The sequence below is a fragment of the Ruditapes philippinarum genome, unplaced genomic scaffold (assembly GCF_026571515.1).
Source record: "Ruditapes philippinarum isolate M1 unplaced genomic scaffold, ASM2657151v2 ctg859_1_1_1_1, whole genome shotgun sequence".
Taxonomy (NCBI): Eukaryota; Metazoa; Mollusca; class Bivalvia; order Venerida; family Veneridae; genus Ruditapes; species Ruditapes philippinarum.
This window is the reverse complement of record NW_026862944.1, coordinates 249277-320431: the sequence shown is the minus strand read 5'-3', so window position 1 is coordinate 320431 and position 71155 is coordinate 249277. Positions and strand designations below refer to the sequence as shown.

Below are 71155 nucleotides of genomic sequence, written 5' to 3'. Positions count from 1 at the left end.
GAAACTAAAAAAGTATTTGAATTTTCAGAGTTATTGCCCTTGACTTAGTAAAAATTTGCAATTTTCAACTTGTGTCGCATTTAACTCAAAAAGTATTTGACCTAGAGTCATGAAACTTTACAGGAATGTTGATCAGCATGTGTTGTTGTGCACCTGGGTATTTTCGTCTGGATATTTTTAGTATTGTCAGAGTTATTGCCCTTGACTTAGTAAAATTTTGCAATTTTCAAGTTGTGTCGCATGTAACTCAAAAAGTATTTGACCTAGAGTCATGAAACTTTACAGGAATGTAGATCAGCATGTGTAGTTGTGCACCTGGGTATTTTTGTGTGGATATTATTAGTATTTTCAGAGTTATTGCCCTTGACTTGGTAAAAATTTGCAATTTTCAACTTGTGTCGCATTTAACTCAAAAAGTATTTGACCTAGAGTCATGAAACTTTACAGGAATGTTGATCAGCATGTGTTGTTGTGCACCTGGGTATTTTCGTCTGGATATTTTTAGTATTTTCAGAGTTATTGCCCTTGACTTAGTAAAATTTTGCAATTTTCAACATGTGTCGCACGTAACTCAAAAAGTATTTGACCTAGAGTCATGTAACTTTACAGGAATATAGATCAGCATGTGCAGTTGTGCACCAAGTATTTTCGTCTGGATTTATTTAGTATTTTTATAGTTATTGCCCTTCACTTAGAAAATGTTTGCAATTTTCAACTTGTGTCGCAAGTTACTCAAAAAGGATTTGACATAGTCATTAAACCTTATGGGCAGGTTGCTCAGCATATTCAGATTTGCACCTGGGGTTTCGCTTGTGGATTTATCCAGTATTTGTAGAGTTATTTCCCTTGACTTAGTAAAAAGATTGACAGAACAGTGGCGCGGTGGGGGCACTTGTGTCCTATGGACACATTTCTAGTTGTTGTTTTCGTAACGAAAATGTCTTTGAAAAGAATACATTTAGGAAGAATTATTCACAATAAAAAAAATCTAATAAAATATTTTGAGAGAGTAAATTTCTACAGGGAACCTTGAACCAAAAAATATATCATTTGAAAAATCTCTTTTTTTGTTTGTTTATTTGGTTATGTTTTCTTTTTTTGTTGTTGTTTTTGTTTTTGTGTTCTTTTTTGGGGGAATGTGTGTAAGTGCGTGCGTGCGTGTATGTTTGTGCATTTGTTTGGCACATTACAAATCTCAGTTGACACCAACAATTCAGGCAGAAATAAAGTTAATGAATGGTTGAGAGATATTCAGCGAAATCACTGAACACGCCAGCTACCGCCTTTGGTGCAGAAAGAATTTTTACGTCTAATTAAATGACATCTTTAATCGGTCGTATTTTGTCTGACACTTTCCAATATACATACACGTTAAGATCTAGTACAAGATCTGAACTGACAGAGTTTTATCACGTGCGTTTTCTTTTTTACCACAAAATACAGAGGCAACCACTTCGAAACGATCCCTTACAGAAACAAATCTCAAGCTATCACTCAGCGCATGCGGTACAAGCTCTTTCAAACATTTAAAAATACTTTTCTTACAAATGACGTAATTTGGCCTGCCTTTATCAAACAATCTTATAAAGCTTAATACAATATGGCATTTATACATGTCTATTATTAAGCTGAACTTTAAACATAATTCTTTTTAAATCAGAGGCTATGTGTTTTTTTATACAAAGATATTTTATGAAATAAAATAAAGCAATTCTAATATACTCCTGAAGTAGTTTTATTTATTTTTTATTTATTCATTCATTTATTTATTCATTTATTTATTCATTTTATTTTGTATGTTATCTCATTTAAAATAATCTGTTATTTATCATTTCAGTAAAATTGCCATATAATATTTCTCTTCTTTTTTTGTCGTATACAATATTTTCAAAATAGCAGCGAACAGTCTAAAGAAAAAAAAATAACAGTAAATAAACCATTCCTTTGAGGAGAATATGTCATGTTAAACGTTGCAATATTCAATAAATTCAATTTGTGTTCTATATCCAATATTTATATTGTATAACTCTAATTTTATATTCTATACCATAATATTTATTCAATCCTGCTGAATATGTGTTCATCAGAAAAAATATTTGTGTGGGATAATTTTATATATGTATGTTCTATATTTGAAAATTTATACATGTATTGTATAATTAGAAAAATTATTGTATAGATCTACTACTTAGCATACTGAGCCCCGCCTATAAAGTAAGCACGAATGTCTGATAAAGCGTTATCATCCTGATTAAACTAGAGTATAGTACATGTAGTGGATATGATCGGTGTCCCTGTGAATGTCACTTGCAAATAGTGCATATGCTTAATCCTCCTTATAAATGTTTATGTTTGTTTGTTTGTTTCATTTTACGCCTTTTCCCAACAGTATTTCAGTCATATAGGCGGGTAGTTTCCTAGAGAGTTACACCAGTACTAGACTACTTTCCTCCGAGCTTAACTAACAAAGCATCTTGCGGGGATCGAACCAACGCCAGTGAGGTAACTGGATGTATACGTAAATAATTTTGCTACATGATAATGTATCATACATACGAGAAAATAAAAGAATATTACAACTAAGAACACAATTGTAATTATTTAAAAAAAATATAACGCATAACCAATTTTGAACGGGACTGTTAAATTGTAAAAAAATGAATAGTAAAAATATTTATACAATTGTAAACCAAGAACATAATAATCACACAAGCCATAGCTTTCGCAGAAGCGGTGGGTCCATCGAAGCCGCGGTGGCAATTTCTTCGCAGAAGCGGTGGATAAAATATGGCAGTTTGCTTTTGTCGGTAAGTTTATGACTGAAATTTGCTTTATGCTTGAAACGACTATTGAGACTGAAACCCACATATGTACTTTTCCAACTTATTACACGCACACGGTGCAATTCATTGCCATTTGTGCAATCACTTCTGTACAGTTTGACGAGGGGACGCCACTTTTACCTAATTTTTGGTTAAAACACGTACAGATGTGTGCAAAACGACCCCTAAATACGCCAACATTACATGATAAATGCACAAAACAACCATATTTTGGAACTTTAGAAAAGTGTTATTGCCTTTTTTATAGAAGAATTGACAAAAATTGTTTAAAACGCAGACGGCGGTCGATTTGATTGCAACGCAGTGCGTTTATCCCGATACAATTATTGTCTATGAGGGTTTACTTGACATAACTTATTTTTCAATAGAGTACAAAACTTTCTTACTTTGACATAATAGAAACGTGTTTCTTGAGTTTAATTAACATAATATGATTATTTATGCAAATAGATGTTTCAGTTGAGCTTCCATTTTCCTTCCATTGTTATTCCTTTGGTAGAATAGTTTACGTTCAACCTGGGACTTTAAAAGACCTTGAGTTCGAGGTTTAACAACAAACATATAAAAGAAATTCCCGTAAAGATTAACAGAACCTGCTTCTTAAATATGAAAAACAATCTCAGTTTTGAATGTCACTGTGTTATATTACCATACCGAGAACACAAATTCATACTTGTATCATAGTTTGGGGACCTTTCTGTTGAAAATGTGTCAGAGTTCAATCTTATACATAAACAGTCATAGTGCGTTAACTGGGGTGCAGTTTTAGCTATCCGCACAGTTTTAGCTATCCGCACTCGAAAGCATGTCCATTGATTGGTTTCTTTTTTTTCTGGGGTTTACCGATCTCGTTTTCAAGTTTATTACATGAAAAGTAAAGAAGATCCATTTTCTTATTTCTATTAGCTAATTTTCTCTGTATTTGTAACTAGTAAAGAACAAATATTGAGTTTTTCTTCTTTTGCTTAAAGTGTGGCATCCATCGAAGAAAATGGTATGTGATTTCGAAAATGGTATATTTTTAAAGAATTAAATTTACCTCTTATGAAATAGGTAACAGAAATATTTCATGGATTTTTTTGGTTGAAAATATGGAAAAAAAATACTGAGATTACCACAAATAAGTAAAAGAAATGAAATTTATGTGCAAAACATGAGAATTTGTGACCCCTAAGTTTTTTGGCTTGAGATGTTTATCATATTGTAACATCATGACACGTTTCAAGAATATATGCCGAACATCTTTAATTTGCCTTTATGTCTTTATTATACTACACGTTTGTCCATTGGATAATCGTGCAGTATTATAATATTAGTTATGAAGATTTTTGACAGGTTATATGACCGTTTTTGACATGTTATATTGCCGCTTATTGCCCAACGGCTAAGCTATGGTTTTTGTTGCAACCGTTTATATACGGCCATATACCCATATAAATCTTCATAACAAATTTATAATACAGCAAGCATCTTCTTTTAATGAAAAAAATTGATTTCTTCATAAATTGACAGAATCCGTGTATATTATTAGTTATAAAGATCGTTGACAGGTTTTATGGCCCTATATAAACGGCTATTTGTATATATAACCCGAGCCGGAAGGCCGATTCCCGGACATCGCAGGTCATTTTCGTTGTGAATGATCATGAAATAATCCTTTCTACGGTCATTCGCACTGTATCTCTGCTCTGGCATGTACAGAAGTTTCAGATCCTTGCGAAAGTGAAGGCAACTAGTACTGGTACTGCTTGACAGCCTTCGCAGGAACGATGCGGTGGTTGAACTGTGCTCTGGTAAATTCAATGTGGCTAACTGTCGTGATCCGGAGTGAAATCTACCAACACCACCACCAGGAAGACGTCATTATGAATGAAGTGGTAATTTCATACGCTACTATAAGAAAAAAGTTCGTTATGAGAATATCAGTTTTCGTGATTTTTGTTCTGAAAATAATTGATATGTTATATGCAAGAAAAAGAATCAAACACCGGCTGTCGGTACAGCCGGGAATATTTTGCTCTCGGGTAACTGTTTAGCGGCCACTCGGCATAGTAACAGTAAACCTCGAGCTAGACATTCCGGTTTGTACCGGCAGCCAGTGTACGATTCTCTTAATATATAATCGTATTGTTTTAAACACTAATTGAAAGCGTTTCTCTGATGTTAACGTAAGAAAAGGGTTTTTCTAAATTGAAAAATGCGTTATGTCAAGTTAAACCGTCACAATAGACATTAATGGTATCGGGACCACCGCACTGCGTTGCAATCGAATCCACCGCCGTCTGTGTTGTAATCAATAATTGTCAATTCTTCTATAAAAAGGCAAAGCAATTTTCAAAATTCCAAGTTATGTTTGTTTTGGTGCAACTATTATACATATGATGTAATGCTGGTGCATTAAGGGGCCGTTTTGCACACAATTGTACGTGTTTTAACCTAAAATAGGCAAAAGTGGCGTCCTCACGTCAAACTGTACATAAGTGTTAGCAAAAATGGCAATGACTTGCACCGTGTGCGTGTAAAAATTTGGAAACGTTCAAATGTGGGCTCCAGTCTCACTAGGTGTTTCCGGTAAAACATTAAAACATGAAGTAAAATTTAGTCATAAACTTACCGACAGCAGCAAACGGCCATATTTTATCCACTTTTGCTGCGACGAAATCTCCACCGCCACTGCGATGAACCAACCGCTTCTGCAAAAGCTATGGCCAGTGTGATAATAATTGCATTAATATTTATCATTTTAAATTCCTTAGTTAGAGTTGATTGCACAGTCCCGTAGCTACAGTCGAACATAGTTCATAATGTCCGCAGTCAATCGCCTGCGACTTTTCAACGTCTCTCTCGGCGATTGACGTCACCAACGTCCTTAAAAATTTCTTCTTTCAGCCTCTCCCTTATTTTTCTTTTTTTATTTTCTCAATCACCTTTCCTTAATCTTTTATTTCAATCAAAAACTGTGCTGTGGCTACCTTAACCTTTTCCCTTTTTCCATTATCCCTTTCTATGTTTTAGACAGTTTCTCGACTTACTATTCACACAATTTCTTATCGATCGGATTTCGTGACGTTCCGACGGCATCATTTTAACGCGAGTTTTTCTTTTACAAGTGACATATGAATTGTGACTGCAAACATAAAAGTGGTTTAAATGAAAAAAAAATAAAGATCAACAAGGCAAAAGCAACGTTCACAGGACGCGGCCCCCCGACACACTCAAGTAGGGCACCCAGAAGGCACCAAAGTCATTTTTCTGACAACGTCAAATATGGCTCATGACGTTTCGGCGTATTTTGAAATATAATTGTGTCATATTGTTAAATATACGCTTCATAAAGCGCCATTGACCCGGATGTGCGTTGCCATGTTTTTTTTAATTCGCTGTTACGCATTATCAAATTAGATATGGTATAGTTTTCGAGTCATTGTGATATATAACAATAAGTGATGGTTTAATAATTCTTCAATTGACAGCCCCAGTCCGGTTTATTTGTGATCATCCCTCGTATGTCCTGAATATTGTTTTTCATTTTTAGACAAACATATATGTTCATAAGCAGGATTAATTATATGCACTATTTACAAGTGACGTTCACAAGGACACTGATCATTTCCACTACACTACAGTCTATCAGCATGATAACGCTTTATCAGAGATTCGTGCTTACTTTATAGGCGGGGCTTAATATGGTAAGTGTTCTATCCCATGATTCAAATTATCGAATAAATATTTTTCAGTACTGTATCCGATAAATATTTTAAATTATACAATATATATTTTCAAATATAGAACACATATATAAAAAATTATCGCACACAAATATTTTTTGATGAACAAATATTTCTAGTAGGATAGAATAATTGTTATGGTATAGCATATAAAATTAGAGTTATACAATATAAATATTGGATATACACCAAAAATTGAATTTATTGAATATTGCAACGTTTAACATGCCATAGGAGAATATCAAACATCAATTAATTTTCAGATTTCGAACAAAAGTCACATTGGGGGATGTATTATGTTTTTTTTTTATATTTAAATTCACTAGCATCGAGGAAGCTCCCAGGGAAAACTAGACGGCCATTTCTTACGTGCTTTTCACTTTTACATGTACTATTCTATATTATGAACCATTGACCTTTTTGGTGTTTTACAATTTCATTTAAATCGACTGTCTATCCAATTGCGACACTTTGATAATTCAACGGTGAACCTGATATATTCATATTCATTTCCACATCTCACCCATGTTTCCACTAATTGACTACATAAACAAAAACGCGTGTTTTTTGTGATACTGCTTGTCGGCATTTGACTAAGAGAAAGGGGCGTGGTAATTTTTCACTGCTGCTATAATCAATCTGAAATTCGGATTCTGCATGACTGACCAGTGTATGCGACATTTCAGTCCAAAAACGCATGTTTTTTGTGATACTGCTTCAGTGTGGCAATACCACGTGACATTGACGTCATTTTCGGCATCATTTCCAAGACAAATGTTGCTCGATTCGGAAAAGAAAATAGCCGTAAATATTTTATTTCTGTACCAATTTCTTTGGGATATGCACCAGTCTACGGGGAAAAATATAAGCTTTCCATAGAATATTGGATCTTCGTCAGTTTATAAGCCGTTTTATCAAACACTTTGCATAACCTTGGAAGTTGCTTGTATTAGAGCGGGCTTCAGTTGCAAGCTATTTCAATTTCTGGCGTTATCTGGTCTACGCCATGATTAAAAAGTCAGGTTTACATCAACCGGGAGTACGGAAGGCAAAACTCTACCTAAATATGTTCATATTTTTATTATGAATGACATAAATCTTACATTTTTCTTCAATTGTCAATTCTGGCACCAGTTCCAAGTCGAAAAAAAGGACTACAGTTTAAAGCAGATTTTAGAATCCGTTGCAAATGCGAAGCAACATGCTTACCGTTCTCCTTCTACAATTTAGTTTTTCATTGATGATCTTTCACAGAGAGATTGTGAAATCAAAGCACAGAAGGCGCTGAATTTGTTTGGGTCTCAGAATGTCAGAAAGGTGAAGGTTGTGAGATTATAAAACAATTTGTTTTTGCATAGTGCCACCAATGCTTTCCAGCATTTTAATTGTAGTAGATTCGCTATAAGACTAATTGCAACACTGATATTCAATCCAATGTTAATTTGACTTAAACAATTTGAAAAAAAAAAATAGTTGCCTTAACTGGGATTTGAACTCCAGAGCTCTCGCTTCTAAAGCGAGCGCGCAAACCCCTCGGCCACGGTGAATTTTATTAAACGGTCTGAAGAAAACCATATTATTCTAAATTAGAGGTTGTAACGACGCTAACTGTTGTTTAACACTTGTGTAAATAATCAAGGCGCTTACTATAAGCATGTACATTGTATATCTATAAATAATAAAACAATATTAGAAATCTTCGACCATTCGGGAATTATTTTGCTTGAAAATTAATGCGCCTGTCATGTGACCATATTTACGCAGTGATCTCCCCTGAATTTTTCCGCCTTAGTGTTACATATAAAGGGAAGTAACCGCTTCAAAAAAGCGGACTACTTTCGGCATTTGCAATTAACAGCATTAGAGTCTGAAATTTCGCTACCATTATTTGTTTGGTCTGACGACCCAAACAAATAAAAACTGATTGTTCCTTAAAGTAATAACACTAACTTGTATCGCAATAGTGCACGTCAAATCACGTAGATTTAGTCCTGTCGGAAAATAATATTTTGGTTTCGTTTTGAAGATGTTTAAAGTATTGCTCATCTTGTCCTATGTAGTTAAATGTGTTTTATTCTATTTCACAATGGCGAAATTGATAAGAAATATATGTGCTCTCAGTGAGAGAAAAAGTTAAAATAAAAAACACCTTTGTATGCTATGGAAAGGGTTACACTTTAACGCGAGTGTTGTAAAGCTAAAGGTATTTTTTCAGTTTATTTTTGTAAAGAGTAACTGACAAACACTGACACTCGTGAATGTGACGAATATGTTCTTCTGTCCTCATAAGAGAGACTTTTAAAAGGTATATATTTTTTCTGGAATTGTTGTATAATAAATTTCTATAGAGTTTGATAAACGAAATCACAATTTGAACTTGGAACTTTGCCGTGTAAATCTGATAGTATTGTTACTTAGTTGCATTACTTATGATTATCTATTTATCAAAAAGACCCAAAATAGCCATGAATAAGAACGAGAATGGACGCCATGTGGAGTAAACAAAGTAGAAAATAGTAAACAGATAAATGATTTTACAAACCAACAGCCATCGATCACAGTCAAATTTCTTGAAACAAAACATTCAAAAAGACGGAAATAACAATGATTATCAATAATTATATAAATATTTACATTAACATCTGTAATAGCAACATCGGCAAGATCTATGACTGGGGTCCATATGCCACTGATGCGTCCATTGAATAATTGATAGCTAACATAAGCTTAGTAAATTTACGATTACATTTGAAGAGTATATTCAATTTTTATCCTTCAACTGTCAAATAACTTACTTCTTTATTTACATTTCAGATAATTCACTTATTTAGTATATGCTTCATGTTTATCATGTTTTAGATTTTAATGTGTGGTCTTTTTTTAAATCTTAAAATGCTACAAAAAGCCTGTTGAGGACATCTGTAGGTCATGCCGCGTGCAATAATCCATGCATTTACAGCCAATGACCACATCGATAAGAAATAGTCCCAAATAGCCCCATCGTTTATATTCAGTTGAAAGAGACATTATTGTTAAAAAGTTCTACTCGATTTAAATGTTTTCAAACCATAAATATTCTGTTCCCTTCCTCTCTTTACAATGTATATTGGTGAGCTCTCTGATAAAGCTGAGTTGACTGATATAATTAACTAAATTTGTCAGATATGCAGTTTATCAACAGAAATAAAAGCAATTATAAAATCGATAGTGTTTAATAGTGTTCTTAAGTTAACGAAGTTATATCCAGTTCACGAAAAACGGTTACCGTGGGTGTAAAAATATTTTTATCAACGAGTGCCACTGTGTTAAAAAGCTGAATCTATCATACTAAAAGATTGCTACAGGTTCTTTATATATTATATATGGTTATACGTATAAATAGCTCTTTACAAAAGAATAACCTTTGACTTTGACTAAAAGTGCCGCGTTGAGGCGTAACCCTTTTCACTGCATACAAATCGAAGTGATCCTAGCTAAGTCAATCAGAGCCTGAAACATTTTCAATTTTGCCGTTTTGGGCGATATTTAGGGTTTCTGTTTTCTATTCCACGTTTAGTATTGCTACATGACACAAATAGATTTTTCATAATCATTACCGTGAAAGAACAATGATTAAAGAGCAAATCAATTTCTTTACAAATACAGACAACAATTTTACGACTTTTAAAATCACTTATATAGCGCAGCGAGTAAAACTCATTTAAATATTCATTTGTGTTTAGATCTATGTAAATCGTATAGTAAATAAAATGTTTTTCATGGTTAACATAATTATAGAAAGAGAACGGAAGGCATGTTGCTTTGCATTTGCAACGGATTCTAAAATCTGCTTTAAACTGTAGTCCTTTTTTTCGACTTGGAACTGGTGCCAGAATTGACAATTGAAGAAAAATGTAAGATTTATGTCATTCATAATAAAAATATGAACATATTTAGGTAGAGTTTTGCCTTCCGTACTCCCGGTTGATGTAAACTTGACTTTTTAATCATGGCGTAGACCAGATAACGCCAGAAAACGAAATAGCTTGCAACTGAAGCCCGCTCTAATACAAGCAACTTCCAAGGTTATGCAAAGTGTTTGATAAAACGGCTTATAAACTGACGAAGATCCAATATTCTATGGAAAGCTTATATTTTTCCCCGTAGACTGGTGCATATCCCAAAGAAATTGATACAGAAATAAAATATTTACGGCTATTTTCTTTTCCGAATCGAGCAACATTTGTCTTGGAAATGATGCCGAAAATGACGTCAATGTCACGTGGTATTGCCACACTGTGCTTGTCGGCATTTGACTAAGAGAAAGGGGCGTGGTAATTTTTAGCTCGACTTTTCTATGAAAAGGGGAGCTATCCTACTCGCCCCGGCGTCGGCGTTGGCGTCGGCGTCGGCGTTGGCGTCACACCTTGGTTAAGTTTTTCGTACCACCCCACTTTATTTCAGAAGTATTACAAGTATGGCTTTGAAACTTACCATACTTGTTCACCATCATAACCTCCATCTACAGACAAGAGTACATAACTCTGTCAAGGTTTTTGACAGAATTATGGCCCTTTTTTGACTTAGAAAGTGTATTGAGCTTGGTTAAGTTTTTTGTACCACCTCACTTTATTTCAAAACCATTGGAGGTATTGCTTTGAAACTGACCATACTTGTTTACCATCACGACCTTCATCAACAGACAAGAGGACATAACTCTGTCAAGGTTTTTGACAGAATTATGCCCCTTTTTGACTTAGAAAATACATTGAATATGGGTAAAATCCACTTATTGCCTTAACCCTTTGAGATATTGCTTTGAAACTTTTAATGCTATTTCACATCATTACCCCCATCTGTACGCAAGAGAAGGTAACTCTGTCAAGGATTTGTTTTAAAAATTAAGGCCTTTTATCGACTTAGAATCTTGGTTAAGTTTTTAGTACCAGTCCACTTTTTGACTGAACTGTTTGAGATATTAATTTGAAAGTTGGAATACTTGTTTACAATCATGATTCCCAAACATGTCCAGGAGAAGGTAATTCTGTCAAAGATTTTATTTGAATTATGGCCCTTAACTGTCAATGTTTTGTATTATAGGCAAGCACTAAAAAACTTAAAAAATCTAAAAAAATTCATTCCTATCCACTTGTTCACTTTACCATAAATTATGTCATATAAACATTGCTGTAATATTCAAGGGTATCAAACAACTAGTTCACTTTAAAAATACAGAGATTCTTGTATTGCCTTTTACTGCAAAAACTTTTTTTATTGGCAAGCAATAAAAAAGTCGAGCGCGCTGTCTTACGGACAGCTCTTGTTCACTACTGCTGTAATCAATCTGGAATTTGGATTCTGCATGACTGACCAGTGTATGCGACATTTCAATCCATGCACATATGTTATTTCCTGATTCTTCTGAATGTTTAGGTTACTGTAAAATAGTCTCAGACTTACATTGCATCTGTTCATGAGAGACTAAGGACAATGTAAGGACTCTTCTTGTTTAAAACACTTCATATTTTAAAGGCAAGAAACACCCCCAAGACGGTAGTTAAGAGCCGTCATTGGTCATTTCGTGATTTTCAATCAAATGCATCATGTGGTGTCATTTTAAATCTCATGTTAATGTCGTAAGGTTCTGGAATAATAACTAATGGCTAATGAATGTAACTTGAAATTGTCTTTAAAACTGCATGTCTCCGGATGAGTCAAAATATTTCAATAAAATCAAAATTTGAGAAATATGTTCTACATTTTTAGTAAAAGTAAAATTATTCAAGATTCAAGTAATATTTCACATGTTATGTGTGGTTAATGACTGATTTTTCATATTTACAACTATATTTCTACTGCGTTATTAACGCAGTAAGGGCTATTTATGCATCGTTTGACAACTTTTTGGGTTGTAAGTGCCATTGATAATGTGCAAATTGCTTCCTTTAGGTTATTTCACAATATTATTCATTCAAATACATTTCAAAAATTTAATGAAAATTAGCGTGAATCTGAAGGCGTGCTGCTTTAAAGTTTGTTTATACTTCATTGAAAATTAGTATTGAAAATGTATTGTTTATGCTTTTTGATCAATGTATTATCACATTATGTATGATAATGTAATACGTGCAAGTCAAATAAAATAAAATTATGTTCTGTTCAATTCATGTCTTTGTCCACGCAAGTGGTTTGACATTAGGAGATGAGCCAAATATGCGCGTTTTAACAAGTGATAGTAGGTAAGTCAACATGAGTAATTTTGAACGTCTAACTGATTGTTGATTCGTTTCAGAATTATATTGTTAAGAAACGAATGTTGAGCTCAATTTCGATTGTTTAGCTCAACATTGGAAGTATAGAATGTCTAGTAGATTGTTGATTTTTCTAGCTCAAAGTTAGTTTTGGAATCATATTGTTAAGAAACGAAAGTTGACCGTTGAGCTGAATATCGATTGTTCAGCTCAACGTTGGTAATGTTAAGAGTCTAGTTGATTGTTTATTGTCTAACTTAACATTCGTTTTTAAAATTGTACCAAAATCTTATGAATATCTAATGTTGAGCTGAATGTTGATTGCCTAGCTGATTGTTTTGCCAAATTATTGCAAATTGAAGAAAACTGTTTTTCCAAGTTCCATGCATATTTGCAATATGTTTTTTCCACATTGTGTTTGAACAAGAGATTATGATGTTGTTTTTGTATTTGCAAAAATATTATCAAAACCATAACTGTAAATATTCAAGCATTCAATGAATGAAATTCTATCACTCAACTGACATAATTAAGAAGTTGTTTATTGCTAACTTTTAAATTATTTTGCTTTTTAATCAATCACAAACAACGCTGGTACCGATCCGGGAAACTTCCTTTGATATTTCGACGTGTTATTTTTCAATTAAACTTTTGTTTGATGTCAAAGAGTGTGTAAAATCTATAGGGTTTATCTAAAATGAGAAGGCGTTTGCTAATGGGTTGTTCGGCAAGTCACAGATTATTAAACATATCCTAACATTCCTTCTAAAGGAATCACAACCTGAACTGAAGATAACGGCAAAGACTTCATACAATGATAAATACTAACAAGCGAATGAAGAATGTTGAAAGAATATGTCTGTCAGTAATTATCACAATTTAGACATGAAAATGGTGAAATTTTGAATTTATAAACATCCAAAAGTATTGTAATTACAGGCTGTCTCAGTAGTGTGAAGTTGGCGGCCCAGCGGCTGGCGGCGTGTCTAGATGGCGGCTGGCGGCGTGAAATTGGCGGCCGCGCGGTCTGAACTTTAAAAATATTACAAGCTTTGCAAAGAAATTAATACGACTTTAAATGATTTTTTCAAGACATATATTACCATTTAAAAGTTTTAAAAAAGGGAAAAAACTACGTTTAGAAGTTTTTTCTGTACCGACCTGGCAGCCAGAATTTTTAATGTTGTAGAAATGTTCTAAATATGATAAAAACGGGACTGTATGAAGTTCTTAAGACTTTTCTTGATATCCTCTCTCTTGATTTGGGTGTGAAAATATGAATAAGGTTGAGTCATGGATTTTTATATTCCTGAATGTCCTTTTTTGATCATTCAGAAAATTAATATTGTAAAAATGTTTGCTAGGGTGAAAAAGGGTATTCTTACACCTTATTTCCTATGTACATGTACACTTGACAAACACATTATTATTCAAAGGAGTGAAGATATATTTAACAAGAACAAATCTGAAGAAAGAGATGCGAACAAAATGCAATAAAATAAGTCGGTTTATTTACTGAAACAAAAAAATATAAATAAATATCAAAGTTTCAATTTGTGCTGTTTCCTAGAATTTAGTTGTACGTGTACCCGTTAAATAATTTTACTGTGAGAGAAAAAGGACAGAAAATGCGTCTTAACACATATAGTGCAAAAATAGTAATTAAAAAAAAGCAGCTTCAAACAGTTAACTTTGTAATATTTTAACGTTGTCTAATTGATTTAAATGTTCATAATTTGATATATATATAATGCTTTGCGTTGAATTAGATTATTATTCTATGAAGATGTATGGTCTTCACTGTAAATAGAACATTTGAAATACATTTTTTTTATTAAAGCCTATTCTATTTCATATGATACTGTTGGTACTACGAGCGGTACCGGTATTTGTTATATTGCACTTTTAAGATCAAACGCTTGTGAAATTTGTTGACAGTAATTCATTACCTACTTTCGTTGCTTTGATCTCAAATCTCTTTACAATTTTATCTTACTTGTTTAAAACAATTTTACGAAAAACTAAAACATCATCAGAAAAATGTCTAAGTAGCCAAGGTTTGTCATTTATCGCGTAATATATAAGGAACGAGCAAAGGTAACACACATTTTCACAACACAGTTTACATTGCAAACATGAAGAAATGGATAACTGTTGTACTTTTTCTTTTTTGTTCATACGCAAGTTCATCTGTTCGTGAAAAACGCCTAATTCTTCACAGTAGTGATGACGTATTTAATGAAATCCAAACCTTGAAGTCGGAAATTGCAAGTATAAAGGCATCTTCAGATGCTAATAGAAAAGGTAAGCATAGATTTTATTAACATTATTTTATGCAAAACAATTTCAAAAATTTGAAAAATGTGAAATTAATAATATTTGATTCCGACAAAAAGCATTGGACATTAATAGTAGAAATTAAGTAATAGAAAGAGCATCAAAACACGAGGCTATCTGATTTGTACGAGGGGGCGTAGCCCCCAAATATTAGTCAATTTGCCGAGTGTTTTGATGTGCTTTCTCTTTTGTATCATAGTCAAACATAAAAACACGTTCCCTGTTGTCACAATATGAAACCCCGGGAAAAAGTAACCAATGGACAAGCATCTGAATATGATATTTCTGTCGCTTTCCCCTTCTCTTCCGTCACAATAAGTAAACCCCAGCAAAAATGAGCCAATCAATGGACATGCTCTGGAGTGCGGGTAACTAATACCAGTTAATACAATACTCCAGTTAACGCACTGTGCATGTATATGTATACGATTTAACTCTGACACGTTTTCAACAGAAAGGTCTCCAAACTATGATACAATACCGTTTTACCCAATATTTCAATCAACTTTAAAAATCTCAACTTAATGCAACTGAAAGTAAGAAAGGGCCTTTCAATGTTTTACTAAACGTGTATTTCTTTAACTATATGAGACTTGTAATTAACTTCACAATGTATTTCTTAAAAATGTTTTTGAAATGTCACTTTGTGTTTAAGATACTGGTTCCATCTATACAAGATGGGGAAAGAATGACTGTGATGGAAATGGAACAGATAAAACTTATTCAGGTAAGAAAACAAACCGTTTATGTAGTCTGAACATTAGTTGAGAGATTAAACCTTTTTCGATTTTATTATTGCGAAATAATCGGGTTGCTTTTCAACGTGCATCTTACATCTGTTAATGAAGTGTAAATCATTTTAAAATTAATAACCTGTTTTAGTATGTTTATGTATCACATAGAGAAATTATATTCCACATTCACGGTACATTTTTAAGGGTATACTGCCGGACACCCCCATGATGTTGCTGGTGGTGCAGCGAGTTATATTTGTCTTCCCGAAAATCCAACATGGGCAAAGTTCGTTGAAGGTCTACAAAATGAAGGAGCTTACATTTCTGGAACAGAGTATGAGATCTATGCTGCCTTTAATCCATTCCCCAAGAATATGCATGACCAAGATGCACCATGTGTAGTTTGTAGAAGTCCAAGACCAATTTCAATAATGATACCAGGAAAAACTGATTGTTATTCAGGATGGACGCTGGAATATACTGGGTACCTCATGTCTGGACATAACACTCAAAAAGCTTCCACAGATTACGCATGTGTTGATGCCAATCCAGACTCCGTTTTACATGGTGAAAGTAATCAGAATGGAAAGCTGTTTTATTTCGTGGAAGTGAAATGTGGGTCCTTACCGTGTCAGGAGTATCCACAAGGTCGAGAGTTAGCATGTGTAGTATGCTCTAGATAAAAACTGAGTATAACATATGATCTATAAAGTACGAAATTACTCTCTACCATGACCTTCCTTGATGTTATTATGTATAAATAAAGCATAAATAAGGAATTTATATATATATTTGAAATATAAATGTATTGAAAAAGCTTACTGCTTCCTTCTATTTTTTGTGAGTTAATTCCAAAATGTCTGATAAAAATATGTTGCGGCGTAAAAAGGTGAATTTATTTCAAAAGAAATTTTTAGTTAACAAGCGGTGCCCGTTACCGAGCGGTTAAGGTTAAGGTTGTTGATTTCAAAACACGTGCCACTCACCGTTATGGGTTCGAATCCCGTCAGATTATTTCATATGAGGTAGCTATCCAGTTAGCATACGTCTATCAATTGTGCTCGTTCCGACCTAAAATATTGCACGGAGGAATAGGCCTTCCTCTACCAAAAGCTTGAATGTCACCAAATGACATTTACATTGTTGCCTTTACTTAAAACCTAACCATAAAAAGTTGCGATGTAAAGATCATAAAGGAAGTAAATTTTTATTACTTCGAGAAGTATCCGATCTTTGTATCGCCCCTTAAATTCTTTAAGTTAGGTAAATGAAATAGTTCAAAATCCGATCTTGTCCTGGTATATCATATATTTATATTTGTTTTTCAACAGATATACCCTATATAGTACATGTATATGAAATTATTTTGTAATAACGCATGTGTTTTATTGTTGCAATTTCTAGCAAATGTAACAGATATATACGTTTGAAAGCAACATAGTCGCATTTGAAAGTTTAATGATGCCAATCTTATGTATAAATTTACATTGTTTCTTAATTCGTAGTTTAACAGCACGTCTTTGGGCAGGTTCGGTCAAAACGAGCTTTCAAGGGATCACTTTGTTTCCAAATTTTTATACTTCACAACAGCAGGTGTCAAGTGCGGAATAAAAAGTTGTCCCGTACTTCACTTCACTGTTGTTATATTTTTCTCGCCCTTCGGGATCATTGATGCCAGCACTTTTAAGTGTTGAGAATTGAGTACCACTCAAGCCGGTGCTAGAGGGTGTGAGGGATGTTGCACATATTAATTATCCCTCATGTACAGTCTCAATCAAACCGAGTTAGTATTCTTATGTAATTTTGTTGTGGTCAATGATTCCGGCGGATCACTTTGTTTCCAGATTTTAATAGCGGCCCTTTTATTCGTCCCATGGTTTCCATGTTTTTTCTATTGCCTTACGTGAGAATAAAGAAACGAATGCAGCCCGCTTACAGATTTTACGTTAATTTTCATAAAATTTTGAAAATGTATTTTAAAGTAAAATAATATGATGTAACCAAAAGGAAACAATTCACACACTACAAATAGTACTTAGAAACCCTTGTAATCTACCAAAATGAGTTCAAAAATTCGTAAACAGCCTTTAATGCGTAACACAGAAGATATTTGTTAAAACACTGGGAAAAATCAATCATTAATCGCATAAAACATGTAAAGTATTTGTTTTATCTTGAATCTTTTTACATTATACGAGTATGTCTAAAAATATCAGATTTAATTGTTATGAAATGTGAAGGCTCATATGGAGGCATGCAGCTTAAAACGCAATAATTGTGAGTTCTTATGGCAGTTATCATTGTGCTTTCAATATGGCATACATGTTCATGAAAAGGAGCAGATGGTCCCCAAGGTTAAAGAATACGTTAAATCGAGCAAACAACGGGCGTAACCATATAGACTAGAATGGAATTGTGCAAGAAGGTTTGAGGTTACAAACAAACATCAATGGACGTAATAAAAAAGAAGCAATAACAGATTAATATATTTTATTAAACTAATACAGTATTACAATTACCCTTGTTGTTTTCTCGTCTACGGTAAGTATCTTCCCCATTGCCTCTAGTTTTTATTTCTTTGATTAAACCCCCCCCCCCTTCCCCCGGTCTTCTGTCCCCTTCCCCTTTGTGGGCCTATTATTATTTTCTTTGAATTCCTAATCAGTTTCAAATTATTTATCATTTAATGATTAACGTGTCGTTGCCCTGTCCTTTTTATGTTTGGGGTCCGCCTGGGCTCCTTGCCATTGGTTCTTGTTGCTGGGTCATATGGGGGTTGCGTTCATTGGACGCCGCCTTTCCTTGTTGATCTTGTTTTTCATATTTTACAAAATAGATACCGGTATTGCTGAACCATCCATCATAAAACATATGTAGCTAGACATTATTGGTAGATTCTTCATCTTGTTTTTTTTTATATTTTATGCTCACATATGTTTTATTTGCTCTTGTGACGGCCGTAAAAAGTCTCCCCCTATATACATGCAATGTTATTGTATTTTCATCCTCGGCTGCGTTTATTGTCTGTTCCTTACCGATAGTCCTGTGTTGCTTGATCTTTTGTTGATGTTTGTTTTCATATCTGATCTGCAATGAAATGTGTTATATTTTATTATTTTATATATTGTTAAAAAGACACTCATCTATACATGATAACATATAATTAAAAAGTACACAATATCAACATAAAATACATGTATAGCCATTCTAAAATAAAATTACATGAGCCTGTTTTTACTCTAAGGGTGACAACTCTCCAGACCATAAACAGAAATATTTTATGCACTGCAGATTTGTTTCCAATTCCAATTTTTATTTGACCATCTATTTGTCCACATGAAAATTTTCTTATTAAGTCTGTTTGTATCCATAAAAGTGTATCTACACCAACTTGACAAAACAGTTTTCCATAATAAGTACATAATTGGTTCCAACTAATGTCAACAAAAGTTGCTGCAACTAGAGTATATGTCCTGACATTCAAACAATAACACGCAGCACTATTTTGTACTGCATTTATACAAGAACAGACCCAAATTGCCGAAGCATATGTAATTACTGGTAAAACAGTAGCCTCATACATTTTTATAAAAGCTTCATACGGGATACCTCAATATGGTTTTATCCTTGAAAGAAATATTCCTAAAGCTCTTTGGCAGACTTTGATACTGTTTTAGCAGTCATTGCATAGACTAAATTTTCGGTTAAAACAAGGCCCAGATACTTATACTGATTAACATTTTTCAATGATGCATAACCAGTATCAAAAATGAATTCGGAATGAGAAACATACTGATTTCTAAAGTGAACAATATTAGATTCAAGTTTGACAAACATGCCATTAGTTTTGCACCATAAGTCAAGTATATTTAACATATTTTGAAGTTCAGATTCAGACTTGGCTACAAGAACAACATCATCTGTATAAATTAAGATTTGAACATTTTCCTCGTCAATATCCACTGTTTTGCCTGATGATTTAAATTTAAATGCCAAATCGTTGATATAGAGGTCGCAACAGAGACATTTAACAACCCTGCTTTAGGCCGGTACTCACAGTGAACCACTCGATATTAAAGGTGTTTAATTTCAAAGACTACAAAACATTCTGATATACAACTGCATTATTTATTTTTTCATGAAACCCAAGCTTATCCATTTTATTGTAAAGTATATTTCTCATCTCGGATGAAAAACTAGGTCACAGGTGGTAAAAATAGAAAAATCTTGTGAACACTCTGGTGGCTACTGTGTCGATCCAAATATCCTGGAAATTGGTCTGAAAATTTATTTTGATGATTTCTAGGTCAAGTTCGAATATAGCTAACCTAGGATCAAAAGTAGCTCACACCGCCCAAATATAGAAAAACCTTGTTAACACTCTAGTGGTTACTTCTTTTACTCAATCATCATCAAACTTGGTCAGGATTTGTGTCTATGTAATTGCTCGGATGTGATTGAACATGGGTCATCGCGGATGGAAAACTAAGTCACAGGTGCTAAAAAAAGAAAAATCCTGTTAACACTCAAGTGGCTACTATTATGATCGTTTCTTTGTCAAGTTCGATTATGGGTCACCTGGGGTCAAAAACTAGGTCACACCGCCCAAATATGGAAAAACCTTATTTACACTCTAGGGATCACATTTTTTTACTAAATGGTCATAAAACTTGGTCGGGATACTTGTCTGATTAATTGCTCTGAAATGTTCGATAGGTCAGTCGAGCAATCTAGGGCCATCTTTGCCCTTTTCTTTTTTTCTTGTTGTTTTATTTTATTTAAATCTTTTTGGAGACAGGTGTTTTAGTCCATTACATTACTTTTAACTTCTGTATATATACAATGTTCTTTTTTCCTATTTAGTCGCCAACAAAATGAAAAGACTATTCAAGAAGCACAGAAAAACAAAATAACTAGTAGTTATAACTCATACAATGCAAAACTATTTGTAATCCTACAGCTGCTTATTGACGACTATGTTTTTGCAAAATATTCAAATATAAAAATGGTAAATAGATCATGTTCAGTTCAATTATTTGAGATATCTTTTGTGCAATTTTGTTGAAAAAAATCATAACCTACCTCATTATTTGCAATTCTTTCGTTGCTCGGATCTCTACATTCAATTTTACTATTTTATTTTATTTAAAAATGAAATAATCACAAGCAAAATACCTAAGTAGCTAATATATTGTAGCCGAATTAGTTTGCGGGGTGACTACAGCCCCGAATGGTTCGAGCACTAGGCCTAATTTAGCAACAGTAACAACAAAACAGATCAAATTGATGACATTTAATTCTGTGCAATAAGATTTATTTTAATTCATAATACATAAATATTCCCAATGTTTAATATATCTCAATATGGTTTCATCAAAAAATAATATCTGAAGTGTTAACTAGCACAACTTCAACAATGGCAGTGTAGCCTATCGAGGTGTTACTATTAGCTTTCCTCAAGATTCTTACCGTTACCTTACCACAAACTGAGGACCAGTAACAATACGTATACTTATGTCAAATCCGATTAGAAATCCACAGATTACAGCAATGTAAACAGGAGTATATATTTAACTCACAATATAATGTTTTACATGGGTTTAACATTTATACCAAATTTTTAACCAATCATCAGAATTTCATAGTTATATACTGTTTTAACAATAACAAAAACTATTTAATATCAAAGCTATGTTTAATTTGAAAATGAAATGTTAATTATTATTTCCCTTTATCTTGGTGTACAATGTCAATGTAAATTTTCAACAATTTTATTTGAAGTAATTATTTCCTTTTATAATAAATATCAAACTATAAAACTATTACAAACCTCCCCTTTATGAAAAATAAAAAAAATGATATTAAATGTCATTTTTATAACAAAAATGTAAATGCCCTCACCATATACAATTATAACATCAATTAATAAGTTTCAAATGTATACAACATATTAAATTGCATATTTTCTCTTGCAAGTATTTGCCAATTTGTTTTATTTTCTGCATATTCTTTGCAGGCATTCATTTTGAGCTTTCCACATTTTTTGTCGTGGTCGATTCTTTCTTGCTTAGTTACCTTGAAAATGTCATAATTGTTGTAAGCTGGCATGGAAATTCCCTCAGGATCGATATACATGTATTTTTCATCTCTTACAGGCGTTATAGTAATAGGCTTTTTGAAACAATTTGTCTGTTTATGACATGTGTGAGTCTGAAGATTACGTTTAAAAGCAAGGTTTTGTTACATCCTGAACATATCAATAATTTCACTAGAGGCACATAATATGCATTAAAATGGTTCTTGTACTTGCAAAAAGTTCGAAATACTTTCAGATTGTTGCATGCTGCAACCTCACAGCACATTCCTAGCTTTGGGAATGGAGATCCAGGAATTGATGTATCTTCATGTAAGACTATTTCATCCATGTTTATATCTAACAAAAAAAACAACATCTGGTGATCAGTTCAATAGAAATTCCTTGAACAGTATGCATATATTAATACATAAATAAACATGTTTGACGTAAAACATGTTTAACCTTTACCATATTTGAAGTCACTTTGTTATATGTATACGTTAAAACAATGTTACAAAAAGTTGGATATACAAACAAAATAAAAAAAAAGATTTTGAAATACATGTATTTTTCCTTATTATGGATATAAAAATAATCACATATACCTAGACATTTTTATGTCGTATTTTACCAATTATATAAAATAACATATATGTATACACATATATAGTAATATACATTTATTATGGCCATGTCATGCAAGCACCCAACTCTCAGAATCGTTACGGAAATAGCAGTGCCACTTTTGAACGCGAATACATTTTCAGACCCACCGTCTGGTGATTCAAGCTTAAGGCTTGGAACCGCACCGTCTGCTATATGTCGCGAGGCAAGATAAGACACAATCCGTCGTTTTAGGAGAACAGTCTACACATTGTCCTTTAACTGATCTTGATAACGCATCAACATGCTTCATATAAGACCCTTTAGGCTGAACGATTTCAAAGTCAAAAGCTAATAATATGCTAAACCATCTACTTAACAATCCATCAGCATCCTTAAAAGTTTGAAGCCAAACGAGGCTATCATGATCTGTACGTATTTCAAAGCGTTTACCAAGTAAATAATGTCTGAAATGGCTGACAGAGGTTATACAGGAAGCAATTTTATCATTGTAGTACAATACTTTTGTTGCGAAGCCGAGAGAGCTTTACTTGCATAAGCTATGACTACCTCCCGATTGTCCTGTATTTGTGACAAAACCGCAGCTATTCCGAAGGCTGAGCCATCCGTTCCTAATATAAAAATGCCATCTCGAGAAGGATATGCTAACACAGGATGCAGTTAATTTTGATTTCAGTAGATTTTTCACTCATCATTCCAGTTTTTCACACTCATCATTCCAGCGAAATCGTACTTTCTGTTTTGTCAGTACTGTTAAGGATTGACAAATCTCGGCACAATCTGGGATATAAGGCCTATAGTAATTGACTTAACCAAGAAAACTTTTAATCTGAGTTTTATTTTCTTGTTTGGACCAATCTATGACTGCCGAGATCTTTTTTTGGGTCACAATATTAAAGTTTAATTTTGTCATTTTCTTTTTATAAGGTACGGACAAAATGTAACGCACATTTTCACATCAATGTTTACATCGCAAACATTAAGAATGCTTTTTCTTTTTTTTTTCATACGCAAATTCATTTCTTTGTGAAAAAAACGCCTAATGATGACGTATTTTATGAAATCCAAATCTTGAAATCCAAATATTTTTGTTCATTTAAACTGCTCCTTACCAATAGTCCTGTGTTTCTTGTTTTTTTGTTGATGTTTGTTTTAATATTTGATCTGTAATTACATGGTGTTATGTCAACCGTCCAACGAAGTTGGCAAACATCCTTAACATTGAAAGATTCCGACTTATTAAATACATAGCCGAATTCTTTAATATCTTATAAGTCACGTGATCAAGTGAGAAAGTCGATAAAAAAAATCTGGTTTGAAAAAAATGGATTTATTTGGATTTAAATGATTATAAAGTTCTTATTTGATTTGGAATTTATAAAGTGTTGAACTTGTGAACTTGTGATAAAATTTCATGGGGAATAAAAAACGGAATAAGACAGAAAAAAGGAAAAAATAGCAGTGAAGGAGATGGACACACATTAAAGGCGGGAAGGTACAGGTCAAATTCTGGTTCAAATTCTAGTCAATTATTACTGAGTGAAGTTTTAAATCAAGCCAATAGTACTTTATATGAAAAGGATAATCTTGAAGATAGTGTATTTGACCCCACACTATATCACACAAAATGTCCAATTACGGAAAATAAACCATTTAACTCTGAAAGATGCAGGCTAAAGTCAAAGATGGAAACTAACAATGATGATATTTTATCCTATTTAAAGAAACTTGACACTAAAATTACAAATGTGGATTCAAAACTTCAGTTTCTTGAAAATCTTGAAAGAAAAGTTGATAATTTTGATCAAGAACTGAAAAAATATGGGTCAAACTACATGACATGAGCACAACTATGAATGAAAGAATCACCATTGTGGAAGATAAAACGGAATCTATCGACTTCGTGCTTTCGCAAACTACAAGCAAATAATCATCACTAGAAAAACAGAAAGATGACCTACATAACGAAGTGACCTACTTACAGGCACAATCAATGCGAAATAACATCGTCTTTACCAATATCCCAGAGGCCCCTGAGGAGAAAAACGAGGACACGGAGGTAAAGTTGAGATCATTTCTCGTTGACAAAATGAAAATTGCACAAGATCAGGTGGATAAATTATCTTTTGAAAGAGTGCATCGCATGGGACATAATAGAAATGGCGGATATCGCAATATTGTAGCAAAGTTTACTCTTTACAAAGAGAAAGAATTCGTAAGGAAACAATGGAAAACGCTTATGGGTACACCGTTCTTCGTAAATGAACAACTGCCGAAAGAAGTAGTCGATAAAAGGAAGAGACTTTTACCAAGAATGAAAGCAGCCCGGGAACAAGGCAAGACTTCATGGATATCCTATGATACCCTCTACATCGACGGAAAACCAATCAGAGACTAGGAATTCGATGGAGATGAACTTAAAATACTCTCATGGAATATAAATGGTTTAGACAAAACAAAGAGAGACAATATTGAACTTATTAACATTGTTCGTAAACATGATATTATTTTTTTGTTTGAAACATTTGCACACAAAACTAGTGACATAAATTTAAATGGATATGTAACGCATAATTTTTACAGGAAATTTAAGCATCGTAATGCTAAAAGGCCCAGTGGAGGGGTTGCACTGTATTATAAAGAGACGATATCGGATGGTATTACAATTGTTGAAAATAGGTATGACACTTTAATTTGGATAAAATTAGACAAGAACTTTTTTCATAATGAAGCAGATATTTATATTTGTGGTGTTTATTTATGGTGTGAAAACTCCCCCGCTTATAATACAGTAAATGTAAACCTTTTTGATTGTATTGAAAATGACATTACTCATTTTGAAGCCCTGGGGTCAGTATACTTAACTGGTGACTTTAACAGCCGAGTAGGCGTTAAGCACGATTTCATTATTTTTGACAGCATAAATCAATCTTTTGACGATGAATCATATGTACCTGATAAATATATTTACCGGGCCTCACTAGATAAAACATGTAACAGTTACGGTGTAAAATTGATTGATCTTTGTAGATCAACCAATGTTCGGCTAGTTAACGGTAGATTATATAAGGATAATAATGTTGGAATGTATACATATGTCTCTCAAAACGGTGCTTCTGTTATAGATTATGTTTTAACCAATGAGAAAAATTTCACAAATATCAATCATTTTTGTGTTCAGCAAGTTAACGAGTTAAGCGACCACGCCCCTATAGAATTTTCATTACATACTAAGTATCGTATACCTGTACAACAGGAGAAAGTTGATATAAAATATAAATGGGATTCAAACCTAAGGGATACCTTTAGGGCAGGTTTGATCGGCATATTACCTAATCTAAATCAATTGACTAAAGAGATAAATATCAGTGATCGACAGGCCGTAAACAGCACTATAAATAGTTTTACCTGTTTAATAAGGGAAGTTGCAGACCCTCTTTTTTCAAGAACATATACAAATAAAATGCATGTTAAATTTTCAGATAGTCAGTCTTTAAAGGATGCTGATTGGTTTGACGCCGAATGCAGAAATTCAAAGAATATATATGTAGATGCCTTAAAGTCGTTTTATATATGTAAAACCCCAGCAAGTAGGGAATATTTGTGTCAATGTAAGAAAGAATATAAAAATTTAATCCGAAAGAAAAAGAAAACTTTTATGTCCAAAAAATATTCTGAAATTGAACGTTTAAGATTTTGTAAACCCAAACAGTTTTGGGGACAATTTAAAAAGAAAAAGGCTAATGTTTCTAAAGACATTACTCTTGAAGAGTTTAAATTGTTTTTTGAAAATTTATCTAATGATAAATTCAGTTCCAACAATAATGAATGTAATGACTTTTGTAATGAGCACGATTTTAATTGTGATGATTGTACCTATGAAGAATTGAATTTACCTATCACATGTGAAGAAATTAAAAAAGCTGTAAAAACACTTAAGTCAAATAAAGCTGTAGGCTCAGACTGTCTTTTAAACGAATATTTTATTGAGTCTATTGATATTATTTGTTATCATTTGTGTGATATTTTTAATGCCATTTTAGACTCTGGGTTTTATCCAGACAAATGGACGGAGGGTATAATTGTGCCCGTATATAAAAAAGGCGATCCGAAATTAGTTAACAATTATAGGGGAATAACTTTAGTCAGCTGTATGTCCAAGCTTTTTACTTCTATATTAACTAATAGAGTTGAAATATTTTGTGATAAATATTCTGTTATTTCTGATTGCCAATTTGGCTTTAGAAAGGGGAGATCAACTGTTGATGCAATTTTTATTCTACATTCTTTAATACAACATTATTTAAATGATAATAAACGTTTATATGTAGGGTTTATTGATTTGAAATCTTGTTTTGATAGTATTTGTAGAAATTCATTATGGATGAAACTGTATAAATGTGGTGTACAAGGAAAAATATTACGAATCATTAAAAATATGTATGACAAAGTAAAATCATGTGTAAGATGTTGTAACACATATTCAGATTGGCCTACGTCAAGGGGAGGTAACTTCGCCATTAATGTTCTCTCTATTCGTAGAAGACCTTGAATTATATTTACAAGATAACTTAAACTCAGGATTATTGATTGATGATATTGTTTTGATTTTATTGCTTTTTGCTGACGATATGGCCATTGTAGGTAAAACTCCTGAAGATTTACAAAACAGTTTAGATCTTTTGTATTCATATTGTTTTAAATGGGGATTAGAGGTCAATACCATGAAAACTAAAATTGTTGTTTTTAGAAAAAGAGGGCGTATTTTTATCAACGAAAAATGGACGTATAACGGTCAGCCAATAGAAGTAGTAGATCACTTTAACTACCTAGGTACAGTGTTCAGCTATACAGGCAATTTTTCTCTTAACAATGAACATTTAACCGGTAAAGCTTTAAAAGCAATGAACACATTATTGATAAATTGTAAAGACATGGATTTAAAACCCAAATTATTATGTCAATTATTTGATTCTTTTGTAGGCTCGATCATATCATATGCATCAGAAGTATGGGGTTATAGCAAATCAAAAGATATTGAGCGTATTCACTTGAAATTTTGCAAAAGAATTTTAAATGTTAGAGCCAATACAAGCAATGTCAGTATATACGGCGAACTCGGCCGCTATCCATTGTATATAAATAGATATGTAAGAATAATTAAATTTTGGTGCAAATTGATAAATACTGACAACATAATTTTACGGAAAATATATGAATTAAGTTTATCTGATTGTTACAAAGGTAAAAAGAACTGGGTGTCAAATGTCAAAGAAATGCTAAATATGTATGGTTTATCCGAATACTTTTTTGAAAATAATATTGTAGATAGTAAATCATTTCCAAAATTATTTAAACAAAGAATTATTGATAATTATATACAAACATGGCATTCATCTTTAGAAAATAATTCTGTTTTAGAACTGTATAAAAATTGTAAAGAATTATTTTCATACGAAAACTACCTTAACATATTGCCTAAGAATCTTAGATTTTACATCACAAGAATTAGAATGTCTGCACATACACTAAGGGTACAAACGGGTAGATATGGGCAAAATAGAATCCCAAGGAGTGAAAGATATTGTTTATTTTGTAATACTATGGATTTGGAAGATGAATACCATTTTGTTTTGATATGCCCATGCTATGTAGACATAAGAAAAAAATATGTGAAACAATATTATTACAAAAGACCATCTATGTGTAAATTTATTGAGCTGATTTCTTCTAATAATAAAATTATACTAATGAATCTAGCTAAATATCTGAGAGAATCGATTAAAATCAGGAACACTTTTGTTAGTACTAACACTTAAATTCTATATTTGTTACAAATTTATACTCAAATTTCAATTGATTTTTTGTATCAAATATGTTTATACTCTGCTTAGGAAATTATATTACAAGTGATGATAATAACCTCTTAATTTTTAATCCAGAATTGTTCATTCTCCAACTTTACATGGAATTCAATATTATATATTAAATCCTTTATTGTTTGTTAATATATAAAATAGAAACGTGACATATTTACAATGTGTGTATTTATATTGCAGTGATGATGTACTATGTACAAATCCTAAATAAAATTATGTTCTGTTCTATAATTTAATTGTTAATCCCAAATGTACAATTCGATTATATGTAAAAAAAGTCGAGGAAAAAAAAATAGGCCTCAAGAACGGTCTCATAAAATATCACGGCGAGAAAAAGCAATTTTTTCAGGAGCGACATTTTCTCATGTTTAATGCTCAAACTATTTTACATGGTATGCATCAAAACAAAATATAGTCAATTATAATGGCCGCAATCGGCTACATAAAGTAGGCATATGTTTGCATAGCTTAATCTTCTATGTAAACAGAAACTTTCTCAGTCACCCTTCGTAACTCATAAGTGTGACAAAAAAACTCGACAATTTCTATAAGCCGCGCGAAAGGTTATACAATGTCGACATAAAATCTATTGCAGCTTTAAAGTCGTTTCAGTTTTCAATCCACTTCAATATGAATATCACACTTAAGTGCACAAAAGATGCATCTAAAATCCTACCGAGTCATTTTCTTTTAAATTGTCTGCAAATAAAAGAATCTGAAAGTGAACTTAAATAAAGTTTTTAGATTTTACTTGAAACTAGCCACTTCCCGTTTTGGAAACGTGGCTTCCTGATCAGGCATCTAACAAAATATTCATCATTAAAAGTTTAAGATACACTGCTTCCCAATCTGGAAGTACATTATATTTATAGTAGTACCTTGATGATTAGAAATTGCCAAGCCTGGTCAGTTTTAAAGACATGCAATCTCCTACGCAGTGATCACCCCTTATCAGTACAGAGATCTCTGCCATCACAAACATTGAAATATCAATATTTTGATATTTTATATTTTTTAGCTTTTTAATTTATTTTTCATTATTTTGTATACTTTTGATAATTGTTTGATAAAATATAACGGACATAAGTACAAAAAGTTAAAAATAAAACAGAAAGAGAAAAATGACGTTAGATTTTCTATGTAACGGTCGATATTTACATTTGAATTCGACGTTACGTCATGTGACTTTCATCATCATGTGACGTCTGTGAAGGCAGTGATTACAATCCTGCCAAGGTAGGTAATCACTGTGAGGAGTTTGAAAGACATGTGGCACATAATTCAAACACGACGAGTGGAATATATCTGGGGAAGCATATGTTCTTGTAAGGCGTAATAATACCTAGTAAAACATTAGCTATAGTTGACGGACAGTACAAACATCATTATTACAATAAAAAAGTTTCATACTGTTAAGATTGTATAGCACATGTTGAACAACATTGCACAGAGTGTAATTTCTCAAAACAATTATCATGCAGCTCAAATAAGTATAATGTTGACTAGAGCACACATACGGATGGGGGAAACTTGGAGGTTGATATATGAAGGTAATGATTTTGATAAATATAAATAGTTTTTGGCTATAGCTCAAGACGTGTTTGCATATTACATGTTTTTGTAGTGACTGTGTCATATTTCTGTTTTCTGAAAATTAAGCCACTTTTAATTAAAAAAAAGATTAATATATAAAATAAAATAAACATTTTAGGTTAATGTGACCTTGACCTCTGACCTTGTGATCTCAAAATCAATAGGGGTCATCTACTAGTAATGATCAATTAAAATGTGAAACACAAAACTTGTAAACGCATAGTTTTGAAGATTATGAGTGGAAACCATCCTGACATTTAACGTCCTTGTGACCTTTGACCTAAAGACCTCAAAATCGATAGGGGTCATCTACTAATTATAACCAATCAATAAGTGAAATATAAAATATTTAGTAGTAAAAAGTTTTTTAGATAATGAACGGAAACCATTCTGACATTTAAGGACCATGTATCAACCACATATGACTAATAAATAACATGAAATAGGAAAACTTTGTGATAAATACTTTTCAAGATTTTGTGCGGAAACATTTTAGACAGTTAAGCCCCTGTGACCTTGACCTTTGACCTAGTGACCCCAAAATCAACTAGAATTATCACTAAATGTGATTAATACCCCCACAAGACTGCTTTGGAAATGAGGATGTTACTAGTAACAGAATATCTTGTAAAAGAATTGAAATAAAGAGTTATGGTTGTGGGCAATTAAAGATAGTTGTGGTTCTTGTATATATTGCATTTCCTTTCAATGTGGTTGGCCACTGATGACGTTTTATTGAATTACTCTGTAATAAGTCCAGAAAGACAAAGAAAAGGAACAAAGGGCAATAACTCTATAAATACTGAAGATGGAGTTATAGTTCTTGTGCACTGCACTTCCTCTTTTTGTGCTTGACCATTGTATGAAATTGTTTTGAATTTCAACCAGTATGTTTTAAGTTATGCTCCAGACAAGGAAAGGTATCAAAGGGCAGTAACTCTGTATTTTGTCAAAATGGAGTTATGGCTCTTATGCACTGCACTTCCTTTTAATGTCCTTGACAACTGTATGAAGTTGTATTAAATTCAAAACAGTAGTTTTCAAGTTATGCTCTGGACAAGGAAAAGTAACAAAGGGCAATAACTCTGTCATTTGTCAAGATGGAGTTATGGTTCTTGTGCACTGCACTTTCTCACAATGTGCTTGACCATTGTATGAAATTATATTGAATTCCAACCATTAGTCTTCAAGTTATGCTCCGGAAAAAAAAGCAATGGAAAAGTAACAAAGGGCAGTAACTCTGTAATTAGTCAAGATGGAGTTATGGTTCTTGTGCACTGCAATACCCCTTACTGTGTTTGACAATTGTATGAAGTTATAATGAATTCCAACAATTAGTCTTCAAGTTATACTCCGGACAAAAAGAAAGCAATGGAAAAGTAACAAAGGGCAATAACTTTGTACTTACTTTAGATATAGTTATGGTTCTTATGCACTGCACTTCTCCTAACTGTGTTTGACAATTGTATAAGTTGTTTTGAATTCCAACCAGTTATTTTCAAGTTATGCCCCGGACAAAGAAAAGTAACAAAGGGCAATAACTCTGTAATTAGTCAAGATAGAGTTATGGTTTTTGTGCACTGCACTTCCTCTCAATGTGCTTGACCATTGTATGTAGTTATATTGAATTCCAACCATTAGTCTTTAAGTTATGGTCCGGACAAAAGAAAGCAATGGAAAAGTAACAAAGGTCAATAACTCTGTAATTACTTTAGATATAGTTATGGTTCTTGTGCACTGCACTTCCCCTTATTGTGTTTGACAATTGTATGAAATTGTTTTGAATTCCAACCAGTAGTGTTCAAGTTATGCCCCGGACAAGGAAAAGTAACAAAGGGCAGTAACTCTGCAATTAGTCAAGATAGAGTTATGGTTCTTGTGCACTGCACTTCCTCTCAATGTGCTTGACAGTTGTATGTAGTAATATTGAATTCCAACCATTAGTCTTCAAGTTATGGTCCGGACAAAAGAAAGCAATGGAAAAGTAACAAAGGGCAATAACTCTGTAATTACTTTAGATGGAGTTATGGTTCTTGTGCACTGCACTTCCCCTTATTGTGTTTGACAATTGTAGGAAGTTGTTTTGAATTCCAACCAGTAGTTTTCAAGTTATGCCCCGGACAAAGAAAAGTAACAAAGGGCAATAACTCTGTAATTAGTCAAGATAGAGTTATGGTTCTTGTGCACTGCACTTCCTCTCAATGTGCTTGACCATTGTATGTAGTTATATTGAATTCCAACGATTAGTCTTCAAGTTATGGTCCGGACAAGAAAAATGCAACGGATGTCTGGACCGACCGACCGACCGACCGCCCGACCAACCGACCACCGGGGGACTCCTATATACCCCCCAAACTTCGTTTTTGGGGGTATAAAAAGGTTTATCTACTAGTTATGACCAATCACAATGTGAAATATGAAGACTTTGTGATCAATAGTTTTCAAAATAATAAGCGTTAAGCATTCTGACATTTAAGGGTCCTGTGACCTTGAACTTTGAACTAGTGGCCACAAATTCAAAAGGAGTCATCTACTACTTATTACTAATCAACTTGGTAATATGAAGACTTTTTGATCATTAGTTTTCAAGATAATGAGCGGAAACCATTCTGAAATTTAAGACACCTGTGACCTTGACCTTTAACCTAGTTTCCCAAAGATCAATAGGGGTCATCTAATATGAAATATTAAGACTTTTTTATAAATAGTTTTTAAGATAATCAGCGGAAACAGTGTGGTCTAACGACAGATAAACAAACATATTTAAGGTCCCTATGACCTTGATCTTTGACCTTAAGACCACACATTGATAGGGATCATCTACTAGTTACGACCAATCAATATGTGAAATATAAGACTAAGTGATAGATAGTTTTCAAGACAATGAGCGGAAACCATTTTGACATTTATGGCCCGTGTGACATTGACATTTGAACTAGTGACCACAAAATCAAAAGGAGTCATCTTCTACATATGACTTATCAATTTGGAAATATGAAGACTTTGTGAGAATAGTTTTCAAGATAATGAGCGAAAACCATTCTGATATTTAAGGTCCCTGTGACCTTGACCTTTGACCTTAAGACCACACCATTGATAGAGGGTATCTACTAGTTACGACCAATCAATATGTGAAATATAAAACTAAGTGATAGATAGTTTTCAAGACAATGAGCGGAAACCATTTTGACATTTATGGCCCGTGTGACATTGACATTTGAACTAGTGACCACAAAATCAAAAGGAGTCATCTACTGCATATGACTTATCAATTTGGAAATATGAAGAGAAATAGTTTTCAAGATAATGAGCGAAAACCATTCTGACATTTAATGTCCCTGTGACTATGACCTTTAACATAGTAACCCTTAAATTAATAGGTGTCATATTTGAATTTTCGTTTTCACAAAATTTGAGGAGACACCACCTATGATGCTATCACAGATATCTTTATTTGTTGGTGTTGTCCCAAGCAATCTCAATCAACACAAAAGATTTCCAGAATAGAACTCGCTAACATAAAAAAAAAATTCCAAAAGGGAAACATTTAATGGCGAATATTTTGCTAGAAACAGTGTTTTAATAACGGGAAGGAGCTACTTCTTAGTAAAATCGTAAAACTTCACTTAAATTCATTTTCAGATTATTTAAATTTTGAACATTTTAAAAGAAAATGACTCCTTAGGATTTTAAATGTATCTTTTCTGCACTAAAGAATATTCATATTGAAGATGGTTGAAAACTATTATGCACCGGCCGTCTTTCCTGAACTACGTAAAAAGGGCCAATAAACTTCCCGATCGGGAAGGATTTTGACGTTTGCTGCCTGATCGGAAAGCCTTGAAAGGGGAATTTCCTTGTTTCCCGATCAGGAAGTATGCCCGACTGCTTTTAGTTAGTTAGATAGTTTTATATCCTATCCTATCAATATTTGGCCTATCACCATTATAATAGTCAATCTCTTGAAATTTATTACTTATTCTACTCAAATTGACATCAAACAGCAAAAAATTAGCATAAGTCATTTTAACACTTGGCAACCTTTAGAATAAAATGACTCTTCTGGAATAAGGGGTTCGTTCTGTATCTTGCACTTTCATCTTAAATCTTAAACGATTTATACTCTTGTTGAGGACTCGCCCATATGGGCAACCTGTGGCGGGCATAAATACACACTTTTTCTCCCCAAAGCATATATGCTTACAAATCACTCTACTCTACGGGGGGATTATTATCAAATTGATTTTGAAGAAAGCATGTTTCTTCCCTAATTTAGATATTGTACTAAAATTCTGATTACTTAAAACAAATTTGCATTCGGGCATATATTTCCCCGCCTGTGATGTGCTCTTGTTCGTGCACTGACATCTGCTAAAACCCTCGGCTTTAGCCACGCGGGCTTGGGCTTTCAATGCGGCCTCGTGCTTTAGCAGATGTCAATGCAGGAGAACAGATACAATGACCCCTCTATTCATACATATAATTATGTTATAAAATTACATTTAAAAACACTGTAAAATAGATTAGAATATACTGTGATAACATGCAACTTTTAGTTGCTGAGATATCGAAATTTACTACTGCGATTTAATCTTACACGAATGAAAAGGTAATTTTATGATACCTCAGTAGCCCAGAGTTTGCGGTATTTTTTGTTATTACATGTCTGTACGAGTATATATACAAATTGTAACACATACATATTCATAGATTTTTTATATTGCAGAGATGAAGAAAGTTGTAACTGTTCTATTCTTTTTCTTCTTTTAATTTTATTCATTTGCAGATGCATCTGTTCGAGAGAAACGCTTAATTCTTCACAGCAGTGATGACGTTTTTAACGAAATCCAAAACTTAAAATTGGAAATTGCAAACATAAAGGCAGCGTCAGGTACATAATTATATACATTATAAAATGTTGTATGAAACTAAAGATATCGTTTGTGCTTAATATAATAGATTCCAGCAAATATAGAATTCAGACAAACAATACTTTCTTAGAAGAAAACAATCTTTTTGTACGCAATTTAGTTTAGTTAAATTTAACACATATAAACCTTTAAGATTGAAATTGACAGTGAAATAACCTCGATTACAACAGCTACATATGCACTTTTGATATATGGTGACTTCTGTTAAGTATACTTGTACATGATCAAAGTGTTTCAATTGCCGATATTTTTTAAAGATGCTGGTTCAATCTATACACGATGGGGAAAGACTGCTTGTGAAGGAAATGGAACGGAAAAAGTTTATTCAGGTAAACATATATTAAAAGAACAAAGTATATGTGTGATTGATACATTGCATTTAATTGTAATGTTTTATTCATAAACAGGAATCTGAGACATTTCAGATTAATCTTTGTTAAGGTGTGACTCTTTCTTACTCCGATCATTGCAAACTTTTAATCATTTGACAAGGTATTTGTTGTAAATATCTCGTACTTAGAGAGGTTATATCCTTTATCCACTTTTTACAATTAAAGGGTATACTGCTGGTCATCCCTATGAAATTGCTGGTGGTGCAGCAAGTTATATTTGTCTTCCCGAAAATCCAACATGGGCAAAGTTCGTTGAAGGTCTACAAAATGAAGGAGCTTACATTTCTGGAACAGAGTACCAGATCTCTGCTGCCTTTAATCCATTCCCCAAGCATATGCATGACCAAGATGCACCATGTGTAGTTTGTAGAAGTCAAAGACCAACTTCAATTATGATACCAGGAAAAACTGATTGTTATTCAGGATGGACGCTGGAATATACTGGGTACCTCATGTCTGGTTATTACGGCCATACATCTTCAACCGATTACGCATGTGTTGATGCCAATCCAGACGCCATTTTTCATGGTGAAAGTAGACAGAATGGAAAGCTGTTTCATTTCGTGGAAGTAAAATGTGGGTCCTCACCGTGTCAGGAATATCCACAAGGTCGAGAGTAAGCATGTGTAGTATGCTCTAAATAGATAGTTGTGTTGGTTTAACATATTATCGATTATGTACATGTAAGAAATTGCCCTTTTATATGATCTTCAATGATGTTGATATGTATAAGCAAAGCATAAATAAGATCATTAAACCATGAGTTTTGATTGTCTTGCTAATTTGTTCTATACCTGTATTGAAATAGCTATTGCTTCCTTCTATTATTAAGTTTGTCAGATAAAAGATATTTAAGAATATATAAGAATTTATTCAAAAAAAGTTATTTGTTCACAAGCGGTGTTTGGGCGTCCGTTACGGAGTAGTTATATGTATTTGACGATAAAACATTTGCAACTCGTCACCGATTTCGACAAATTTCCTCATATGAGTTCTCTAGCATGCTTACGTCATTCCTTGTTTTCCAACAAAAACAATGCACGACGGAATAAGAGGAAAAATAACGAAAGCTCGAAAGTCGCCATATATTTTTACAGTGTTGGCTTGACAAAAAAGTTAACGGTGTTGCTACGTTTAAATCAAAAGGGAAATCAATCCGTATAACTTTGAAAAGTATCCGGTCATTTTATTGCCCTTGAAATTTTAAACGTTAGGTAAATGAATTAATTCAATATCCGCTCTTGTCCTGTAATGTTACCTCCTTATGAATTTATTTACGGATGTTACTTTATTCGTAGTTTAAGAACACGTCTATGAATTTGTTCTAACAAAACGAGCTGTAACATTTCAATTACTGCCGTTTTAAGCGTTCTTTAATGTTTCAATTCTTCTCTGTTTCTTTTCTCTTTTGTAAAGTAAGAATAGAATAAACGAATACTCTAGACTATGCACAAAACAACATAATTGAAAATGTTATGGGTACAGTTTATGTAAAGTGATTGTATAGGCTACTGTCCTCGACCCCTAGCGCTGGCTTCACGCTCACATCGTGTTGTTTGCGTCGTCTGGTGGCCGTGAAAAGTCCACCCGTACATACATGCAATGTTATTGTATTTTCATCCTCATAAGGATTGTTCAGCGTTCATTGTTCGTGTCCTCTTCATGTTTTCTCTGCATAGACAAGTGGCTTATCTGATGGATGTTGCACTTATTCATTATCCCTCATGTACAGACTCAATCAAACCGACTGTGCAATTTTAATGTTATTTTGTTGTAGTAAGTGCTTCAGAGGGATAAATTTGTTTCCAGATTTTTATATTTATTTTAATTTAATTTGCTCTTTACCGATTACCCTATGTTGCTTGCTTGATTGATAATTTCATATAATGCCTCCCTTCCTTGTTGATATTTGTTTTTTATATGATCTGCAATTGAATATGATATATCTCCCGACGAACAAAGTTTGCAATTACTGTCGACATTCAAAGAAGTCAAGTACCTTTTCGACATATTAAATACATAGCAGAAAACTTTAATATCTAACAATTACCTTGTCGACATCAAAAAATGTATGAAAAGAGCACGAATTTAATAAAATGTTAATAAAGAAATTGTAAGATTTAATTGTATACTACAGGGTTTTTTTTATCTTTTATCGGATCTGAAAGTTTGCGAATGGCTTTGTGATAGTTAGAATTTCTTTTTTAATTGTAATTTTCAAACACCTGCCAAAGAGTATTGTGTGGTAACAGCTCTTTACCCATGGAGCGTGTATTTTTGAAATGTATCCTTATGTATCGTTTAGGGGGTTTAGGGAAAAGTTGGTGCAGCCTTGTGACTAATTCTTTGTTTTCTATAAATTGTTAGTAAAACTAGTCAAATTCAAAAGGACATAGTATCATAATGAAAATTGATTTTTTAATGTAAAGACGCTTTACGGCTTCATTACAGAGGCGACTGAAATAATACACAGAGGGGAGAATGACTTTTTTCGGATGGACAAAACACTTATTATAAATGAAATAAAAACCGAGTGAAATTTTGTATAAATAAAATGTAGAAAAAAGTCAAACCAAACTAGAGTAGTACTTGTAGTAGAATTATACTTACACGTTCAAATATTTGAGGTGTCCTTCGTGAAAATTTTGTTGAAAGTAATTCATTATCTATCTTTTACTTTGCAACTATTTTCGTTGCTCGGATCTCAAACTTAAACTTCACTTTTACTATAGTAAATTTGGAAAACGGTATGGTTGATATTTCATTTTAAGTTTAAACTTTTGAGTTATCTTTTGTGAAATTTTGTCATAAAGAATCATTACCTACCTCATTATTTGCATTTTTTTTTCGTTGCTCGGATCTGTAACGTAACTTTAATATTTTATCTTACTTACTAAAACATTGTTTATTTTGTCATTTACTCATAATATACAAATAAGGTACGAACAAAAAGTAACGCACATTTTCACATCAACTTTTACATTGCAAACATGAAGGAAATTTGTTTTTTTTTATTTTACGCTAGTTCGTTTCTTCGTGACAAACGCCTAATTCTTCACATTTGTGATGGCATTTTTAATAAAATCGAAACCTTTGTGTCGCAAATTGCAAGTATAAAGGCATCTTCAGAATATAGAACAGGTAAGCATAGATTTTATTAACATTATTTTATACAAACAATTCAAAAGTTGGAAAATGCAAAATGATTAATTTTTGATTTCCGACAAAAAGTATTGGACATTAAAAGAAAAAGAAATATAACAAATTAAAATGATTTTTATTCAAAATCAACATCGTAAACTTTCTTTATATTTTACACAAATATAAAACAAAGTTTCTAGATAATTATTGCTAAAAATATTAGATGCCCAGATAACATTTAACAAATTCTGACGGTTTTTCGTACCCCACCCTCCTCTTATTTGATGTAAAATGATAGGTACTTGTCTTAATAAACAAACAAGTATTTATTGCACTTTCAAAATATCAGGTGAAATGTCTGTTATTAGATTTAGCATTATTTAGCCAATAATGCCTATATTGCTTAAGTAATTAAAAATAAACGGAGAGATGCAAAAATAATGTTAAAAGAAACAAAGGTTATTTGAACCCATGGCCGGCCCTAAGTTTCAATGTTTGTAAGAGTAGTTCTAGCCTATTTGAATACTCTTCAAAGCGGAGGAATTGCATAAGGATGGTCATACCTTAAGAAGGAATTTTATTAGACTTTTTTAATCGCAACTTAGTCTCACTTTGAAAGTTCAATGATCACATCCATATTTATTAAATAATAGCCTTTCAATTCGTAGCTTTACCTTACGTCTTCAGGTAGATTCTGTCAAAACGATTGCAACATTTCAATTTTTGCCTTTTTGGGCGTTCTTTAACGTTTCTTTATTATCGTGTTGTTTGTGTCATCTGGTGGCCGTGAAAAGTCCACCCGTACATACATGCAATTTTATTGTATTTTCATCCTCAAAAGGATTGTTCAGCGTTCACTGTTTGTGTCCTCTTCATGTTTTCTCTGCATAGACAAGTGGCTTATCTGATGGATGTTGCACTTATTCATTATCTCTCATGTACAGACTAAATCAAACCGAGTGTGCAATTTTCATGTAATTTTGTTATAGTAAGTGCTTCAGAGGGATAAATTTGTTTCCAGATTTTTATATTTATTTTCATTTAATTTGCTCTTTACCGATTACCCTTTGTTGCTTGCTTGATTGATAATTTCATATAATGCCTCCCTTCCTTGTTGATATTTGTTTTTATATATGATCTGCAATGGAATGTGATATATCTCCCGACGAACGAAGTTTGCAATTACTGTCGACATTCAAAGAAGTCAAGTACCTTTTCGACATATTAAATACATAGCAGAATACTTTAATATCTAACACTTACCTTGTCGACATCAAAAAATGTATGAAAAGAGCACGAATTTAATAAAATGTTAATAAAGAAATTGTAAGATTTAATTGTATACTACAGGTATTTTATCTTTTATCGGATCTGAAAGTTTGCGAATGGCTTTGTGATAGTTTCTTTTTTAATTGTAATTTTCAAACACCTGCCAAAGAGTATTGTGTGGTAACAGCTCTTTACCCATGGAGCGTGTATTTTTTGAAATGTATCCTTATGTATCGTTTAGGGGGTTGAGGGTAAAGTTGGTGCAGCCTTGTGACTAATTCTTTGATTTCTAAACTAGTCAAATTCAAGAGAACATAGTATATTGATGAAAATTGTTTTTTTTAATGTAAAGACACTATACGGCTTGATTACAGAGGCGACTGAAATAATACACAGAGGGGAGAATAACTTTTTTCGGCTGGACTAAACACTTATTATAAATGAAATAAAAACCGAGTGAAATTTTGTATAAATAAAATGTAGAAAAAAGTCAAACCAAACTAGAGTAGTACTTGTAGTAGAATTATACTTACACGTTCAAATATTTGAGGTGTCCTTCGTGAAAATTTTGTTGAAAGTAATTCATTATCTATCTTTTACTTTGCAACTATTTTCGTTGCTCGGATCTCAAACTTAAACTTCACTTTTACTATAGTAGTATAGTGCAAAATAGTAACAAATAGATAAATTTTGAATATACAGCTTCAAACAATTAACTATGCAATAATTTAACGAGGTCTTATTGAACTAACTTAGAATTTTTCAAAATTTGAAATATAACTCGCGTTTAAATACGTAGATTATAATAAAATTTCTCTTTTATTTTTAGATAAAATCAAAATAAATGTTCTGTTGTATTTTGTGGTTGTTTTTTTTTTTTTTGTCGCCCAAAATATAAAAAAAATATTGTATATTCAAGAAGCAGAGTAAAACGAAAAAACTAGTAGTTATGACTTAAACGATACAAACCAATTTGTAATCTTACAGCTGCTTGTTCACAACTATGTTGTGCAAAAATATTCAAATTTGGAAAACGGTATGGTTGATATTTCATTTTTAGTTTAAACTTTTGAGTTATCTTTTGTGAAAATTTGTCAGAAAGAATCATTACCTACCTCATTATTTGCATTTTTTTTTCGTTGCTCGGATCTGTAACGTAACTTTAACTATTTTATCTTACTTACTAAAAACATTGTTTACTAAGTAACTAAGACCTTAAAGTTTATTTTGTCATTTACTCATAATATACAAATAAGGTACGAACAAAAAGTAACGCACATTTTCACATCAACTTTTACATTGTAAACATGAAGAAATGTTGTGGGTTTTTTTAAACGCTAGTTCGTTTCTTCGTGACAAACGCCTAATTCTTCACAGAAGTGATGGCATTTTTAATAAAATCCAAACCTTTGTGTCGCAAATTGCAAGTATAAAGGCATCTTCAGATTATAGAACAGATAAGCATATATTTTATTAACATTATTTTATACAAACAATTCAAAAGTTGGAAAAATGCAAAATGATTAATTTTTGATTTCCGACAAAAAGCATTGGACATTAAAAGAAAAAGAAATATAACAAATTAAAATGATTTTTATTCAAAATCAACATCGTAAACTTTCTTTATATTTTACACAAATATAAAACAAAGTTTCTAGATAATTATTGCTAAAAATATTAGATGCCCAGATAACATTTAACAAATTCTGACGGTTTTTCGTACCCCACCCTCTTTTTATTTGATGTAAAATGATAGGTACTTGTCTTAATAAACAAACAAGTATTTATTGCACTTTCAAAATATCGGGTAAAATGTCTGTTTTTAGATTTAGCATTATTTAGCCAATAAATGCCTATATTGCTTAAGAAATTAAAAGTAAACGGAGAGATGCAAAAATAATGTTAAAAGAAACAAAGGTTATTTGAACCCATGGCCGGCCCTAAGTTTCAATGTTTGTAAGAGTAGTTCTAGCCTATTTGAATACTCTTCAAAGCGGTGGAATTGCATAAGGATGGTCATACCTTAAGAAGGGATTTTATTAGACTTTTTTAATCGCAACTTAGTCTCACTTTGAAAGTTCAATGATCACATCCATATTTATTAAATAATAGCTTTTCAATTCGTAGCTTTACCTTACGTCTTCAGGTAGATTCTGTCAAAACGATTGCAACATTTCAATTTTTGCCTTTTTGGGCGTTCTTTAACGTTTCTTTATTATTTCTTTCTCTTTTGAACCGTAAGAAAAGCAGATACGAAAACTATAACGAATGCTCAAAACAGCATAACTTGAAATGAGTACCGCTAATGCCGGTCCTAGGATGCTAGTGTTGCACCTTTTTATTATCCCTCATGTACAGACTCAATTAAACCGAGTCTGCAATTTTCATGTAATTTGCTGTTTTTAATGCTTCCGAGGGACTTTTTCTAGATATTTGTTGGTTGAGCCTGTTTATGTACGGTTTTTGGTAACAGGTTACTGTCCTCGACATCAGTTGACAACATTTGAAAGCAGCTTGCCTCCAGATTTTTTATGCTAACTTTCATTAAAATATTCACAATGTATTTAAAAGTAAAATAATATTGTGAAGAAATCAAAAGGAAGCAAATTACATATTAAAAACAGCACTCACAACCCTAGTAAACTAACAAAATAAGGTCAAAGTATTCGAAAATAGCCTTTACTATGTTCCTAAGTCAGTAGATTTATTGTAATATATACTGAAGTATAGCATCATTAATCGCACATTACATGCTGCACATTATTAATTAAATCTCGAATCCTTACATTTCCAAGAATCTCAAGTGTGATTTTATTGAATTACTTTGGTTTAACTGGAGGTATGCAGCTTCATACGAGATAATTGAGAAATTTTGAAATAAGTTATTCTCGTAGATATGTGCATATGGCAGCTATCAATGTACCTTCAATGTGACAATGTTTCATAACATGCACAAGGTCCCCAGATTGTGGAATATGTTTGCCTTAATTGAGTAAACAACGATATACTGTTATAAATACTGAAAAACTTACCATTTATCGCACATAACATGTACATTATTACTTAAATCTTGAATCTTTTTTACACTTCTTTTAATTTGATTGAAATACTTTGGCTCATCTGGAGACCTGCAGCTTTAAACGCGATAATTTAGGGAAAAAATATTTAGAAATTTTCGTAAATGAGTTCATATTGCAGTTATCATTGTGGCTTCAATGTGACACACATTTGCCTTTCGTGAAAAGGGGCACATGGTCTCCAGGTTAAAGAATGCGTTTGCTTTAATCGAGCCAACAACGGCGGAAACAAATAGAATGGAATTGTGAAAGAAGGTCTGTTGTTACAAACATACATAAAAGGATGGGTTGAAAAAAGCAGCAATATATCTTATTAGACTTATACAGCATTACAAAAGAGATAAAGATATTGTGAAATTGGGGTCGGTAATTCTACACGGGCTACGGAAATAATACACAGAGGGGCATGTATTTTTTCGGCTTCACTAAACACCTAACATATGAAAAAGTAATATTTGGTAACAATAAATTAAATGTAAAAGGGAACTCAAACCAAAACAAGCGTTAGTTAAATAGGATCTTAATTGCAAAATGTCTTTGCACAATTTGCCTTTCGATTAACCCAACTTTAAAGTACGAAACAAAATAAATAAATGTTTTGCAATGCAAGCATGATTAAACACGATGAAAAGTATGTGAAAAGCTTCGAAAATGTGTGATTATACCTAAACGCATTTCCATTTTCATATTTGTGCATAGAGGAACAACTGCATCATCTATGTGCAACCAAAGTAAATATATACCACAGCTTTCCAATAACGAAAACCCAAATCAAGCAACGCAAAAGAAAATGCTTATAAAATCATAACTTTTACACTTCACTTAAGGCTCTATCACAGTAGAGCGCATAACATCTGCAAGTTTATGTGAATAATAATTGCTTATACAATCAAAAAAGTAGAAAAACGTATCCTTATGTCAAATTTGAGTTGAATGTGAACAGTTGTTTGAGAGATAATGAATAGAAACAGAAAATTTCTTGTTTCTGTCCAAAGTTAAGGGGCATAACTTTGTCAAAATTCATTGAAACATGACCAATTTCGTACTTGGCCTGCACATTTCTATGGCATATCCTTATCTTAATTTTGAGTTGGTAATGACCAAATTCATACTTGACCTGCAAGCCATATGTAAAATTAGAGTTGAATGTGTACTACTTTTGGGGGGATTAGGAACTGAACATTTCATCAAGGGGCATAACTATGTAAAATCATCTGACCATGGCAAAATTCGAACTTGACCTTCATTTTCCTAAGATATATCCATATGTCAAATTTAAGTTGAATGTTTGCAACCGTTACCAATATAATGAACGAAAACTGAATACGACGGAATGGCGGAACGGGGTAACACTATATGCCCCAGCCATTAAAATATATACATTTTTAAAATACAGCTTCACACAAATAAGTATGAAAGATTTTAACGATGTCTTATTGAACTAACTTTTCGTAATTGAAATATATCTAATAACTAGCGTTTACTTAGATTATAACAAATTTCCTCTTTTATTTTGGAAAAAATCAAAATGAATGGTCTATTGTCTTGTACGGTATATCTCTTCTTTAATTATGAAAATAAATCAAAATGCATGTTGTTTTTGGTTTTCTTTATATATGCAAAGTTTTTTCTTTTCGGACAATTGCATTCGTGAAAAATGTGAACAATCAATATGCGCCTTATGTAGTATGTAGTATGATGAACAAGATCAGAAAGGAAGGGTGGCGTTCAATGAACGCAACCCTCACACGACCCAGCAATACCAAATTTTAAATAATGATACCAGGACAAATCTGATTGTTGTTCAGTCTGGACGCTGAAAATACTCGACATCTTATGTCTGGACATTTTAGCAAAAAAGGTGCCACAGATTACGCATTTGATGCAATTCAAGATGCTATTTTCCATGGTGAAAATGATCAGGATGGAAATTCATTTCTTGTCGTTGAAGTGAAATGTGGGTCCTTATCGCGTCAGAATTATCCGTAAGGTTGATAGTAAGCTCTATATACTCAACTGTGCTGGTATGGCATAAGATTTATATAGTACGAAATTGCCGTGATGTTGTTATTTATATAAATAAAACATAAGTAAGATATAAACAAATTGGCTTTTTGATTTTCTGATTTTTTATTAAATATCTATTAAAACAGATTGCTGTTTCCTTATATATGACATAAGATTTATATAGTACGAAATTGCTCTCTACCGTGATGTTGTTATTTGTATAAATAAATATAATAATGGAAACAATCTGCATAGCTTGGAGATGTCTTTAGTTTTTCTATCGCCCTTTAAATTGTGAACGCCATTTAAAAGTAATACTTCAATGTTCGCTCTTCACCTGGTGTGTCATATATTTAACGTGTTTTATGATTTAATACCCTAACAATCTATTAAAAATACATGTTCCACATGTGATAGAAATTACACAAAAATGATTAGTACAAACATTTGTATGCCAAAACATATTGGCGAAAAAAATACCAATAAATGAAGCTTTAATCAATTAACTAGAGAGAAATAAGAAACCATAAAGAAAGCCCAACACGGCAAAATTGAAAATGTTGCAGACTCGGTTTGATTGAGCCTTTTCATGGATGGCGCTGTCAAGCGCAAACTACCGTCCACGCCCCCTAGCACCGGCTTAAGCAGAATTCAACATTTAACATGAACTGGTAAAGTTTTGATATATCCGCAGATGTGTTAATATGGCGGCAATCATGGAACCTTCAATGTCACACGTAAGTGCCATTCCATGAAAAGCGGCATATGGTCCCCAAGTAAAACAAATGCGTGTGCCTTAAACGAGAAAAAAATTGGCGGAACTGAATAAAATGGAATTTTGAAAGGGGATCTGAGGTTATGAAGCCTGCATATCACAGATAATACGTCAAAAGACAAATTTAAAAATCAGGCCACATATCCTAAGGGTAACAGTATTCAATTGAGGAATACTGGAACCACCCAACAAGAAAGATGCCGAAAAGAAAAAACTACAATACCAAAAGCACAACAATAATGCCGTGCTGAACGATCTTTAAGGATCGGAAATATAATATCCCTGATTTAACCATGAAACCCTGTAACTTTCGATATGTTTAAGATCTACTCTAGAATGTTAATAATTGTAATGACGACCTCGAAAAGCAGCCCCGAAGGGTTCCGCGAGTAACTTCATGCGCTGGTTTTGAAAACTTTCGCCGGAAGTACAGCACAATTATGGGTAATAAGTTAGCCTGCTCTTCATCGAATGTTATTTTGGTTCCCTGTCCTATTAAATTTAGAGCACATCAGTAATCAGTACCAGCAGGTAACCTGGACTATCGTTTACCAAAACACGCCGGAAAATAGTTTTTTTCTGGTATCCTGTTTCATTATGGTTCCTATTCAAATTGATTTTCGGATCCACTTGCCAATTATTATTAATACAAATGCGAAATTTCGCGAACTTACGTTTTCCCGAAATGGGACTCTTAGCGCGTTCACGATCGTTTGATGAATTTATCATAAATTCGGTCGAATTTCGACTGATTCAAGTATATGGTACATTACATTTTAGCTCACCTGAGTACAAAGTGCTCAAGGTAAGCTTTTGTGATCACAATTTGTCCGGCCTTCATTGTCCGTCAGTGCATCCGTCTCAGAGACCAATGGGCCAAAGGTGATGAAATTTCCCTGGGATGTACCTAGCATAAAGCTCTACTAAAATTATTCAAATAGATATGCTTAATTGAACATCTGGGTCAGGAGGGCTAAAAATAGATTTTTGAAATGAAATATACCAAAATTTTCTCCTCTGAAAGTGCAAGGCCTAGAGCTTAGATATTTTTTATGTCACATCATCTACTGAAACTCTGCAAATAGTGTTCAAATTATAGCCCTGGTGTCAAAACTGGCTCCGCCCCGGGGGTCTTTGATTTTCATTATATACATAAAGTAAAAACTAAAAAAATCTTCTTGTAAAAAATAGAAAGAGCTAGAGCTTAGACATTTGGCATTTGGTGTTTACCAAGTTTGTTCAAATAAAAGCCCTTGGGTGGAAATTGGCTCTACCCCGGGGGTCATTGATTTTCCCTATATCTTTATAGTCAAGACTTAAAAAATCTACATACGAGGGTTGTTCGGGAAGTTCTGAGAATTTTGTCATATCTCCTATATTTTTTGTTTCTAAGACGTAATATTTTGCACATACTAAGATCAGCATACCACGGAACTATTCCTAAAAATTTAATAGAATCAGACAACAATAGCCGGAAATAGCAGTAACTATAGCAACACTATAACGCCGCACCGGAGCAGTCCGACTCTAAAGAAAGGTATAACGCGCTACACTAATAATATTTCGTAATTTTGATAACTTAAAAAATGCGAGAAAACGCTGGTCAGCAGCGGAACGTCATGACATCATTTCCTGAAAATATATTAACGTTATTTAAATTCTCAACGGATCAACATTGTTTTAAAGTTGTTGCCCAGAGCCATTGAGTAAACAACATGACGTCGATAGGTGACATTGAATTGCGAAGCATCGTGAAATTTTGTGTTGCGCTGGAAAAGTCTTCCACAGAAACAATGAAAATGATCAATTCTACAGGAAAATACAAGAAATGCAGTTCGGCTACAGTGTATAGATGGCATGCTCGTTTTAAAGAAGGAAGAAACTCGATCGAAGACGATCTTACAGCCCGGACCTCGCTCCGATGGACTTCCGTGTGTTCCCGGAGCTCAAATCACAGCTGCGTGGAAAACGCTTTGACTCAGCTGACGATCTTGTTAAGCATACGCAAGCTATACTCTCGTCCTTTACCGATAGCTGGTACGTGGAAACATACAATAAGTGGATCAGCCGACACAGGAAATGCATCGAAATTGCAGGTGACTACGTTGAAAAGGTGCGACGATCGATGGACTTTAACGTCGCATAACGTTGCAAATGCCGTCGGCGTGCTCCGGGTGTTTGTTATATGGTTATTTACTATTTTTATTATGTTTTAGTTTCTGTGTGTATGATGATGATATTTTCAGATACTGTACATTATATATTGAAATAAATGGGTATATATTTATATTTACGCTAACCCGACTACAACGTGTGCTATAAAACAATTCTCAGAACTTCCCGAACAACCCTCGTATTAAAAACCAATAGAGCTAGAGCTAAGATATTTGGCATGAAACATCTTCTAGTGGATGTCTACCAAGTTTGTTCAAATAATAACCCTAGATTCAAAATTGGCCCCGTCTCGGGGGTCGTTGATTTTCATTGTATACATATCGTAAAAAAAGAATAAATCTTCTTTAAAAAGCCGAAAGAGCAAGAACTTAGATATTTGGCATGAAACATCTTATAGTGGATGTCTAACAAGTTGGTTCAAATAAAATCCCTAGTGTCAAAATTGGCCATGCATCGGGGGTCATTGAATTTCCTTATAAACATATAGTAAACAATTAAGAAATCTTCTTGTAAAAAAACATGAAGAGCTAGAGCTTAGATATTTGGCATGAAACATCTTTCAGTAGATGTCTAACAAGTTTGTTCAAATAAAAGCCCTAGGGTCAAAATTGGTCACGCCCTGTGTGTCATTGATTTTCCTCATATGTGTATTGTGAAAACTTAAAAAAAGCCTTCTTGTAAAAAAAACGATAAAGCTAAAGCTTAGATATTTGGCATGAAACATCTTCTAGTGGATGTCTACCAAGTTTGTTCAAATAAAATCCCTAGGGTCAAAATTGGCCCCGTCTGTCATTCATTTTCCTTATATGTATATAGTAAACTAAATAAATCTTTTTGTGAAAATCCAAAATCAATAGGGCTTATCAAAGGGTAAACATTGACCCTGCCCCAGAAGTGGTTGTTTTCCATTATACAATTATCTCCCATTAATAAGAAAAAATAAGAAAAAATTTTGCATTAATAACAAGAAAATAAGAGAGATTTTTAATTACATTTGTATTATTTTTAATGGTGAATAATAGAAAATATTTATGTAATGAGAAATAAACCTATGAATCTTCCTTCATAATCTCAGCCCAATCATCTTTACGCTTATCCCCTCCCTCTTCCGAGAAGTCTAATGAGTCTAATGGTCAATTGTCTCTCACTGCTGATACAGATTTGTCATGTGAGATAAGTTACTAGTTGGGAATATTTGTTCATGTACATTTCTTCCAAGATGATGAACAATTGAAAGATGTTCTTGAAAATTCATAAATTGATGAACATGCTTTCGCAGGGGTAGGCGGTCACTTGCAGAAAAATTAATAATTACTGATAAGTTATCCAGGAAAGCCTGTTTGATTGATCAACCAACAAAATATGTCCAAATACATACCGCTATTTTAAAACGGCATTTAAAATTTAAAAAAAATCAAGTAAGCTCAGTTACTGTTGATCTCCGACATGAAATTAAATAGCGGTTATTCAATGTCTCTCATCACTGATTTGGACTCATTTTTAATGAGTAGCCAGAGAAATTCATGATTACACATAAGATGTTCATAATAACTGGTTAGTTATCCAGGCAAGTCACTAAGGTGGATAGACCATTTCGGTATGACCCAAACATGTGTTAAACTCAGTATTTAAAAAGAGCAAACAAGCTAGTTAGTATTTATTAATGTTGCAACAATATATTTATAAGTAACAATATTAATAATAATTTGTTGTATTAAATGGTTAATATGTTAATTGTTATGCACTTACTATGCTCTGTAAATATATTGTGTATTATATTTTGCAGGGGCTGGAGGCCAAAAAGCAAATAAATTTTGTCATTGTCATTGTCATAAAAAAGAAATAACAATGAGTGGTGATACTTCGTCTTTTTTTTATATCAGGTAGCCACTGTACATAACTGTTTTGATTTTATTGTATATTCATTTCACTTTATTAAAAAAATCATAAAATTGTTGGGTATTGCATAGTCTGCAATGAAGCTCGCTTTATAGATAGAATTTTTTTAATGCAGTCAGGTCTAAATGCTCTAAGCATCCCTTAGAAAAGGTATCATCTGATTTATATGACATTAATTAGATTCATTTTGGTTACCATGGTTATTAAACTTGTATTTTGATGTTTTTATTTGTTGTTTATTTTCAGATGGGAGTGGATGGAGATAATAGAACCCCGAACACAGGAACACATGTACGCAAACCTCACCTCCGGAGACCCGCCACCTGGTGTCAAAATATAAGTAAACTTTTGACGTTTAAATTGCTGTAATTGAAATGTATAATATTGTACATATGACAGTCACCTACTGTATTGGCACTGTATCAAATGAGTCTCTTTGGAACACTATTCTGTTCCCTCACATTTTACAATAATCACACTTCAAATTGTCTATTATTTGCTTGATATAATGGGTATGATTTCATCCATTTGTACAGTAAATACTATAACTTACCAAAGTGAATGCAGGAATACACATCTTGATTACATTATGACTAAAGCTATTGGTGTAACTTGTAATTATCCTGTTGTTATAACTGTAAATACAATTTAAACTGCAATAATGTCCTATGTAAAGACCTTGTAACACAACATTTGTTTGGTTTTATATCAAAGATCTGATGCTCTTGGAGCGCTATATTTTTGTTCAAATTAAGCCCTCATGTCAAAATTGGCACTGCCCCGGGGAACATTGATTTTGCTTTTATGTATACAGTATGGTAAAAACTTTTTTTCTAAATCTACAAAAGCTAAAGTAAGCTTCCATAGCATCCAGTCAGTAACTTCATAGCAGCCATTTATTTAAAGATCCTGTAACTCAATATTTTAAGGTTTGATATCATAAATATAATGCTCAAATGAAGATTTATCAATATTGTAGTTCCAAAAGTCAAAATATCCTTGAAATTGGTCCGAATGGTTGTTATGATGATTTCCAGGTCAAGTTTGAATATGGGTCACTTGTGTTCAGAAACTTGGTCACACAGTCCTTATATGGAAAAACCTTGTTTACACCTTAGAGGCTACTGTTGTGATCCAGATAACCTGAAAATTGGTCAGAAAGGATGTTTTGTGGATTTTAGGTCAAATTTAAATATGGGTCATCTGTGGTCAAAAAGTAAGTCACACAGCCCAAATAAACGAGATTGAGCCCTCATAATCAGGTCGGCAATATAAGGGTCATCATGGCCCTCTTGTTTGATAAATAACAAACCAAATAATTACTTTTATACTCAACTTTCCATAGAATAAAGAGAAAATAAACACCGAGTCAATATCAATTTCCGGTAGGTTACCGTTTCACGATATCCTTTCCCCAAAATGGAATTATTAATGATCATGGAATAGTATTTTAAGTGTATAATGCTCTGTAACGGGCGGATTCAATTTAAATATCATATTAAACATGAAATGGCTGTATTTCGAAAGAAAAATAGCGTATGGTAGTGTTGAATGAATTGATCGGCCTAAAATGTATCTAAATGTATTAAAATCTATGTAGATATAATTTATTTCAAAGACCTCGCTTTGAGGCTGTGCCTTATTTATATTAATTTTATTAAATTAATTATTCCTGGCTATGTTGCTACAAGATATATAGAGTGAGACACAAACTGCATGGTTTACATTTTCTTATAAGGACAGCAATTTACAAAATCTAATTCATATATTTTGTTTGATATCAAGAACTCAAGAAAAAGACATTATTGATGCTTATGCAGTAAAACCAATTTGTTGAATTAAATTGTGTCAGTTAAAATGATAAATTAGTCGCTATTGTGTAAAAATGGAAACTGTCCTTACTCCAATACAAATTTGTTGTTATTAAACGTCTAAAATACACCATTTTTCATATGATTTGTTTTTGGTAAAATATCCACTCGTAGTATTTAAGAGGAAAACTGTAACAGTTTCATTAAAATCTGAATACATGAACTTGGTTAAAAGCAAAAGGTTATCATCCCCTATTTCTGATTGTACACCTATTTATTTTGCCGGGTTCACGCAGTTTATTTTTACCATTTTGAAAGGAATCTTAAGCGAAATATCTGAGTTGCACAAATCTACTAGTAAACCTTGTTATTTCAATTCGAAATATATAACATATGTGCAAAAATAATCACGCATCTCTACAGTCCTCGTTACAGTGTAAGTAAGATGAAGAAAGAAATAACTGTTATATTTTTCCTCTTTTATTCAAGTGTGAATTCATCAGTCCGTGAGAAACGTCTAGTACTTCACAGTAGTGACGATGTATTTAACGAAATCCAAAACCTGAAGTTGGAAAATGCAAATATAAAGGCATCTTTAGATGCTTTAATAAAAGGTAAGTAAATACCACTTAAGTATTATATAATGTTTTGAGAAACATAAAGCATCTTTAAAGTTTACTGATTTTGCTTTTAAATAGAGTTGAACTGTCAAATAAATTTTTATTTAATTTTCATTAAACGAGGATTTTAACACGACGTCGCTTATTTCAATGTCAAAAGAAAAAAATTAATATTTAGTTTAATTATTTACCATACAGCATATGGCTGGTAAATTTTCTGTGGGAAAATATCCGGATCAATTTTCCGAATGTAATATATTCATTGAACCGTTTTGTCTTGAATGTGTATTGTCTTCATATTCATTCCCAAATTTGATGCATAGAATTTTTACACATACAATAAACAGAACATTGTGCATATCTTTATGGATTGTATCGTATGGTGGCTGATTTGTGCCATTCGTGTTTTCGCCCCGCGACCCCGCCAAGCGAAAAGTCGAAAATTAACAAGTAAAAATGGTGGGGACACGGAGCGAAAACTCACTAATAAGCGAGGGCGCGGGGCGAAGTTTAAGAAATAAAACTCCGACCTGCATGGGCGCAGGGCGAGATTTAAGAAATGAAACGGCGGGGGCGCGGAGCGAAAACACACTAATAAGTCAGGGCGCGGGGCGAAGTTTAAGAAATAAAACTTCGCCCCGCGGGGGCGCGGAGCGAGATTTAAGAAATAAAACGGCGGGGTCACGGAATGAAAACACGCTATTTAGCGGGGCACGAGGCGATGTTTAAAAAATGAAACTTCGCTGCGCGACCCCGCTTATTAGCATGTTTTCGCTCCGTGCCCTGCCATTTTAACTTGTTAATTATCGACTATTTCGCTTGGCGGGGTCACGCTTCGAAAACACGCTAATAAGCGGAATCGCGCAGCGAAGTTTTATTTATAAAACTTCGCCTCGTGCCCCCGCTAATTAACGTATTTTCATCCCGCGACCACGCCGTTTTATTTCTTAAATCTTGCCCCGCACCCTCACCAATTAGGATGTTTTTCGCTCCGTGCCCCCGCCATTTTAACTTGTTTATTATCGACATTTCTCTTGGCGGGGTCGCGGGTAGAAAATACGCTAATTAGCGGGGTCGCGCGGCGAGGTTTTATTAATTAAACTTGCACCGGGCCCCCGCTAATTTGCGTGTTTTATTCCCGCGACCCTGCCGTTTTATTTCTTACATCTCGCTCCGCGACCCCGCGTGGTGAAGTTTCATTTCTTCCCCGCGCCCTCGCTAATTAGCGTGTTTTCGCTCCGCGCCCCGCTATTTAAACTTGTTAATTTTCGACTTTTCGCTTGGGCGGGTCGCGGGGCGAAAACACGAATGGCACAAATCAGCCACTATAGTATCGGTCTCGTCTATGAATCTCAAAAGCCTGCAGACACAAATTTAATACAGAAATGGTCAGGCAAACCTTTTTCGCGTTGTCATGCTTTAATGGTAAACGAATATAATCCTCGTTCGTTTATACTAAACTCGCTCCACAAATGGGATACAAATCGTCCACGAAGAACATGAAGAAAATCAATGACTTTCAGCATGCAACATTTCAAATTTGACGTTTTTGGGGTTCTTTAGGGATTCCGTTTTTCTCTTCATTTTTTAGATAAAAGTCTAGATTAAAATTTATTAAAAATGTTTTAATTAGATACAGGTTCAGTCTATACACGTTGGGGAAAAACTGATTGTGATGGAAATGCAACTGAAAAAGTGTATTCAGGTAATATAAATTTATACAGTGATTTATTAAGCAGTTTATTAAGAAATTTGATATTGCCATGATTTAAACGAATGTGATATAACATTTTATAAAGAAATGAGAGATAAAATTGGTTTTCGTTATTTTACGCAAATTTCAGCATAATTTTGTCAGTCATATCTCGGCGGTTGATCAACATAACCGTCTTTCCTTGAAAATTAAACGGTAATTATCAATTTCTCCGCAAGTGACAGAGTACGGAGCCGACATAATTTTCAGTGGTGAGGGACAAATGAGCTGCGTCACGACAAAACCAACATAGTGCGTTTGCGATCAGCATGGATCCAGACCAGACTGCGCATACACCCAGTCTGACCAGGATCTATGCTGTTCACTTTCAGTTTCTCTACTTGTAATAGAGTTGGTAACCTGGTCAGGCTGCGCGGATGCGCAGGCTGGTCTGGATCCATGATGGTCGCAAACGCACTATGTTGGTTTTGTAATGACGCGGCTCAAATGATCATGAGATTCCATTTTCGATATTAAATGCCTCGATGAAATTTAGCCTCGTCCAAGGGCCGAACTAGTGCCCCTTGGATTTCTTATGTGATACTGTTCCTATTGAGCTATATAAGAACTTGCATTTTTGAACATTTCCTTTCAGCAGGATAAACTGTTTTGTGTACACTCTGCACGTGGATACATTATTTTTTCACTATTTAAGGGTATACTGCTGGAACACCCTATGATAATTCAGGTGGTGCAGCGAGTTACATTTGTCTTCCTGAAAATCCAACATGGGCAAAGTTCGTTGAAGGTCTACAAAATGAAGGAGCCTACATTTCTGGCACCGAGTTCGAGAGTGGTTATTCTAACACATTTAATCCCTTCCCAAAGAATATGTTAAACCAAGATGCACCATGTGTAGTTTGTAGAAGTCCAAGACCAACTTCAATTATGATACCAGGAAAAACTGATTGTTATTCAGGATGGACACTGGAATATACTGGGTACCTCATGTCTGGACACTACAGTTATAAAGGTGGCACAGATTACGCATGTGTTGATGCCAATCCAGACGCCGTTTTACATGGTGAAAGAGATCAGAATGGAAAGCTGTTTTATTTCGTGGAAGTGAAATGTGGGTCCTTACCATGTCAGGAGTATCCACAAGGTCGAGAGTTAGCATGTGTAGTTTGCACTAAATAAAAAAGTGTACATATTATCTATAAAGTACGACATTGCTCTCTACCATGACCTTCCTTGATGTGATGTGATATATATATATAAAAAATCAGGACATTTTGAAAGTCTGGCCGATTTGAAATACAAATGTATTGAAATTGCTTACTGCTTCCTTCTATTTTTAGCTCATCTGTCACAAAGTGACAGGGTGAGCTTTTGTGATCGCTTTTCGTCCGGCGTCCGTCCGGACTTTTACTTTAAATGACATCTCCTCATAAACCACTGAGCCAATTTCATCCAAACTTCACAGAAATGTTCCTTTGGTGGTCACCTTTAAAATTTTTCAAAGATTTTAATTCCATGCAGAACTCTGGTTGCCATGGCAACCGAAAGAAAAAAACTTTTAATATCTTCTTTTTAAAGAACCGAAAGAGCTAGAGCTAAGATATTTAGCATGAAACATCTTCTAATGAGTGTCTACCAAATTTATTCAAATAAAGCCCTTGGGTTAAAATTGGCCCCGCCCCAGGGGGTCATTGATTTTCCCTATATGCATATAGTAAAAACTTAAAAAATCTTCTTTTAAAGAACTCAAAGAGCTAGAGCAAAGATATTTAGCATGAAATATCTTCTAGTAAGTGTCTACAAAGTTTGTTCAAATTAAAGCCCTGGGGTCAAAACTGGCCCCGCCCCAGGGCTATCATTGTTTTTAACTACATCATATAATATCAATAAGTCAAAATCGCTTTACTCAAAATTCCGCGTTAGTCGAAGAATTCCTAAAGTCCCGTCAAATGTCCTTCTTTATCTTTGTATTTTAACTCCGCTTAGGTCAAAATTTTACTAACCGAGACTCCTGTTTAGTCGAAAAGAAAATTTGGTCCCGTCAATTAAAGTACAACATATTTTCATCTCAATTCAAAGGTCGGCGACATCAAGATGAGATGTTGTCACTCGATATTCACGCGTTTCATAGTAATTTTAATTGCCGGCCATTATGTATTATTAACACGTCGTAAAAGTGGTTTTAATCGGTTTCAGAAATTAATTGACTCGTGCCAGTCTGACAGGTGTTAGTCAAATTACAGCCTAGGTATTGATGTGTGTTATCAACGAAATGACATTTGTATTATTAATGTTCTGTCATATTGCATACATTAATATGTACTTCCGGCTCACAATAGTTGCTACTTTCGTTTTCGTACGATGATCAATTCACTTCAACTATTAGACAAATTGTAGTTGAAATGAATGTGTTATTGTGCTTTTATTGTAATGAATTGTCATGAGTGCTTATAAACATGTGCTTTACTGATGAATACTGACAAACTTGCATTTATGTCATTGCTACGAATGTTTGTCTTTATGTTCCACTATTAATATACATGTATTAAATTTTGAATAATATATTTTTGTTCATTTACAAAATGTATATATTTGTAGTTGTAAGCGATTTCCGTCATTTCAACGGTTAAATATTGCAGCATTGCCGCTATCAACAATAACCTACTTATTTGCGCATTCAATCAGGCACATGTATATACATGTACGAATGTCAACGTTATGGCGGCAGATCTACGTTACTCGAATTCCGTTTCTCTCGAAGTAAAATGCCCAGTCCCTTGGATTTCGAGTTACCGAGAGTCAACTGTATATGTGTATAGTAAAAACTTAAAAAATCTTCTTTTAAAAAACCCAATGAGCTAGAGCTTAGATGTTTAGCATGAAGCATCTTCGTATGGGTGTCTACCAAGTTTGTTCAAGTAAAAGCCCTTGGGTTAAAATTGGCCCTACCGGGGGGGGGGTGGAGGGAGGTCATTATTTGTCATTATATGTGTGTAGTAAAAACTTAACATCATGAAACATCTTCTAAGGGGTGTCTTCCAAGTTTGTTCAAATAAAAGCCCTGGGGTTTAAACTGGCCCCGCTCCGGGGCCTATATACAGGTGAGCGACCTCAGGGCCATCATGGCCCTCTTGTTTGTGAGTAAATTCCAAAATGTTTGATAAAAGATATGTTGCGACGTAAAAAAAGTGAAATTATTTCAAAAGAAACTAGATATGTTTGTAAAACATGTATGCCCCCTATGGGCAGCCAAGTAGTCATGTGATCAGGTTATTATGCATGACTTCTGACCCAGTGAACAAAAAATTAATAAGGGTTATCTACTGGTCATGACTAGTCACAAGGTAATAATTATTGTGACCCCATAGGTTGTGTGCAGCAATTTAAGTTATTACAAATCTTACCAAAAAAAATATGCATAAATTTTATGAATTATGTAGGCCTCATTAATGACAGCCAAATTGTTATATTACATAAGACCTTCAAATGTGTATACCAAAAGCATTTTTAGTTTAATATAAAAATATCAACCAAGGCAACTTGAGTTGTTGAGTTATTGGTCAGAAACCATCTTAAAGTACAAGGTCAATTTAACACTGACCCCTTGACCCCAAAATCAATAGGGGTCATCTACTGGTCATGAACAATCATCATATAAAGTTTGAAGCTCCTAGGCCTAAGTGTTCTTTAGTTATTGATTGAAAATTTTTACTTACAAGGTCAATGTGACCTTGACCTTAGACCCCAAAATCAATAGGGGTCATCTATTGGTCATGACCAATCATCATATAAAGTTTGAAGTTCCTAGACCTAAGCGTTCTTTAGTTATTCATCGGAAACCGTTTTTACTTACAAGGTCAATGTGATCTTGACCTTTGACCCCAAAATCAAAAGGGGTCATCTACTGGTCATGACCAATCATCATACCAAGTTTGAAGTTCCTAGGCCTAAGGGTCTCCTTTAGGTATAGAGTGGAAACCGTTTTTAACTTCAAGTAAATGTGACCTTGACCTTTGACCCCTTGACCCCAAAATCGATAGGGGTCATCTGCTGGTCATGACCAATCATCATACCAAGTTTGAAGTTCTTAGGCCTAAGGGTTCTTTAGTTATTGATCGGAAACCGTTTTTACCAACAAGGTCAATGTGACCTTGACTGTTGACCCCTTGACCCCAAAATCAATAGGGGTTATCTACTGGTAATGACCAATCACCATATCAAGTTTTAAGTTCCTAGGCCTAAGCGTTCTTTAGTTATTGATCGGAAACCATTTTTACCTACAAGATCAATGTGACCTTGACCTTTGACCCCTTGACCCCAAAATCAATAGCGGTCATCTTCTGGTCATGACCAATCACCATACCAAGTTTGAAGTTCCTATGCCTAAGCGTTCTTTAGTTATTAATCGGAAACCGTTTTTACCTACAAGGTCAATGTTACCTTGACCTTTGACCCCTTGACCCCAAAATCAATAGGGGTCATCTACTGGTCATGATCAATCACCATACCAAGTTTGAAAGTCCTAGGCCTAAGCGTTCTTAAGTTATTGATCGGAAACCGTTTCCACTTACAAGGTCAATGTGACCTTTGACCCCTTGACCCCAAAATCAATACGGATCATTTACTGGTCATGATCAATCACCATACCAAGTTTGAAGTTCCTAGGCCTAAGGGTTTTTTAGTTATTACTCAGAAACCATTTGGTCTACGGACCGACGGACCAACGGACCGAGGACCGACAGACAGACAAATGCAAAGCAATATACCCCCTCTTCTTGAAGTGGGGGCATAATTATTAGTTTAAAAGCGGTGTCTGTCACTGAATGGTTAAGGTTAAGATCATTGATTTCAAAACACGTGCCACAAACCGTTGTAGGTTCGAATCCCGCCAAATTATTTCATATGAGTTTGCTATCCAGCTAGCTTACGTCTATCCATTGTGCTCGTTCCGACCTAAAATATTGCACGGAGGAATAGGTTTCCCTCCCCTAAAAGCTTGAAAGTCACCAAATGACATTTACAGTGTTGCCTTGACATAAAACACAACCATAAAAAACAGACTTACGGTGTTAGGATCATGAAGGAAATAAATCAGTATTACTTTGAAAAGCATTCGGTCTTTTATCGCCCTTTAAATTCTTTAAGTTAGCTTAATGAAATAGTTTAAAATCCGCTCTTGTCCTTGTATATCATATATTTGTTCTCAACAAATATATCCCATATAATTTATTTATTAATAACGCATGTTTTTTAATGTCGCAATTGTGAGCAGATGTATCAGATTATATAATTTTGAAAGTAACTTAATATGACTTTGAATGTTCAATGATCCCCATCGTAAGTATTAATTTAAAGATGTTAATTAATTATAGTTTAACACCGCGACTGTGAGCTTCAGTTAAAGCTGCCCTTTTATTCGTTCTTTAAGGTTTCCTTGTGTGTGTTTTTTTTTCTCTTATGTAACGAGAGAATAGAAAAAACGAATATTCTAAAGAATGCACAAAAGAGCAAAATTGAAAATGATATAGGTTTGGTTGGTTGATGCTGTTTATGTACGGTTATTGGTAACATGCTACTGTCCTCGACTCCTACTTCTAGCTTTTGCAGTTCACAACACGTAATGCAATGCAGCACGCTTCCAGATTGTGTGTACATTAATTAATCGGAGACCTGCAGCTTTATACACGATGATTTAGATAAAATTTTAATTTAGAAATTTTTGTAAATGAGTTCATATGGCAGTAATCAATGTGCCTTCCATGTGACATACATATGCCTTTCGTGAAAAGGGGCACATGGTCTCCAAGGTGAAGAATGCGTTTGCCTTAATCGAGCAAACAACGGCGAAAACATAGAATGGAATTGTGAAAGAAGGTCTGAGGTAACAAACAGACATCTATGGACGTGTTTAAAAAAAAGGCAGCAATATATCTTAAGGGCTCAACAGACGGTAGGATTTTCAAAAACATCACCAATTAAAACTAAGATGTACAAGCAAATCTTAATTTGTTAAGGCTATTATTTATTGAATTCGTAAACCTTAATACTAGATGTAAGGGATAGGACATATACTATTTTGAACATCGTGTCGTTCAGACCTCTCACATTGACAAGTAACAGATTGCCAAATTATCTCCTGATAATGGGTGTAATTAATGAAATTCCAGAACAATTAGGGCTAAAAGGTAAACATAGTAGTAAGATGGGGTAAAAATGATGTTGAAAAACTCTTCAGGAGACCCAACGTTGTGGAATGTTCGAATCCCAGGCCTTTATTAGACTTTTACAGTATCACAAAAGAGATATCGGTATTATGGAACCATCCATCATAAAAGATATGTAGATGATATGTTGAGATAGAAAGCCTATTATTTGGTTGATTCTTCTTGTTGAATTCATATTTTATGCTCACATCTATGTTGTTTGTGTCGTGTGGTGGCCGTTAAAAGTCTCCTTGAACATACACTCAATGTTGTTGTATTTTCATCCTCGAGAGATTGTTCGGCGTTCATTCTTGGTGTTCCCTTGATGTTTTGTCTGCATAGACTAATGGTTTGCATTTATTTTCATTTTAATTGCTCCTTACTAATGTCCCTGTATTGCTTGATTTTTATCAGCGATTGCGTTCATAATTAGAATGCCGCTCTTCCTTATTGTTATTTGTTTTCATATCTTATCTGTAATTAAATGTGACATATCTACCGTCGAATAAAGAATTCAAATGTCCTAAACATTTTAGACTTCCAAGCACTTTCCGACTTATTATGTACACAGCAAAGTACTTTATATCGGACAATTTAAGTGTTGACCTTAAATATATGAATACAGTGAGATTCTTTTAAAAAGAAAGTTTAAAAAAGGAAGTGTTCAATATTATTCTATGTAAGTTTGCCTGCGAATGGCATATTGGTAGGTAAGAATTTCTTTTATTGTTATTTTCAAAAACTTGCCAACAATCATTTTGTGCTAATAGCTCTTCACCACTGGACAATTACATAACATAGACAGATCATAGATCATACGTATGTGAAATGTATACATATTTATCCACTATGGTTCGTTTGTTGTTGTTTTTAGGAGGTGGGGCAGAGGGGGGCGCTTACAACTTTTTCTATATTTTCAATCAATTGTTAGCAAAACTAGTCAAATTCAAAAGAAACATAATATATTGATAAAACAATTTTATGTAAACATGTTATCCACTGGCTTGAATTTAGAGGTCAGTGATTCTACACAGGCAATGGAAATACATTTTTTGTAATACACAGAGGTCCAGATTACTTTGACTAAACACCAAACTAAAATATAAAACAAATGCTTGATCAACAAGGAAATATGGCGTTCAATGAACACTACCCTACACGACCAAGCAACAAAAATCAGCGGCAAGGAGCCCAGGAGGACCCCAAACCAAAACATGAGTGAAACGAAAATGCCTCGGCACTTAAAATCGGAAAGTACAACTTGGAGGTGGTCTTGCGATAAATCCCACTCTTTTAGTACGAAACAACGGCTATGCAAGCACTATTTAATCCTGTGATTAACAAATTTAAAGTTACTGAAAAGTTTCGAAAATGTGTGACACGACCTAACATAATTACCATTTCATATTTATGAAAAAGAAGAAAACAGAAGAACAACTGCATCAGCCTCGGGCTACCAAAGTTAATGAATACAAAAGCTTTTCCAGTAGCGAAAAGCAATTAAAAATGCAACGCAAAAGAAAACATTGCTTTTTATAAAATCATAACCGATCATCCTGATATAAATTAGCAATCAAAACTGACACCCAATGTCTACACTTCTGCGAATTTACTTAAGGATCTTTCACACTATATGGTATGGCACTAACATGTGAAAAATTGCTCATACGATCAAACACAGATAGACGTGAGGGATGTTAGGAATATGCCGTAAATGTTTAAAGCACGCTGTCATACATGAACGTTCTAATACATATACTATTAGGCCGTTTTGAGGTTGTTTGTTTCGGTTTGTTTGTGTTAACAACGCACTCTATATTGTTAAGCTGGTTCTTTTTAACATGCGTTCAGTTTATCATCGACCTGGAGAATAACTCGGGATCTGATTCTTAGACGAGACTGACATTTATTCTGAATTAAGAACAAAGTATTGAACTCCGCTATCCGAAATTTATTTCCATATCATGTAGTACAAACATGTTATGTTATTATGTAGTATGAAATTCCTAAACATGTAAATACTAAACAATATAGCACAAATTGTAATGTAAAGTCAATATTCTTTTCAAATATAGGAACGTAAATTGTAAGAACAGTTTGTTCTATTATATATGAAATTAAAATAAAATTCATTAGCAGAATAATTCTAAATAAATCATAATTATTCAGATACTAATACTCACTGTATTTCTAAGAAAATATGAATACACAAAAATAAATGAACAATATGAACAATGTGAACAATTTGGACAGATTTTAAATTTTGCCTTGTAGAAAAATAATTTTAGCTCACCTGAAATAAGAACAAAGTATTGAACTCTGCTATCCGAAATTGCGCTTTGCGGGATTCGGACTCGATTTATAGTTTTCCGAATCTTGGTGAAACATGAATCCTAATTTGGGTGAAACGTTAATATTACATGACCAATGGTCAGGTACTTCATGCTGTTAGAAATGTATACAATGTCTTAGTTATATTGTCCAGTTTGTATGTCGATTTATTAGAAATATGAGAAATTTGTGGAGTAAGCGTGTAAAAGAAACTTTATTTATGAATGAAACTTCTGCGGGTTAAGTATAGAGAAGCTTGAACTTCTGCCAATCATTACTTATGAGAAAAGAACAATATGTGTATCAGGAAATTGGCCTCATAATACACCGAAAACAGATTTTGTGCATGTTCAAATTTTTCACAATACGCTAGTCATATGCTCATTATACTAGTCATTGGTTCTGTAGGCTGCTCTCACGGCTACAGAAAGAAGTTCAGAAAACTTGACAAATTGATAGCGTAAAGAAGTTCAACCTTAAGAGAACATTGTTAAAGTGAGCCAATGCTGCTCCAAGCAGATATATTAAACGGCTTTTCCCCTGAAGTAGTTAAATCAACGGTTCTCAGGGACATTCCTTTTTACATACATGCATATTTACACTTCGACTTTCAGATAGAAAATGTCATAAAAAGTAATAACGAAAAATAAAAATGTTAAAGGCGTGTCCTCAAGTAACTAAACAAAAACATATCGCGCAAAAATAGTAACAAAGAGAGCAGCTTCAAACTGATAACTAGAAAGATTTTAACGATGTCTTAAAGATTTAGGAACTTTTCATAATTTGATATATGTCTATTTACTCGCGTTTACATAGAGTCTAACAAATTTCCTCTTAATTTTGGATAAAATCAAAATATATGTTCCATTTTTAATTTTTGGTTGTTTTGTCTAGTATTTTACCATATCATTGTGTATATATGCAAAGTTCTTTCTTTTTGTTAATTTCCTATTTTGTCGCCAACAAAATTATTAGACGATGACATTATCAAGAAGCACATAACAACGAAATAGCTAGTAGTTATAATAAGTAAAGTACAAACCCATCTATAACTTTACAGCTGCTTGTTGACGACTATGTTATGCAAAACAATTTCAAAAATAAAGAAGGGTTAATATTTCATTTTAATTGAAAATTTTGAGACATCTTTTTTGAAATTTTGTTGAAAAAATATTTCTGACCTAACTTTTATTTTGCAACATTGTTCGTTGCTCGGATTTCGAACTTCACTTTACCTATTTTATCTTACTTATTAAAAACTTTTGTTATGAAAAATGAAATAATCATGAGCAAAATATCTTAGTAGCTAAGGTTTGTCATTTATCTTGATATATATAAAGTACTAGCAAAAGGCAACATACATTTTCACAACATTGTTTACATTGCAAACATGAAGAAAGGGATAACTGTTATACTTTTTCTTTTTTATTCATACGCAAATTCATCTGTTCGTGAAAAACGCCTAATTCTTCACAGTAGTGATGACGTATTTAATGAAATCCAAACCTTGAAGTCGGAAATTGCAAGTATCAAGGCATCTTCAGATTTGGAAATTGCAAGTATAAAGGCATCTTAAGATGCCTATATAAAAGGTAAGCATAGATTTTATTAACATTATTTTATTCTAACATGATTAATATTTGATTTCCGACAAAACATTGGACATTGATAGAAAAAATTAATACCGTTATACCCAATATTTCAATCCACTTAATACAACTGAAGTTAAAAACGGGCATTTTGAGGTTTTTCTAAACGTATACTTCTATAACCTTATAAGAATTATAATTAACCATACAATGTATGTCTTTAAAATGCTTTCGAAATGTCACTATGTATTTAAGATACTGGTTCCATCTATACAAGATGGGGAAAAAATAACTGTGATGGAAATGGAACGGAAAAAATTTATTCAGGTAAGAAAACAAACCGTTTGTGTAGATTAAACATTAGTTTCAGAGATTAAACTTTTACAATTTTATTATTGCGAAATAATCGCGCTGCCTCTTCAGCGTGCATTTTACGTATGGTAATGAAATGTAAGTCATTTTAAAATTAATAATCTTTTAAATATTCTATCTCACACATAAAGACATCACATTCAATAAACTTTGCACATTATTTAAGGCTATACTGCCGGACATCCCCATGAACTTGCTGGTGGCGCAGCTAGTTACATTTGTCTTCCAGAAAATCCAACATGGGCAAAGTTCGTTGAAGGTCTACAAAATGAAGGAGCTTACATTTCTGGTACAGAGTACGAGAGCAATCATGCTCACATATTTAATCCATTCACCAAGAATATGTTAAACCAAGATGCACCTTGTGTAGTTTGTAGAAGTCCTAGACCAACTTCAATTATGATCCCAGGAAAAACTGAGTGTTATTCAGGATGGACGCTGGAATATACAGGGTACCTTATGTCTGGACATTACAGTCAAAAAGCTGCAACAGATTACGCATGTGTTGATGCCAATCCAGACGCCGTTTTACATGGTGAAAGTAATCAGAATGGAAAGCTGTTTTATTTCGTTGAAGTAAAATGTGGGTCCTTACCGTGCCAGAAGTATCCACAAGGTCGAGAGTTAGCATGTGTAGTATGCTCTAAATAAAAACTGAGTAATGACATATGATCTATGAAGTACGAAATTGCTCTCTACCATGACCTTCCTTGATGTTATTATGTATAAATAAAGCATAAATAATATATAAATAAAAACATGACATTTTCCTTATTTGAAATTTAAAATGTATTGAAATAGCTTATTGCTTCCTTCTGTTTTTTGTGAGTTAGATAAAAGATATGTTGCGGCAAAAAAAGGTGAATTTATTTCAAAAGAAATTATTAGTTCACAAGCGGTTTCCGTCACCGAGTGGTTAAGGTAAATGTCGTTGATTTCAAAATACGTGCAACTCAACGTTGTTGGTCCGAATCCCGCCAGATTAGTTCCGACCTAAAAAAATACACGAAGGAATATGTCTTCCTCTACCAAAAACACGAAACATACCAAATGACATTTACAGTGTTGCCTTGACTTAAACCCCAGCCATAAAAAGGTAGTACCTTTTGTAGTCATAACAACTGTCAGAATTTCGCTTGGCGGGGATTCATTTTATTCAAAACGTCTCGTTTTAAAAGAACATGGTGGGGCTAAGATCGAGGTTTGGTGCACCATTAACCGGTTTCAATTCCCCATCTCTGCTTATGCTGCTTGCCGTTGTTCAAAGGCGGTGCCCCTCAGATGGCTGTCTGTTGTTTCGTACTTTTATGGTGACATTTTTGTGTCCTTTGTTGTTTTCTCGTCTACGATAGATTCTAAGTATCTTCCCCTTGCCCCTAGTTTTGTTTAATTATAATTTTATATTTGTAGGCCTATTAATTAATCGTCTCTTTATTTTCATTGTCGGTTTCTATTATATATTATTATAGTAATCAACCCATTCGTGCTGCCTTCTGTCCTGTCATTTTTTAATTTGGGTCCTGTTGGGCTCCTTGCCGGAGGTCCTGTGTTGCTGTATCGTGTGGGGGTTGCGTTCGTTGAACGCCACCCTTCCTTGTTTATCATATGTATTGCGGTGTTAAGATTATCAGGGAAATAAATTCGTATTACTTTGAGAAGTATCCGGTCTTTTTATCGCCCTTTAAATTCATTACGTTAGATAAATGAAATAGTTCAAAATCCGCTCTTGTTATATATTCTTATCAAATATACCCTATATAACAGTAATTTATTAATAACGCATGTATTTTTATGTCACAATTATAAGGGCTTGTATCAAATAATATGAAAAAGGCAAAGCCTCAAAGCGAGCTCGATGTACTATTAACGTGAAATAGTATGAAATAATCGCTCATTTTTATTTCAAATGCAGTGACGAGTGCGTGTAACACGTACTGTGTTAAATATGGCTCCGCCCCTGTCGTTAAATGAAAAACGAGTTTTGAAAACGTTGATATAACTTTGTTTGTTTATTTTATTTCACTCTATAATTTTTCAAGCGAAATAAAGATTATTAAAAGTGAAATAAATGTAAAACTTAAAACGTTTGCGACATTAAAATAGCGTACTTGATTTGATTGTTTTGCACGTGCTGTTTGGCGCTACATTGTGACGTCAGGTAAACAATACTTTAAACGTCTGTAGATCGTTAACGACTGAATAAAAGATATTGGTGTTCGGATTCATTTTCTTAGTTAGACCATTTTCTTTCATTCTAGATAGTTTTTACAACAAAATTCGACAAAAAATTGTTTTTTCCAACAAAATGACGCCTTCAATTTTCATTTTACATTTTCAGTTTTAAAACAGTCATTCGATATTTTATACACAGCTTCCGTTATTCTGGTTCCCTGTCCAATCATGGTTCCTATATAAGTGCGCAGGACACCAGTCTACGCTTCCGTTTTCAGTCAGAGTACATCGGCTTTTATCGTTATCTTGTAAATCGAAAAGTTGCGATGTGTCCAATTCGGTACTTCGGACGAAAGTTTTCAAAACCATCACTTAGCAGGTACTCGCGTTAGGCGGCACACCACACTAAATGAAGCCGCAGCTTCGAATGGCCAGGGAGGATTTCATGGATATAGTGACTATTGTGGATTTAAATGACTGGTTGTCTTTAAAATGCATTTTCAGCATGAAATTTGTTTTTGTGACATGTAATATGATCATTGGCAAATTCGAAAACATGGTTAGAAATCACATGTTGATAATTATTGATGTCAAGGTCGCCATTGTTTGTAAACATTGCTTTTAAACAGCATGCTCGGTGAAAACAAGTAATTTTACAGGGGGGTACAAACTTTCAGCAAAAGCAAAAAATCTACAAGGCCAAGCACCTATTTCTTTGTGATATTTTGCATGCATAGGGAGTTGCTAAAGCAGTGACAGAGTTTTTGTAGACCGTATATTTGCAGGTATTTTTTGCCGGAGGGACGAAAAATGTTGTTTTGGGTCTCGGACCACTATAGATTTTTGGCTTTTACGGAATGAATTGGATTTTTTTTAACTGCCTGACTGTTACACATGGGATGATTTCATTACAGATTTGCAATGGTATGACATATATGTTCTTAACAAAATGTGTTTTCTTTTTCCAGGTTGTGTAGTTTGGGATCAGATTTATCAGACATATTGCTTGTAGGACATTGACGGCAGAAACTTGAAATTTAGTGTGGAGTGCTACCTTACCGTAAAGCTCGCTTTGCGAGCAGGCCCTTCGGGCCAGCTCGTCGAACTCGCTATTATATTTTTAAAGCAACTTAGTCTCACTTTGAAAGTTCAATGATCACAGTCATATGTATTCATTTACAGATGTTACTTAATTTGTAGTTTAACATCACGTCTATGAAAAGGTTATGTCAAAACGAGCTTTCCTTCGCTGCCCTTTTATTCGTTCTTTAAGGTTTCCATGTTATTTGATTTCCCTTGTGCAAATAGACGAAACGAAAACTCTAAAGAATACACAAAACCGCGAAATTGAAAATAATGTAGGTTTGGTCGGTATAAGTTACTACTGTGCTCGATCCCAGCTCTGGTTTTAGCAGTTCAATACATTTAATGCAGCTCGCCTCCAGATTTTAGGCTAATTTTCATGAAAATTTTGAAAATGTTTTCAAAAGTAAACAATTGTGAAGAAACCAAAGAGAAGCAATTTACAAATTGCACACTGCACTCACAACCCACGTTAATTACCAAAATAAGCCTTTACTGTGTTATTAACGCAGTAATAATATGATTATAAATACAGAAAAATTCCATCATCAATCGCACAAAACATGAATTTATTACTTGAATCTTGAATATTTTACTTTTCAAAAAATTTCATATTTAATTTTATTGAAATTTTTTGGTTCATCTGGATGCATGCAGCTTTAAAAGCAAATTTCGAGAAATTTTTAACTTAGAAATGTTCGCTGCAGTAATCATTTCCCTTCAATGTGACATACATGTGCCTTTCATGAAAAGGTGCACATGGTCCCAAGGTTAATGAATGTCTATTAATCGAGCAAACAGCGGGCGGAACCATTGTTTTGTTGTTGTTGTTTTTTTCTGTTTTGTGTGGGGCGGCTGCGCCATGTTATCCAAAACTTATCATAATATATGGATGAAATAATAAAAAAATTGACATTTTAATGCAAGGCTGCTATCTGGCTGGATAACATAGGTAAGGGATTCTGCACAGGCGACTGAAATAATACTCAGGAGCTTCGAAAATGTGTGATTTGACCTAACCTTATTACCATTTTCATATATGTGCAAAAAAGAAAGAGGAAAACAGAGGAACAACTGCATCAGCTACGAGAAACAAAAGTAAATTAATACATCCAATCTTTCCAGTAAAGAAAAGCCATAAAAATGCAACGTAGAAAAATGCTTTGATCAACCTGATCTAGATAAGATATCAAAACAGAGTATGTTAACCTTTATCCATCCACTACCGTCTACACTACTGTATATCTACTTTAAGCTCTGTCATACTACAGCGTATGGCACTAACATGGGTAAGCGTATGAGAAACAAGAAGTATCTTTAAAAAAAAGATACTCAGCCGAAGTAAAACTGGTTAACATGCAAAACTATGTTTTTTGTAAGTTTTCAATACAAAAAGAAATGGGGCGTCCGTGGTCTAGTGGTTAAGGTCGTTGACTTCAAACCACTTGTCCCTCACCGCCGTGGGTTCGAATCCCGACAGGGACTTTGGATTCTTTCATGTGAGAAAGCTATCCAGCTAGCTTACGGAACGTCGGTGGTTATAGTCAGGTGCCCGTTCGTGCACTGAAATAATGCACGGACGGACACCTGAGGTCTTCCTCCACCAGTAAAGCTGGAACGTCGCCATATGACCTATACTGTATCGGTGTGACGTAAAACCCAATCAAACAAACAAACAAAAAGAAATGTTAGCAACGCTTACGTAACAATGATATAATAATTATTTCTTGAAGCTAAGAAATTATACATTTTGTAAACATTAAAATTAAATTATAGTATATTGATATTGATGATTTTTCATTTAAAGAACTATCTTTTACATTTTATTTTAGAATGGTTAGAACTGTCCTTTACATTTTATTTTAGAATGACCAATGAGATTCGCCGATTTCAGTTTGTAATTTAAAATGACCAAGAAATCAAACTGATAGCAGACGGACTTTGTCCGATAAATGCTTAAATGATCAAATACGCAGATAGACGTTAGGAATACGCCGTATTCCTTTACGGCATACATCATTGTACGTTCTCATACGCATAGACCGACAACAGAGTTTTAGCATGGCAAACTCGGTATGAATCGTACGTTACACATACGCGCATAATACGCAAGACATGTGCTTAATATCCTAGTCATAGATCGTGTATTCTATTCATACAGCTGCAGACAGGAGGTCCGAAAAGCTAAGAAATTTATAGTGTATCAGTAACGAATCAAGAGAAGATTTATTTGGTGAGTCAATGCTGCTAAAAGCATTTGTATCAGACGGTGCAGTTACTTGGGATCAATTGACTCGTTCCTCTTTCCTTTCCCATTGACATTATTTTTTGGAAGTATGTTCACACTTCGACTATCAGCTAGGAAATGAAAAGTAACAACGCACGCTATGGGACGCTATTTATACGGCAATTTTTCGATACTCATACTATTCATACGCTGATATATGCTACGCTAACGTTATACGCTCACATTTGCAGTCTTACGTTTTATTTTACGCTGGCTTTACGCCAGTTACACGTTTCACATACTCTACTCATACTCTATTCATCAAGGACACTCGAGATTGTTCGTAATAGATTATTATGTAATTTTATTTAAGATAAAAATTAAAACAATCTAGATTTATAAAAAAAATGATACATGTATGATAATGCTCTAAACAAAAGCCGATTTCTCTTAATAGTTTCATCGGCAGTGATTTACGTTTTCGGTTATAAACCGGTTCAGAATTTTTTATTATTATTATTATTATTATTATTATTTTTATTATTATTATTATTATTTATTGTTCCTTATCGGACACGTGGTAAAATAGAAGTGTTTACTATTACTATTATACGTGGCTTAACTTTCTTGAGGTCATATAATTATATAATTTGAACAACTAAGTTATTTAACATTTTGGTATTGACATTGGTGAGTCACTTAATTTTAATCTGACTGTCTTTAGGTCACCAGGTTTGTTTGGTACATATAGCTATGTTTATAAGATATATAACATAGTTTTATCTTCACTTGAATATTTATTATAGCAACAACATTTCAAGAAAATGTGAAAGTGAATTACCGCATGAAATAAATAAATGATTAAGAAATGAATAAATGATTAAGAAATGAATAAATGTTTAATAAATGAATAAGAAATAAATAAATATTTTAGAAATAGATAAATGATTAAGAAGATTAAGTGAAAAGCATGTAAACTTAAAGATATACTACGATGCTCATGTCTGAGTAAAATATTTTTATTGCGGAAATTTATTAAAACCTATAAAATTCTTACTTAAAACGTCTTCTGTAAATAAAAGATCATACAAACTATGCATGGGAATCTGCATTCCTTATTACGGATGAATTAAAGATGGTCCTTTCTTTAAAAAAACTGCCAGTTTTTTTTAATGACACGATATATTCATAGTGTGTTCTCTGTTAAAACAAAACATGATATACTTTATGTGAAGTCAAAACATGTTTATCGTATATTTACAAAAAAACTTTGTTTCAATTATCAATTTGTGCAGAGTATATCTTTAAAATGACTTTACATTG

The 71155-nt window shown here is 33.5% G+C and overlaps 2 protein-coding genes and 1 long non-coding RNA gene across 4 annotated transcripts; all 3 read left to right on the top strand.

Moving 5' to 3' along the window:
• The first annotated feature begins 14855 nt into the window (after nucleotides 1-14855).
• LOC132720694 (short-chain collagen C4-like) lies at nucleotides 14856-65103 on the top strand. Of its 2 annotated transcripts, none has more exons than XM_060704878.1 (3): nucleotides 14856-15105; nucleotides 15794-15865; nucleotides 16077-16689. In XM_060704878.1, the coding sequence occupies exons 1-3, from the start codon at nucleotides 14937-14939 to the stop codon at nucleotides 16553-16555; spliced, it is 720 nt and encodes a 239-aa protein (XP_060560861.1). In that variant the 5' UTR covers nucleotides 14856-14936; the 3' UTR covers nucleotides 16556-16689. The 2 variants fall into 2 exon arrangements, with proteins under 2 accessions (XP_060560861.1, XP_060560860.1); XM_060704877.1 differs by lacking the exons at nucleotides 15794-15865; nucleotides 16077-16689 and adding exons at nucleotides 64234-64305; nucleotides 64517-65103 and having other exon boundaries at nucleotides 14869-15105.
• Nucleotides 34752-35700, top strand: LOC132720706 (uncharacterized). Its single transcript, XR_009624376.1, has 3 exons — nucleotides 34752-34935; nucleotides 35233-35304; nucleotides 35533-35700. It is a non-coding gene; the product is annotated as an uncharacterized LOC132720706 (long non-coding RNA).
• On the top strand, nucleotides 51881-55169 carry LOC132720705 (short-chain collagen C4-like). The gene is made up of 3 exons (XM_060704891.1): nucleotides 51881-52135; nucleotides 53775-53846; nucleotides 54550-55169. The coding sequence occupies exons 1-3, from the start codon at nucleotides 51967-51969 to the stop codon at nucleotides 55032-55034; spliced, it is 726 nt and encodes a 241-aa protein (XP_060560874.1). The 5' UTR covers nucleotides 51881-51966; the 3' UTR covers nucleotides 55035-55169.
• Nucleotides 65104-71155: the final 6052 nt, after the last annotated feature.

Bases quoted from the DNA above. Each gene is read 5' to 3' on its own strand.
- LOC132720694 (XM_060704877.1), top strand. From the start codon at position 14,937: ATGAAGAAATGGATAACTGTTGTACTTTTTCTTTTTTGTTCATACGCA. The intron at 15,106-64,233 runs GTAAGCATAGAT...TATGTATTTAAG, and splicing joins TTCAGATGCTAATAGAAAAG to ATACTGGTTCCATCTATACA. The intron at 64,306-64,516 runs GTAAGAAAACAA...ACATTATTTAAG, and splicing joins AACGGAAAAAATTTATTCAG to GCTATACTGCCGGACATCCC.
- LOC132720705 (XM_060704891.1), top strand. From the start codon at position 51,967: ATGAAGAAAGAAATAACTGTTATATTTTTCCTCTTTTATTCAAGTGTG. The intron at 52,136-53,774 runs GTAAGTAAATAC...TGTTTTAATTAG, and splicing joins TTTAGATGCTTTAATAAAAG to ATACAGGTTCAGTCTATACA. The intron at 53,847-54,549 runs GTAATATAAATT...TCACTATTTAAG, and splicing joins AACTGAAAAAGTGTATTCAG to GGTATACTGCTGGAACACCC.